The sequence below is a fragment of the Carassius auratus genome, chromosome 2, assembly GCF_003368295.1.
Source record: "Carassius auratus strain Wakin chromosome 2, ASM336829v1, whole genome shotgun sequence".
Classification (NCBI taxonomy): Eukaryota; Metazoa; Chordata; class Actinopteri; order Cypriniformes; family Cyprinidae; genus Carassius; species Carassius auratus.
The window spans coordinates 12,808,525-12,880,205 of record NC_039244.1 but is presented as its reverse complement, the minus strand read 5'-3'; the positions used below and the strand labels follow the sequence as shown (position 1 = coordinate 12,880,205).

The 71,681-nt window shown below is 38.2% G+C and overlaps 4 protein-coding genes and 1 pseudogene across 9 annotated transcripts in view; 3 read left to right on the top strand and 2 right to left on the bottom strand.

Annotated features, from left to right (window-relative positions):
- The window catches only part of LOC113116088 (retinoic acid receptor RXR-gamma-A), a 19,617-nt gene extending 5,459 nt beyond the window's left edge, over positions 1-14,158 (top strand). Inside the window, exons 1-10 of one of the 5 annotated variants that reach the window (XM_026284004.1) lie at positions 4,873-5,038; positions 7,949-8,154; positions 10,576-10,714; positions 11,130-11,309; positions 11,420-11,580; positions 12,237-12,366; positions 12,449-12,581; positions 12,877-12,968; positions 13,452-13,557; positions 13,693-14,158. In XM_026284004.1, the coding sequence (XP_026139789.1) occupies positions 5,023-5,038; positions 7,949-8,154; positions 10,576-10,714; positions 11,130-11,309; positions 11,420-11,580; positions 12,237-12,366; positions 12,449-12,581; positions 12,877-12,968; positions 13,452-13,557; positions 13,693-13,840 (1,311 nt within the window). In that variant the 5' untranslated portion in view covers positions 4,873-5,022 and the 3' untranslated portion in view covers positions 13,841-14,158. Of the gene's footprint in view, positions 1-4,872; positions 5,045-6,609; positions 6,633-7,948; positions 8,155-10,575; positions 10,715-11,129; positions 11,310-11,419; positions 11,581-12,236; positions 12,367-12,448; positions 12,582-12,876; positions 12,969-13,451; positions 13,558-13,692 lie in introns of those variants that run through there. The other 4 variants (XM_026283995.1, XM_026284019.1, XM_026284011.1 and 1 more) reach the window with 4 other exon arrangements.
- Positions 14,159-22,514: 8,356 nt separating this feature from the next.
- Positions 22,515-25,130, top strand: LOC113040455 (proteoglycan 4-like; annotated as a pseudogene).
- A 7-nt stretch (positions 25,131-25,137) lies between these two features.
- LOC113115881 (nucleoprotein TPR-like) lies at positions 25,138-58,950 on the bottom strand. Of its 2 annotated transcripts, none has more exons than XM_026283587.1 (51): positions 58,767-58,950; positions 58,173-58,277; positions 58,030-58,085; positions 57,838-57,934; positions 57,332-57,435; positions 57,046-57,210; positions 56,857-56,949; positions 56,684-56,764; positions 56,511-56,598; positions 56,140-56,280; positions 55,901-55,995; positions 55,616-55,813; positions 55,412-55,519; positions 54,899-55,119; positions 54,617-54,777; positions 54,401-54,528; positions 54,092-54,240; positions 52,850-53,012; positions 52,629-52,763; positions 52,403-52,543; positions 52,136-52,307; positions 51,883-52,049; positions 51,639-51,791; positions 51,436-51,552; positions 51,145-51,348; positions 50,570-50,760; positions 50,325-50,472; positions 49,943-50,080; positions 49,048-49,179; positions 48,762-48,892; positions 48,412-48,622; positions 48,165-48,311; positions 34,715-34,913; positions 33,096-33,292; positions 30,608-30,681; positions 30,287-30,477; positions 29,952-30,200; positions 29,403-29,560; positions 28,973-29,053; positions 28,696-28,896; positions 28,489-28,620; positions 27,816-27,906; positions 27,447-27,622; positions 27,243-27,314; positions 27,073-27,164; positions 26,877-26,986; positions 26,689-26,787; positions 26,438-26,597; positions 26,253-26,362; positions 25,712-25,801; positions 25,138-25,381 (listed from the first exon to the last, which is right to left on the bottom strand). In XM_026283587.1, exons 1-51 carry the CDS (start codon positions 58,915-58,917, stop codon positions 25,323-25,325), a joined length of 7,032 nt encoding a protein of 2,343 aa, XP_026139372.1. In that variant the 5' UTR covers positions 58,918-58,950; the 3' UTR covers positions 25,138-25,322. The 2 variants fall into 2 exon arrangements, with proteins under 2 accessions (XP_026139372.1, XP_026139382.1); XM_026283597.1 differs by having other exon boundaries at positions 29,412-29,560; positions 58,767-58,917.
- A 51-nt stretch (positions 58,951-59,001) lies between these two features.
- Positions 59,002-63,781, top strand: LOC113040450 (protein odr-4 homolog). The gene is made up of 9 exons (XM_026198801.1): positions 59,002-59,099; positions 60,112-60,217; positions 60,285-60,422; positions 60,607-60,636; positions 60,737-60,868; positions 61,381-61,468; positions 61,884-62,063; positions 62,644-62,766; positions 63,054-63,781. Exons 2-9 carry the CDS (start codon positions 60,119-60,121, stop codon positions 63,119-63,121), a joined length of 858 nt encoding a protein of 285 aa, XP_026054586.1. The 5' UTR covers positions 59,002-59,099; positions 60,112-60,118; the 3' UTR covers positions 63,122-63,781.
- A 2,811-nt stretch (positions 63,782-66,592) lies between these two features.
- On the bottom strand, positions 66,593-71,230 carry LOC113116221 (phosducin-like). The gene is made up of 4 exons (XM_026284242.1): positions 71,021-71,230; positions 69,878-69,943; positions 68,413-68,561; positions 66,593-67,529 (listed from the first exon to the last, which is right to left on the bottom strand). The coding sequence occupies exons 2-4, from the start codon at positions 69,921-69,923 to the stop codon at positions 67,011-67,013; spliced, it is 714 nt and encodes a 237-aa protein (XP_026140027.1). The 5' UTR covers positions 69,924-69,943; positions 71,021-71,230; the 3' UTR covers positions 66,593-67,010.
- Positions 71,231-71,681: the final 451 nt, after the last annotated feature.

Genomic DNA, 71,681 nt, shown 5'->3' with positions numbered 1-71,681 from the left:
TAGTCAAATTTTGACTGATGAAATTCTTCTCTCTTTGTAAAGTGGCAGTCCTGAAATGTTGGCAAGGAGTACAAGGCAAGGAGTACAATCAAATAACCACGATTTTCTTCATGTTCTTAAACAAGGCTTTGCTAAACGCTAATAAGACAAAATGTTCTCTGTCCTAAAGTCAAGGTTTCCTTTTTTTGAGATAGAAGTCTAGGTGTTTTGGTTTAAACACTATACAATCATCTCACGGTTTGTTTCCATGCAATTTCAAATGACTTTGGGGGACTAACCTGAATTTCAGACTAGTTTTCAGCCTAATTTCAGTTATATTTTACATTTTCATGATAAGCACTCCCAAAGAGTCTTCTTTGAGATTAATTCATTTTCTTAGGGGGCTTTCACACTGGCAGTTTAGTGCGAAACGGGGCACGCTAATGTAAACATTGTCATCGGACCCTGGTGCACACTGGGGTACCGAACCCGAGTCTACCTGGAGAAGGTGGTCTGAGATCGGTTGCTCCTGAACTCAGGAAGTAAAGTATCCCGCGCATGCGTAACACTGTCGATATCATTGTTTCCTCAACACAGGAGAGAGCCAAGTTTGATTACACACACTCCTTAAAGTCAAAATTACATTAATTAAAATTAAATAATTAAAATGAATTATTATTCTGTGCATAATAGCACCAAAATAACAAAAAAATTGCAACTATGCTCAGTCGCGTTGTGTTCTCCATGCGAATTCCATGTGCATTTGCAATGCAGTAAGGTGACTGCAAACGCACATGGGTTCGATACAACTACTGAGTGTGAAAGCAGACCAACGTTGCGGGTGGCCCCGGGAACAATCACGCTCGGGCTCGGACCGCAGCAAACGAGCCCAGTGTAAAAGCCCTCTTAGGCTCCTTAAAATTATAAATGTGACCTACAGTACTATACATAGTCCATTATAAATCCACACTAAGTTCAATTGTACTAACAATACACTTCTTACACAAATGTACACTCCACAATCCTGTTGAAGAATAAAAAAAGAAAAGCATTGAGAAAAGAAATGGCAGTCACATGTAACTTTACATGGTGTTGGTTGAATATTTGAATGATTAAAGGGGTCATATGATGCAATTTAAATTTTCCCTTTCTCTTTGGAGTGTTACAAGCTCTTGGTGCATAAAGAAGATATGTAAAGTTGCAAAGACTAAGTCTCAAATCCAAAGAGATATTCTTTAGCCACTCCTAACTACATAAAATTGTTCATTCTATCACACCCCCATGTTTAATTCATGTGGAGATGTTGTAGGGGTGGCGGTGGCTCAGTGGTTCATGTAGGTTGTCTACAAACCAGAAGTTTGATGGTTCAATCCCTGGCTCCACCTGACCAAGTGTCGAGGTGTCCTTGAGCAAGACACCTAACCCCAGCTGCTCCCGATGAGCTGGATGGTGCATTGCATGGCTGATACCACTGCCATTGGTGTGTGAATGTGAGGCGCTTTGGATGGCCATGGGTCTGTTGAAAGTGCTATATAAATGCAGTCTGTCTGTTTATTTGTTTGTTTCATTGTGAAAGAGAAGCTCTTTGTGAAAGAGAAGCTACTTTGTTTGGCCTTCCAAAAGAGGACACAACTAGAAATCAGTGGTTAAGTCGTATTTACAACACTGTTCCAGAAAAGTTCAACCCAAATGTTCAGATGTGTGCAGCACATTTTACAGAGGACGAGGACTGTTTACTGTGAGAGTAGCCTACAATGCATGTCTCTGTTTCTATAAAGTGGGGCAATTCCAACTTTGCAAGGAAAGTCTGGCGCTTCTGTCTGTAAGTACATTTTTACATTTAAAGAATATACCACTGATGATGCAAATGCGAGTTTTGAGCAGTGTAGAGTAGCTCTTGTTGTTTGTCGTTTCTATGATCACAAATGCAAAGACGGTTTTGTTTACGCAGGATTCCTGCTGAATGCAACAAATGTCTTGTTTGTAATGGGTTTTATTGGTTTTGTCTTGTCACACCAGGACAAGGTGTTACAGTATAGTAAGGGGCATAACATCTCCAACACACGCTTGAGGTATTCGGCCAATCACAATGCACTGGATAGATGGCTAATCAGTGTGTACCTCGCCTTTCAGACCGTTGAGCTTTGTAAATAACGACATGTTTCAGAAATGCGGGGCATAGAGGAGCAACAATAATGTACAGTATGTGGAAAATAATTTATTTTTTTAACCTTTAACTGCATAAACACAATGCATTACACCAAATACACAAAATAATGTTCTTTTTAGCAACATAATATGACCCCTTTTTAAATGACTATTGATCTTCCATAATCTCCACTACCAAACAAATTATTGCTTATCATTCTGTCATACAGATTTGCTGAATAATCAACAAAATGATTACTTCTATTCAGAAGTACCACATCCCATTTAAGAAACAAAGGCTGCATTTATTTTAAAATGATAACAAATAACGAACTAATGATTGACTCGTTCTCGAGTCAAGAACCGGTTGCATCGGTTTTCGGATCACCAGTACTTCTTTCGGACAGTTTGATTCAATAAACCGGTTGAAGAAAACAGTTATCCGGTTCTTTTGTGCTCGACGTAATCACGTTATTTGTGATGATTGCCCTTGATTTAAGCCTAGTTTACCCGCGCTCATAACACTAGCACAGAATCAGTTCAGAATCAATCACCAAAAGAATCAGTTCGGTGTCGGTCTGCTTCACGGTGAATCACACATGCATAGTAACATCACCTCCTCGGTTCACGAATCGGACGCGCCTGACAGAAACGGTTCTTGACTCGAGAAAGAGTCAGTCTATTGTTCGTTATCTGGCTCGGCTCGGTATTCATCTTCAGTTCTCTCTTCACAGCAGTTCAGTCAGTGTACTGTTTGAGTACATGAATTACTCCGGGATATTGGTTTGTTTGAACTCAAGAGGGAGTGTCAGCCACATTAAAAAGTTAACAGCTTAAAGGGGGGGTGAAATGCTATTTCATGCATACTGAGTTTTTTACACTGTTAAAGAGTTGGATTCCCATGCTAAACATGGACAAAGTTTCAAAAATTAAGTTGTACGTTTGAAGGAGTATTTTTGTTCCCAAAATACTCCTTCCGGTTTGTCACAAGTTTCAGAAAGTTTTTTTCGAGTATGGCTCTGTGTGACGTTAGATGGAGCGGAATTTCCTTATATGGGTCCTAAGGGCACGTCTGCCGGAAGAGCGCGCGCTCCCGTATAGCACAGACAATCACTGATCAGAGCGAGAGCGTCGTGAAAAGTCACAAAAGAAGTGTGTTTTTGGTTGCCAGGGCAAGACAACCCTGCACAGATTACCAAAAAAAACAGCATTAAGGGACCAGTGGATGGAGTTTATTTTTACAGAGCATCAACGGAGTTGTGCAAGTGTTTTTGTTTGTTCCCTGCATTTCGAACATGCTTGTTTTACAAACAAGGCCCAGTTTGACGACGAATTTGCGTATCGTTTATTTCTTAAGGATGATGCAATCCCAAGGAAAAATGGTCACGATCATGTGTTGGAACCGGTCAGATTGGACCGGTGAGTAAAACTGCTTCAAATATCTCTGCCTCCTTGTTAGTGCGTCCGCCTCCCATGCCGGAGACCGGGTTCGAGCCCCACTCAGAGCGAGTTGTTGCTGCTGCTGCTCTTGTTCAGTTTCAGCCTCGGGATCTGATTCTGGATCATAAATAAACGGCTGAATCTGACTGTTAGCCATGGTTTGTTTTGGCGCGCGTGATTCTTTAGCTCCGCCCACACGTCATGCCTCCAGCCGGTCGTGTTTTTCCGGGAAAAAACGGTACAGACTATCTTTCTCTTATGAATATAATAAAACTAAAGACTTTTTGGAGTTATGAAGGATGCAGTACTACTCTATAGATACTCAAGATTAACAGGATATTGAGTGAAAACGAGCATTTCACCCCCCCTTTAAGTCATTTGTGGATTAATGCGTACTGGAGACGCGGACCATTTTAAACGATTCAGTTCGATTTGGTGAACTGGTTCAAGAAGATCCGGTTATATTGATTGATTAGTTCCCGGACTGGATATCACTAAACCTCAGTGTTTTGAAATCTCACAACAGACCGGAAGAGAAGACAATGCTGAATTTGGACCCAAATGTATTTTTGATGCTTCAAAAAATTCTAACTGACCCTCTGATGTCACATGGAGTACTTCGATGATGATTTTCTTACCTTTCTGGGCATGGACAGTATAACGCACACAAAGCTTCAATGGAGGGACTGAGAGCTCCCAGACTAAATCTAATATATCTTAAACTGTGTTCCAAAGATGAACAAGGTTTTACGGGTTTGGAATGACATGCGGGTGAGTCATTAATGACATAATTTAGATTTTTTGTTGAACTAACCCTTTAACAATTCTGAAAACAGTTGATTAATATTTTTGTGGAAATCATGATAAATTTATTCAGGAATCTTTGATGAACAAAGTAAAAAAAAAAAAAAAAACAGCAAAAGAACATAACAATTTGAAAGTCTTTTGAATAATTTAAACCATACTTGCTAAACAAAAATTTCAACATTCAACTTTGTCAACATTTATTTCTAAATTTACATTAGTGATCTGTTAAGCTTTATAGAAGTTAGATGTTCAAAAAACAAATCAGCTTTACAGCCCTTTTCTGAGGCTAAAAACAGAAATGGCTCATTATAAAATCTGTTCAGAACACTTGCACAAATTCTTACGACCTGTTAAAATTGTATTTTGAGTATTCAAGTTAAATAAAGTACTGTGGCTTTGAACATGCACACCCAGGCTTTCCAAGGATAGATGTTCCTTCTGATCAGAATGTGACATTTAGAGGTCATTAATAGCACCGGAATCAAGCCAGGGCATACTTGAGTAAGTGTGGGTGCTGAGGATTGCTTTTACAATGTTCCCACTGGTCATCCAGTGCATTACCGGGCATGTCACAGACACAGAGCAACTTCAGTGTGAGGAACAGCAGGCATCACAAGAAAGACATCTTTGGAAAACTACCACTCAATCATGCCTTTAAAATACAGTGAGTGAGAGTGAAAATGGTTTATTGGGATGTTTGGCTGACTTTGGACTGAGTTTGTGCATGTGGCCGATTGTAACATGAATGTTAAAATTAATATGTATGTATTGTGAAGGTGTGGAAAATGCGAAGGTCTAAAACGGCATCTCCTTTGCATGATAGGCCTCTTGATTATTTGGTGAATGCCATGTTTTGGTTTTAATATTTAAAGTGAAATTGCTATTTTAAGAGATTTGTTTGTTGTTCATTCTACCATTTTAACCTCTTTCAAAAAGAAAAGGTTTTTGTGAAGAAAATTTGTTCTTGTGAAAGTGGGGACATCCCATAGGCATAATGGTTTTTATACTGTACAAACTGTATTATTATATCGCCCCTCACCAACCCCTAAATTAATTTCAAAATGACAATCCATATACAGCTATGATCAGCAGTTCCTTCATCTTGGCTGAGCTTTCAACGTTGTAACGGGAAAGGATGAAGCTGAATGTTTAGTTCTTGTCACATGACCTGCGGTGCGCTTGCGGCATTCTGAAAAGTTGAGATGTTTTTAACTCGATGCGGTGCGGACGCGCCTGGAAAAAGACGGGCGCGTCGCACCACATTCGCATCGCGACCGCGTCGCTTCCCTTAGGACCGTTACATAGTCAACGTGAGAAACGCGAGCAAGCAACGCGAGCGACGCGCTCCTTTTCATAGTCTAAACAGTGGACGCAAGCGTCACGGACGATGCATGTATGCAATAAACCTCTCACGCAACAGGGGGTATTAGTCGGGTGATATTAGAAGAGTTTTCCCATCGTGGTTGCAACCTCTCTTCATGCATTTTCCAACGCTATTTTATTTGAATGTAATTGCGATTAACTATCGTATAAATGTGGATGAATACGTATAAGTTCACATAATTTTTCCTGTTCACCCTCCATTGTATTCAAACCAGCGGCCAAAGCCTCGGGGACGCGAATGCGTACAGATGCGTTGACTATGAAACGGCCCTTATGAGCGCGCATACCGTGGGCCTTCATTGGAAATAACGAACTTGAGCACGCAAAAGACGCGATATGTGAACGGCCCCTAAGAACTGCCATGGAGAATCACACAAAGTGACCTTGTTGCGGCATCCCTCAAGCAACGAATAAACACCACTAACTTGGAGAATGCAGTGAAAACTCCCCTTCTCGTGTCTGCCCTAGACCCTCAGCACAAACATCTCATGTTTTTCATCTCACGAGAGAAATAAGATTTTTTTTTTACATTATTAGAACATTTTCCTTGATGCAAGTGGTGCGGATGCAGCCGCCGTCACCAAGATAAAGAGGATGCAATGCTCACTCGTCAGAAAAGGCTGAGCCAGTTCTTCAGCGATGATTATACAGAGAGTCCAGTCGAGACGAGTGGGAACAGTTCTTGCTGGAGCCATGTATTCCTCCAGATGAGGATCCCATTCAGTGGTGAAACAAAAACACGAAGCGCTTCACAAAGCTTATTTGCTTAGCACACCGTTATTTGTGAGTCCCACTAACGTCTGTGCCATCAGAGCGTGTTTTCTCCGCGGCCGGCCTTATTGTTAACAGAGCCGACTTCCCCCGATCATGTAAATGTAAATGCCTGTGTTTCTCAACAAGAACATGTAAAAGAATAGAAAAAGCAAAAAAGATTTGTTGACAGTTTCAAAGTTTCAAAGTTAAGTGTAGGCTATACGTTCTACAATAGCCTAATTGCTGCAGGCTGCTTTACGTTTTTTCATTGTTCACTTTTTTTTTTTTTTTTTTTTTTTTTAATCTGTACTTTTGTTTGTTTTTCAGCTACAAAACACATTGTGTAATGTTCAAGCTTATTGTGTGTAAGCATATTCAAAATGATGGAAAACAATAAATGTTGCTGAAAAATAACGTCTGTCTCATTAAACTTCATTTAAATAAATGAATATTCGAATATTCGTTTTTTGTGAGCTCAAATATTCGAATGTGATATTTGCGGAAAACGACCATCCCTAGTTTTGAAAAATGGGGACATGGGTTATGTTCTCATAAGTCACCCTCTCCTTGTAATACCTGTGTCATACCCATGTCTTTATACAGAGTTGTGTCCTGATATGTCACAAAAACAAGAGCACCTACACACACACACACACACACACATACCGTATTTTTCGGACTATAAGTCGCACCTGAGTATAAGTCGCATCAGTACCTCATGATGAGGAAAAAAACATATATAAGTCGCTCTGGACTATAAGTCGCATTTATTTAGAACCATGAACCAAGAGAAAACAGTCCACGAGAGGGCGCTCTATGCTGCTCAGTGCTCCTATAGCCTACGGTAATTTAAGTATGACAAATTGCATGTATGCTTTACATAATATTTACTCAAAATACACAAATATGTTAGTACTGTTATGTTAATCTGAAAATGGCCAAATATTGTAATATTTCATTAGCTAAGTTACAGACAATTCATGCATATTCATGTATATAATGTATAAATAATGAGCATGTGAGAGACCTGAAATTTGATGTGTGATGATCCATTAGTGCTCGCAGTCACTGCTAGTCACTTTTTTGACCCCTACTACTGTGCAAATGCCACCAACCATTACTTCCATCATTGACATGGCCCCCAGATGTCTCACGGCATTTCTAGCATGAAAATGTCAAACTGTCACATTACATTTTCTGTCTTTATATAGTAGATGAGTAGAGAAAATATATTTCTTAAACATTAACGAATCAACCACATATGTATTTAAGATCTGAATGATCATTAATGCATTTATTTTAATATATATTTTAATATTAATATTGAAAAAATATATATTTAAATCAAATATTTAGATGTACAAGCTGTTCATATTAATTTCCAATTGCATTTACTATTGATGGTGGATACAGGCTAATGCCCTCTTTCTGTTCTCAGGTTCTTCTTTGCAGGTAACACATGGTCACCTGAGCTCCCCTCCATCCCAGCCTCCTCTCGGCTCCCTGGTGTCCCACCATCACCCCTCCATCATCAACGGTCTAGGGTCGCCATACTCAGTCATCACTTCTTCCTCCCTGGGCTCACCTTCAGCCTCCATGCCCACTACCTCCAACATGGGCTATGTAGCGCTCAACAGTCCACAGGTACAGCACTAAGAAAGACTCAGAAAGAGGGTCTGTCAAAGTGGTTCAACTAGGGGCAAACATTTGGAATAATTAAGATTTTTAAAATGTTTTTGAAAGATGTCTTTTATGCTTACCAAGGCTATATTTATTTGATAAAAATACAGTAAAAAAAAAAGAAAAGTTATTACAAATGTAATTCTTTTATACTTTAATTTACTGTAGCTATTTTTTAAAAATATTAAAGAAATTAGGAGTGCTCATAGATTTAAAATAAAACATGAACTATATTGGAGGCCTTTGAATATTGAATATTGAAAATCAGGCGCCTTGGAGTCAAAAAGGCTGGTCTATTAGACACGAGTACTTATATCACAAGTCTCAACATAAATTATTCATATTTCATATTGTCCATTCTCATATCCTTTCTAAAAGAGAGCTACCACCTCTGAGTTTAATGAACACAGTCTTTTACTTTTCTTTGCTTTCGATCATTTGTGCTTTTTCACGGAAGAGATATTGGGACATCCAAGCTTCCATGCATCAGAGAAACTTTTGCTGCGAGAGCGAATCAGCGAGGCAAATGCAGAAAGCTCTTTTAATGCATTTCTCCTTTCCTCTGCAGGGCCTCCTTCCAGCCTGAGGGAGAACAGCCCATTCAGTTTAGTCTAGCCTAAAAAGAGCTAATGTAGCGTGACCGAAAACCCTAGTATAACCTTGGCTCACATGGAGAAAGATATCATTGCGTTGAGCCTGCGCTACAGCGGGCGGAATATGCGACACTTCAAGAATGCTGTGGAAACCTGCCATACTATTAGCTGTAAATAGCGTCATGTGTGAATGTGTTGCCTAAAAGTAGGGATGCCTTTATAGAGCAGTGCTTCTCGTGAGTGAGGGCCAAGTGCTCTAAATAATATATGGGCTATAGGCAGCAGATTAAAAGGAGTGAACATGATGGTGACTGCTGTGTTTCACCTTCTGAGCATCTTTCTGTCTCACTGAATGGCTCACCGTTTCAGGATAGCGCTCTCTCAAAATGAACATTCGTGTTGACTGGTAATCATAGAGGAACCACCTTAAGTACATTTTTGAGTGAAAAAATGATTATTTGTGGTTAATTTTTGCAATGTTCACTCAAAATCTGAGGTGCATAAGCTCAGATCAGTTAGGCCTACAATCAATAGGTTCCAAAAAGAAATCAAGATCTTTTCTAAATGAAGGAAAGCAGGGACACCATAAGTGTAACAAGGTGGGAAACAATCACAACAATTATCACATTTTGGGGGGGATTATCACATCTTGTATGAGCAAAATCAGTAAGTTTTAGTCCTATGCAATAACATTATAGCATTTCCATTATAGCAAACAAAAAAGTGCACTTAAAATAGCCGGATGATGTACTTTTAATACACATTTAATCAAAAACCTGAACTGTGGAATATTGGACACTCTGTCACAACTGAATGACAAAATAAGCATTTAAAACTCATACACAGAGTATAGTGTGTAGCACAAGTGACCTTGTGTTTTCATTGATTTCATATTATCTGCAGTATTATACACTTTTAAGATCTGAAGTACATTTCATGTGCACATTCAGAACAATTAAGCACACTTCATTTCCACAAGGTTAGTAAGTTCACATTCAGGTCTGACTCTATTCTGACTCCCACTTTTAACTATCAAATCTATTCAAATAAACTCACGAGCTTGTTGAATACATTAATTCTACAGCATTTATGTAGCAGGAGCTGGTTGTTGTGTATCATGTTTGAAGGCTAAGATTAGTGCACTAATCTCACAGAATACTTCTTCTTTGCAAAGTTTGGGAAAAGACAAAATTATTAATAAAAAAACATGCACTAACAATTGCAGTGCTCCCAGCATCATTAAAAATGCACATCCTGACATTTTATTTCAGAAAAAGTTCAGCTTTTTAAAAGTCTGTTCACCCATTAGGGTTTAGTTGGTTTGTTTTCAGTTTCCATTCCCTGACCTTACTATCTTTCTCTGGGTATGTGTGTCTAATTCTATAACAGCTTCTGAACTATTCTTGAACATGAGCTTGTTCCGCTCATAAAACTTGCCATGTGGAGTATGACTGTTTGCTGCCATCTAATGGTGAAGACAAGCTTTCATTGACATTCATTCATTGGAATTAATTACTTGTATTTATTGTAACACTCTAAATTCTATATTCCATAGTTTCAGATGTCACATTTCAACCATGTTAACATCTGGAAAACTGTATACTAAAACATCACATGTCTAATAGGGCAGACATAGAGTGAATGCAAATGGTGTGAAGGAACATTCAAAGGAATCAAGTCACATGATCCAAAAAGGAAGTGCTCATTGTGAAACAATTTGATTGTTCAGGTGGTGGGAAACCACACACACACAAGCTTATTCTGTTGATTGTTTCTCTCTCTGTCCTTGCAGATGAACTCTATGAACAGTGTTAGCAGTTCAGAAGACATTAAACCTCCTCCAGGACTGGTGGGACCGGGCAGTTACTCCTGCAGCAGCCCGGGATCCCTGTCCAAACACATCTGTGCCATCTGTGGAGACCGATCCTCAGGTGAGTGCGCTCGCACACTAGTACATGTTTAGTTATGACTTCCTGGAGCCTGAGGGGGATAGTTCACAGAAACACATTATAAAGCTGCCATCAGTTATTATTATTACAAACTTGTATAAATTTCTTTCCTCTGTGGAACTTGAAAGAAAATACTTTGACGAAAATTTTTAACCCAAAAGTTTCTGCTCCTATGGTCTTCCTTTGTATTATTTGTCCATGCTATGGGACTCGGTGGAAACCGAAACTGTTCGGTTACAAACATCGTTCAAAATATCTTCTTTCATTTTCCAGAAGAAAGAAAATCATACAGGTTTGGAATAACATGAGGGCAGAAGTTTTGAGTGAACTATCACTTTAAAGACAGATCATTTATTATCAAATGATATGATAATATACCATCTTTATCTACCGACAGGGAAACATTATGGTGTTCACAGCTGTGAAGGATGCAAGGGCTTCTTCAAGAGAACCATCCGGAAAGACCTTACATACACGTGTCGAGAAAATAAAGACTGCCAGATCGACAAGCGCCAGCGTAACCGCTGCCAGTACTGCCGCTATCAGAAGTGTCTAGCCATGGGCATGAAGAGAGAAGGTGAGTGACTCAAATGAAAGAGGCCGTCAAAAATGACTTGTGCAGGTGTTTTTTTTGTTTGTGGATTATAGTTTGAAGTTTGAAGTAGTAGAAATGTTCTGTGTGTACAGCGGTGCAGGAAGAAAGGCAGCGCGGTCGGGAAAGGAGTGATAATGAGGTGGAGTCTAGCAGCAGCTTTAATGAGGAGATGCCAGTGGAGAAGATCCTGGATGCTGAGCTTGCAGTGGAGCCCAAGACTGACGCTTATACTGAGTCCAGCACAGGCAACTCGGTCAGACGCCTCTTCCAGTTCTGGAATAAGCTATGTGATGTCCAGTAATATTGTAAAAAAACAAACAAAAAAAACCCACAATATATATAATTTAAAATAATGGTATTCTACGTTAATAAATGAGAAAATGTAATTTATCTCTGTGATAACAAAGCTGAATTTTCAGCATCATTATTCCAGACCAGTCTTCGTTGTCACATGATCCTTCAGAAATCATTGTAATTTGCTGATTTGATGCTCAAGAAACATTTCTTATTGTTATCAATGTTGAAAGCAGCTTTTTTTGCCTAAACCTAAAACCTTTTTTCTGGATTTTTTGAAGGAAAGAAAGTTCAAAAGTACAGCATTTATTTAAAAAGAAATAATTTGTAACATTATAAATGTCTCTCCTGTCACGTTTGATCAATTTAATGCATGAATAAAATAACGGAAAAAAAATGCCTTTCAAACAATAGTGTACCTATAAAAATAATTGTATCTTCTCAATTAAATATATATATTTTTTAAGGATGAAGAAACAGGATTTGTTACAGTGCATTATTAGGAACTAAAGTTATCATATCATTAGAAGGATACTAAATATTTACAAAATTTTTTGTTTGATTTTCTTGCCAATGGTCGATACTTATAAATATGTACATATTTTTGATTCTCAGACAAATGACCCAGTGACCAACATCTGCCAGGCTGCAGACAAGCAGCTCTTTACTCTTGTGGAGTGGGCTAAGAGAATCCCGCACTTCTCTGACCTTCCTCTGGATGACCAGGTCATCCTGCTGCGAGCAGGTCATGATCCCTCTATTCTGATCTTAAATGTGTGTGTAGAATATACAGGCCACTCTCATCGTCAGTGTGTGTGTGTGTTTAGGTTGGAACGAGCTGCTCATTGCTTCATTCTCACACCGTTCTGTGACGGTTAAAGACGGGATCCTTTTGGCCACTGGCCTGCATGTCCACCGCAGCAGTGCTCACAGCGCAGGGGTCGGCTCTATATTTGACAGGTCGGGTCACAACACTCCTCAAACCCTTCCTAGATACACATACCCTACCTCCAAAATGATATGGACATTTAAGCCACAGTTACAACGTGTGAAGTTATAACAAAAATACCAAACCATAAAACATTTCATAGCATCAAGTGCATGTATGTACAGATTTTCCATTCATTGATGACATTGATTAATATGACGTTGTCTAATTTACTTTTTTAATTTCAAGATGATTGCAATTAGATTTTTGTATATTGTATAATTGAATCCTTGTAAATCCAATCGAAATACATGATAATGTTTGCAGGGTATTAACAGAGCTGGTGTCTAAGATGAAGGACATGCAGATGGACAAGACGGAGCTGGGCTGTCTAAGAGCTATCGTCCTCTTTAACCCCGGTAAAGACCCTCCTGAGCAACTAATGAATCCAATCTAAACACTCCTTTGACTTCTAATTCATTATTATAATTAATAGATCAAGTGTTACACTTTGGAATTGCAGTTAATTATATCAAAATGATTAAAATATATATATATATATTTTAAGTAAATCTAAAATATATTCTTATAGAATTTATAGGGGCATTAGAATTTTAGGAGAATTGATATGTAAGAAGCATGTAATAAAAAATAATTGATCATTGCAACAGATCTTTTAAAAAGATGTTCATGAACGATTTTCATAATTAATATAATATATTTTATTGTTGCATTTATTATATTGATTATTAAATATACTGCATTATATTTTATTGTTATTGATTATTATAATACAAGATATACAAGATTTAGTATATAATACATTATATACAAGATTTAGTCTTCTTTTGCTGATTCAGTGTTTTACAACAGCTTGTCAGTTAAAAGGTTTTCTTCTATAGATGCTAAAGGATTGTCAAACCCGTCAGAGGTCGAGGCATTACGGGAAAAAGTGTACGCTTCACTGGAGGGCTACACCAAACACAACTACCCCGACCAGCCCGGCAGGTAGTTCCCGCTCTGCCACCTTGATATTTTATTGATGCAACAGCACTCCTGTTCTTCTTTGGCTCATTTCTAGTGTGGACAGACACATGCAGGTGTAGTGATGGAGTCTTGAGTGCTTTTTCTCTTTTCACTCAGGTTTGCCAAGCTGCTCCTCCGTCTGCCCGCTCTGCGCTCCATAGGACTGAAGTGCCTGGAGCACCTGTTCTTCTTCAAACTTATCGGAGACACACCTATAGACACTTTCCTCATGGAGATGCTGGAAGCGCCGCATCAAATCACATGACACAAGTCTTACTGCATGTAAATATTCCCCAGCGCACACTTAATATGCATTATAACAAAAAGAAGTTCTTATTTTGTACCAAGCACAATGTGAAAGACAAATAAACGCAAACAATTTGTATTGGTATTTTCAAAGAAAGAGACACTGTTGAAGTAAATTGTAAGAGTACTGTAAACCTTTCTTTTGTACATAGATTTTGCCATCTGTGATAGCTGCAGAAACTAAATGTGAAAATATTTAATTCAAAACAAAACTGTATAAACAGTCACCAGCAATGAGTTTAGAATTATGTGGTAATAAAAAAAATTATTTAAAAAAATCTTTTAAAATGTTGTTTTATTGTTGTGTTATTTTGAATGATCTTCAGTGGAAGAGATGTGGTGTGAGACATACAATTTCTACCTAAATATATGCAGCTAAGAGCTGTAAAATAAAATAGAAATTGTTATTTTGTTCTCTGGTGTTTTTTTATATATTTTTTTCATCCTTATAATATTAATTATTACTTATATAATATATTTATATATTTAATTTATGTATTTAATTTAAAAAAGAATTTTAACAATAATTATAACAATAATAATTGTATGAATTCAATATATTTCATTGTATTTGTGATTATTTAGTATATTTTAAATACACTGCCATTCAAAAGTAAAGTACTTAAAAATAAAAAAAAAAGTTAATTTGGTTATTAATGGCAACAGTGCATTAAATTGATCAAAAGTCACCGTAAACATTTATATTGGTACAAAAGATTTCTATTTCAAACTGTTGTTTTGAACTTTCTCATTATCAAGGATCCTGAAAAGAGAAAATAAATATTCAGTATTTTAGAATGATTTCTGAAAGTTATTTATTTTATTATAAAAATATTTTAACTATTTCGTAAACCAACTAAAATATGTATACTAATTATTTGATGTGATAATGAAAAACATCCATTTAGTTCCATTATGAGCCCCCGTGCGGTAACTTTATGTAAGTGAGGTGTTGTATTATTCGCGTCTGTCTGATTGTTCTAAATCAATTAATCTGTGACTCTGACTTGACGGGAAGCTATTTTTCCCCCTAAAATTAAAAAGCACTTGTTAAATGCCTGGAGCAGGCAGGAAAGGAACACCATGAATGTGTTTCTCAGCAGGCATGAATGAAATGTGCTTCTTTCATCCGTCTCTCTTTTGTGTCTAGACTGATGTGTATGGAGCTGAAAATGCATTTTATGTGTCCATGTGTTTTGATAAAAATGTCATAACGATATGTGATTATATGATTTCCTGATTAAACAGACACTTCACAAAATAGAAAATATTTCATGTCAGAGTTTCACCTGTGTTCATCTGATTCAGTCACATGCCTCATTTGTCACATTTATGATAATCAACAGGGCAAAGTGACGGCGGTGAATATAACATTCGAAAACATAGATACCAAACATTAATTATGATCGATGATATTCACTGTATAGTCAAGTCAAACTCTTTATATGTATTTTCATTATTCAAGTACATTATACTTATAGAGAAATGAAAAGAGGTTTAAATAACTATAAATTAACTCAAAATATTAAATATATTTATGGCTATTTTAGGGGGTTTATGCATACAATCTCAGAAAAAAATGTGCAAAAGCTGTCACTGGGGCAAGTTCAACTTTTTTGAAATTGCTAATATTTGGGTAACAATATATGTACCCTTTAGGGATAAAAAAGGTAAGGTACAAAATTGTACCTTTTGAAAAGGTAAAGCTACAGTGAAATTTGTTTTGTCCCTTTTTTTCTGAGAGAATACAGTATATACACCTCCAAATATTATTATCTTATTTTATTTTATTACTTTTATAGCAAGGATGCATTTAAATTAATCAAAAGTGTACTTTCTATTCATGTATCAGTGTGTAGTGTTTTCCCTTGCTCAGGTGTGTGTGGGGGAAGGAAGGAGACCAGGGACAGCTGTCTGAGGCTCATGAGAACTTTAATTAACAAAATAAAACAATCGCGCCACTTGCGCCCATTTTCAATTGCTATCTTCCAACTTTGCTCTGATTTCCGGCTTCCGCTTTTCTGCTTTCCATCCCTCACGAGTCCTCAGCTCTCTCGCTCCTTGTCGGCATTCGACTGGCTTATATCCCGTCTCCCCATGCCCATTACTGCAACGAGACCCAGGTGTTAGTCCTTCCCGCTCTTTCTCCCGTCACAGACCTCGCTGAACCACGCCAACCCCCCCTCCATTCCTGGAGAGGAAGTCAGTCACAGCCATCTGCACCCCCGGCCTATGAATCACGTTGAACTTATAAGGCTGTAAAGCTAGATACCAATGGGTGATTCGTGTGTGGGAGTCCTACATGCTGTTGAGCCACTGCAGGGGTGCGTGGTCTGAACAGAGGGTGAACTCCCGCCCCAGGAGGTAGTAGCGAAGGATGAACACCGGCCACCTGATGGCCAAAAACTCCTTTTTTATGGTGCTTTACTTAGTCTCTCTCTTTGAGAGCTTATGGCTAATGTAAAGCACCGGGCAGTCCTCCCCCTCCACCTCCTGGGACAGGACAGTGCCCAGCCCCCTTGCATCAGTCTGCAACAGAAAAGGGAGAGAAAAGTTAAGAGAGTTCCGGAGAGGCCCGCCACACAGGGCAGCCTGTGTAGACCTGGGTAAAACCCTGTTGGCACAGCTCCGTCCACTGGACCATATCTGGCACCTGCTTTTTAGTGAGGTCAGTCAGCGGGCTGGTGAGGTCTGAATAACCAGGAATAAACCTTCTGTAATATCCTGCTAGCCCCAGGAACTGCCTCACCTCCTTTTTGGTCTTTGGCCTGGGACAGGTTGCAATTGCTGCAGTCTTTTTTAGGGACTCACCTGCCCATAACCCAAGTGGAAGCCCCGTTAGCCCCATCTGTCTCAGCGCTCCCAGGACGGCCCTCTAATGCTCCATATGCTGCTGCCAATCCCTATTGTAGATGATGATATCATCCAAGTAGGCAGCGGCATAGGCAGCATGAGGCCGGAGAACTCTATCCATGAGGCACTAAAATGTGACCCGAACAGCCCAAAATGAAGTGTCACAAATTGGTGTAAACCAAACGGCATGGTGAAGGCTGTTTTTTCTTTGGACATGGGAGATAAGGGGATCTGCCAATATCCTTTTGTCAAGTACAATTTCGAATACACTGCTTCAGGATATTGTGTTGAGTAGCCTTCAGGGTATTCCACTATATCCCCGTGTACACACCTCACCTTAACCATGCTGCCCATTTCCAATGCCCCAGATTGTATCAGGCTTTGATGGATGGAGGTCTGGTTGCAACCTGAATCCACCAAAGCCAGATAAGTACCCCCCCCTTAATACTCACAGGTATCCGGCTTGATCGGGGCGGCCTGTGGGTCATCCAGGATCCGGACCAACTTCCCCACCTCCATTAACGAGCATCGATCCATGAAATGGCCCGAATCCCCTCAACACCAACAGTCAGGCCCAGGCCTCCCCACTGCCCTAGTGGTAAAAAGAGGTGCTTCCAGAAGTACTAGACCCTCTTCTGACTATTATTAAATCACAATTTTCATTGGGATATGTCCCCAAAACCTTCAAACTGGCTGTTATTAAGCATCTTAAAAAAAACGACCCCAAAGAACTAGTTAATTACAGACCAACCTCGAAACTCCCCTTTCTCTTCAAAATACTAGAAAAGGTAATATCCCCACAATTCTATTCCTTCTTAGAGAAAATGCTCTCTGTGAGGATTTCCGGTCAGGATTTAGACAGTATCATAGTACTGAGACTCCTCTCCTTAGAGTTACAAATGACCTGCTCTTATAATGGATCTTAGTGCAGCATTCAACACTATTGACCACAACATTCTTTTGTATAGACTACAACACTTTGTTGGCGTTAGTGGAAGTGCATTAGCATGGTTCAAATCATACTTAACTGACTGCCATTAATTCATAGCAGTGAATGAAGAGATATAATATTGATCACAAGTGCAGTATGAAGTACCTCAAGGCTCAGTACTAAGGCCGTTACTTTTCAAGCTTTACATGTTACCCCTGGGAGATATCATCAGGCAACATGTTGTTAGCTTTCACTGTTATGCTGTTTACACTCAGCTGTATATTTCTTCATGGCCCCGTGAAACATATCAATTAAATAAATTATCAGAATGCATAGTCGATATAAAAAACTGGATGACTAGTAATTTCTTACTGCTAATTTCTGTATTAACAATTAGACAAAAGTGGATCAGCCCAGATAGTGGATCAGCACCTAGAAAGGATCTCTACAGCCCTGAAAAACAGCGGAGACCAGGACAACTAGGTGAGCCCCATACAGAGATCCCCAGTGAAGACCTTGTCTCCTAAACGGCCACTGGGACAAGACCACAGGAAACAGATGATTCTTCTGCACAATCTGATTTTGCTGCAGCCTGGAATTGAGCTGCTGGTTTCGTTTGGTCAGAGGAGAACTAGCCCCCCAACTGAGCCTGGTTTCTCCCAAGGTTTTTTCTCCATTCTGTCACTAATTGAGTTTTGGTTCCTTGATGCTGTCGCCTCTGGCTTGCTTAGTTGGGGACATTTAATATCCAGCAATATCGTCGACTTGATTATACAGATACTATTTAAATTGAATAGAGCTTGATGATGACATCACTGAATTCAATGATGAACCGCCTTTAACTGAAAATTGAGTGTTTAATTGTCATTTTGCATTGTTGCATATTTGCACTATTTTTCGATTTAATTTTTGACCCAATCTGTATTGTTAAAAGCACTATATAAAAAAGGTGAACTGACTTGACTTGACACTGAAGACAGGAGTAATCCTGGAGTAATCCTGGACTGAAAATCCAGCTTTGACTACAAGTATAAATTACAATTTGAAATATATTACTGTAGAAAATTGTTATTTTAAAATGTTTTAACATACACAAGTCCAGTCTTGAGTGCAACTTTTAGCAGACTTGGGACTCAGACTTGAGTCCACCTTTGTCCATTTTGGACTCGACTTTGGTGGACTCAAACATAACACTAATATACACAATATTAATGTTTGTTTGTTGTTTGTTTTTATATTTTATTTAAGCAAATGCATCTTTGGTGCTATAATGGACTTCTTTTAAACACATTTGAAATCAACAGAATTTTTATGTGCAGGTTACATATAAAAGGTTTACAAGTTCTTCAGACTATAAAGCAGTGCTTGAGCAATCAAAAGCATGATGCAAACCTCAAAGTACCAGTGTCAACAACACCTCTGAGCTGGAACAGCACTAGAACAACAGCGATATAATGAAGCAAGACACTGAATGAAGTGGCCCAAAAGTGGTCCTCAAAGTCTCTCAAACACTTTGAGAACATGATCTGTCTCCAGGGTTTTGCTTTTTTAATTTTCTATAACTTTCTTCAGACTATTAACAACAACAGCGTCTGAACAGAAAATCTATTGACTTTGATTGTTGTGGACACGTGGACTAATGCGTCTCAATGGTCCCTGAGGCAACATTGAGTTTTGAAGCGCATTTCCAAACCAGAAGACAGAAATAATGACTGAAGTGTGTTTGGGGGTGTGGTACACTGCTTTAACATTTGAAAGACATTACTTCAGAACAAAAACCACTTCCCATAAAGAGGATGTTTTCTCTCTCACTTTCTTCACAGCGTGTGATCAATTTATTGCGACAGGAACTGAGAGAAAAGCCAAAACATTTATTACATATAGATTTTTTTAATGACTGCATTTTTGGATTTGGTTTGATTTTGGGTATTAGGAGATCATTATTCCAACGTCCTTCTCAGATCAGCTTATGAATCAGCTTTGGCAGCTTTTGAGACACATGCATACTTACCAACCACCCAAACAATCACAAAACACTCAAATGACCATGACCTCCTACATGAAACCAACTCTTGGTCCATAATCAAGTGACTCAGATTTGAAACAAAAAATCTGTGGGGCCTTTTGTCAATAATACGTAGTTTAGTTTTCGTGACCACATTAGAAAAGTCAAACACCATCTGTGTCAACTAAATAAAGTCTGGGAATAGTGCAGGACCTCTGCAGTGACATGTCTTGGTTTCTCTGAATTTGATAAAAGAGCTTCATTTTGACCCATAAGCTGACCGCATTATGAGCTTTCATGCACTGAAACCCAGTATCAGAAGCACTGGACACTGAAGTTTTAATAGCCATAATAATATTTAAAAAATAATAATAAATTCATCCCATTTGTGGAACATTGAAATCCAAGGATATTTTAAAGAGGTCAATGACTCTTCTGTCAGCATTGTGGACACATTCTGACAGTGTGTGTGTGTGTGGGAGGTTAGCCTTTACATCATCATGCTTTAATTTGGCTGTGGTGTTTAATTAAAGTTTCTGGCCAACAAGAGAAATCCAGCTGCCATACAGTATAAAAGAGTCAAAGCAAGGACAGAACAAGGTGAGCTCAGAAAGACGCTTCCCCTGGTAAGTCCTTCTCTGCATGCAGATGGCTTTGATGATGAATGGCTTCTTTTTGAAATAAAGAAACTTCAGTGTTTTGTGATCATATCATGTCTTTTTTAGACAAACAGGTGTTTTTGAATCAGTGTGATCTGCTCTGTTGAGGGTTATCATGACTGGATCTGCTCTGGTTTCATTTCTCCTGGCGATGGCCTGTGTTCTCTTACAACTCTGTGCTGCTCGAGGTGAGTCGGATCATTTCTGGATCTGTCCATCTTGGTCCTGGTGAGGTCTGATGGACTCAGCCTGTGTTGTTGTGTGCAGGCAGTTGTGTGGGCAGATGTGGCGAGCAATTTGCCCACGGGCAGGTCTGTAACTGTGATTATAACTGTTTTGTCCATGGAGAGTGCTGCAAGGATTTTGAGGATGCCTGCACTACTGGTAAGACCCTACCATCTCACAGTCTACCAGTTTTTGAAATTTGAATAATAAATAATCAACATTATGAATTTACATTGTGATTCAGATATATGCTTTATTTTAGAATGCCGGATAATTATTAATGCTTTTACCGTACTTCACCTGGCCCAATTCATTTCTTTTTTCTTTTAAATTATTTACTATAAAAATTATATTTTTAAAAATTTTTATATAATGAAATATAATTATAATATATATATTATTAAATATAGTATATATATACACACACACACACACACACACATACATATATATATATATATATATATATACACACACACACACACACACATATACATATATATATATATATATATATATATATATATATATATATATATATATATATATATACAGTACACACACACACACACACACACATATACATATATATATATATATATATATATATATATATATATATATATATATATATATATATATATATATATATATATATATATATATATATATATATATATATATATATATATATATAATTATTTAAATACATTTATTTAATATAATTATATTATTTTATGTAAACAAAAGCCTTAAGATCAAGTTTTTTTTTCATCATGAGGGGTCCAAACTTTTTTATAGAGACTGTAAGTATTACTGTAAGTAGTGACTGATAGTTATTATCTGGCTCGGCTCGTAGTTCATCTTCAGTTCTCTTTTCACAGCAGTTAGGTCTGTTAGAGTAAATGAATTACTCCGGGATATTGGTTTGTTTGAACTCAGAGGGAGTGTCAGCCACATTAAAAAGTTAACAGCTTAAGTCATTTGTGGATTAATGCTTATTGGAGACGCGAACCGTTTCAAACGATTCAGTTCGATTTGGTGAACTGGTTCAAAAACTGGTTCAGAAATCCCCTTTGTTTTGAAATCTCTCTCACAACAGACACGGAAGAGAAGACAATGCTGAATAAAGTCGTAGTTTTTGCTATTTTTGAACCAAAATGTATTTTCGAGATCATTCACTCAAGCTGCAACATGTTAGAAATAAAGACCAAACTGTCCCTCCCAAAACTAAAACTAAGAAATCTGATCTGAAGCCCCTCTGAGCAGCTGAGAAGCCTTCTGACAGCTACATGTGATATTAAAGACAAACTGTATTTTACAGACTACTGAAGGGGATCACTGGCACAAAGGTTGGAGCAGAAAATAAAACGAAGCATATATGTATTGTGTAATTAAGTCAGACATCCGCTGGTGATCCAGTCTGACTGGAACCCCTGTAGCTCTCACTTTTGATTAGAGAATCAAAAAGTGTATTTTTATTCATTTTTCAGATTATACTGAGGAGTGTGTGGCAGCATGTCTCGCAGCACAGCAAAGCCCAGATCTCATGAGAGATGGTAAGTTTTATGTCTTCATTATATAAACAGTTAAATAGTAATATTGTGAAATACTATTACTTTTTTCAAATTACTGTTTTCTGTATGAATTTTTTTTTTACTGTAATTTATTATTTTTATCAATTTTGAAAACTGGTGCTCTTTGATATGTTTGTAGAAACTGTATTTTTCTAAATTCTTGAGTTCTTAAGAACAGGTTTTATTTGAAATAGGAATATTTGTCAACATTATATGTCTTTACTGTCACTTCCGAACAATTTAATGCTTCCTTGCTGAATAAAACTATACATTTCTTTCGATAAATTAATAGATAAGTCTTACTGATTCCACACTTTTGAATGATGGTGTATATGGATTTTTATTTATTAATTTTGTTTTTAGACACCAGACTGAATAACTTTATGGCACCATCTGATGCTGCATCACTTCCTGCGGGTGGCCCTCTGTCCCAGGACATCAGCCTCTTCGCTCCTCGGACACCCTCTGACATACCCGGTAACAGCTTTATGAGTTTGCTTAAAAAGTAATTAACCTATTAAAACTAAAATTGGTTTGACTTATTCTAGGAACGATGCAACTAATTCAAATCTACAGACATTTCCATGTGAGCTGGTGATCAAAATATTAACCAAACTACATACATGCCCTTGCAGGCATCGGTTCCAATCCTTCTGGGTTCCTACTGCCGGAATCTGGTCCGGATCCTGCAGCTGGACCACTACAGGCAGCGGGACCTTCCTCTGGGAACCCCCTACCCATCCCAGTGCAGGCGTCCATCAGTGGACCTGCCTCTGCTGCAGGTAAACCCAGCACTCTTGCAGACATTGCCCAGGCCAGCAGCCGCAGCTCCAGGTATCACATCCTTGTAATTACCACCTATGAATGGAAAATATTTGAAACGAGTTGTATTCTGTAATTCAAACATATTTAACCACATAAAACACAATTGAAAATACTGTGCCAGTCTTTCATGTTATATACATCTGTTCAATCGATTCATTAAAATACACCACTGCTCAAAGGTTTGGAATTTGTTTGGGGAAAAATACAGGAAAAACAGCAATACTGTGAAATATTAATACAATATTCTTCCCGTGATGGCAAAGCCTCATCTTCAAGAGTCTTTACTCCAGTCATCAGTGTCATGTGATGCTTCACAAATCATTTTAATATGCTGATTTGGTGCTTAATTATTAAAAATGGTTCTTATTATTATCAGTCTCATTACTACCAATAAAACAATTATCACTTCTTGAGAGCTTTGTGGAAACCATGATGTTGATTGAGCAGCAAAAAGAGTTTTCAACATAAATAATAATACTAATACTAATAATAAAAAAATGTTTTTCTTAAACAGCAAACCAATATATTAGATATTAGATCATGTGACAGAAGACTGGAGGAATGATACTGAAAATTCAGCTTTGATCAGAGGAATACATTACAGTTTAACACTGCATTTAAAAGCAAGGTTCTTTTAAATTGTAATATTTTACTGTTTTTTAAACAAATAAATGCAACCTTGGTGAGCACAGGTGACTACTTTCCAAAACATTACAAATCTTGAAATTTTAAAACTTTTGAGCAAAAGTGTAAATTAAATCTGAATATATTTGAACCATTCATTTCTGTTTTTTTAAAGATGCAAACTCAAACCCTGATCTCTGCAGTGGGCTTGTCATTGATGGAATGGCAACTTTCTTCAACAACTCCATCATAGTTTTCAGAGGTACAACTTCTTTATGTATGTACTGTTGTGTGTAGTGCAATTTTTTATGATTACACTAATTAAGAAAAGTGCTATCCATCTCAGGTCACTTCTTTTGGCAGCTGAACCCCAAGACTAGAAGAGCCGGTCCTGCTGGTGGAATCACTGAAGAACTGGGCATCCCGTCTTCCATCGACACGGCCTTCACACGCTGCAGGACTTTAGTGGGCTCACCGGTGAGATCACTGCTGCTCTTCCAGTGCCAGCTACCAGAAAGAAGCTGGAGTCTGTGTACTTCTTCAAGAAAGGTATTAACTAACTCCGTGTCTGGTTAGAATAATTAGAAATGACCCAAGTGAGAAAAGTAATCTAATTTATGTTTTCTAATTAGGAGGCACAGTTCAGAAATTATCTTTTCCTTATGGAAGTGGGCCAGATTGCCGTGGAAAGAGATCCAAAAATTCAGACAAAATTCCAAAACAAGTAATCTAAATCTGGTAATCTAAATGATTTTTGTTATAATGGCCTTCGATGCACTGAAAATAATATATAAAATGTAATTTTAGCAACAAAACGGTTTAGTATTATTTGTGATAATGGCATTTATTCATTTAAATTTGCTTTTATTTTCAGTTCACATTTAATATTTTTATATATATATATATTTATTTAGCTTCAACTTACTTTTATTGCAATTTTAGTCATTTGCATTTTATTCCATTTAATTACCAAAGCAACATTTTCATCTAATATTTATATTTTATTTCAAGTAATGTAAAGATTTTAGTAGAAGTCATTTTAGTTAACGTCAACGCTGCAGCAGTAAAACATACGATTCTTTATTTTATGATGTTGTTCTAATCTGACAGAGATGCAGTTGTCAGGGGAGATCAACATCAAGCTCATAATGAAGGGCTTCCCGACCCCGTGACATCAGCCTTGTCCCATGCTTAACCCCCGGAAGACTGATGGTTTCGATTACTTTGTTCTCTCTTGGTGTAAGTGACAACATTTAGTCTTGCAACACAAGTCTTTCCAGTGAAATTATATGAGAAGACCATTTGTGAGAGGATTTGAGTGTGAAATGTGTTACTGATTGAGTCTCATCTTGGTTTCTTTGAAGCAGTACATTTAAAGTGATGCATTTAATAACACCATCTCTGTGATTTACAGCTAAAGTCCTAAACGTCAAGGTTAGCGGTGATCTGCCCTCTTTGACAGCCCCTGTCAGCCATTCCTCCCAGCAGAATTACATCAGCAAGTGGCTGAACTGCGCCTGAAACACCAGCATTAAACAAACAGCACTAAAAACTACATGGTGAGAGAGATTCTCAATTTATTAGCAAAAACCATTGAACAATGCGTCAGTATGATTACTCACAAAATATAAAATAAGTCTAACCAATGTTTTTAAAACACACTGAAAGAAAACATTAAAGTAAAACTGCAGTAGGCTGAATCCGTGTTTCTGCTGGGCAGACGCTGGGAAGGGCGAGTGGATTTAGAAGGGGGTGCCTCTGTTGAGTCCTCGACCCCGACTTCCACGAGGAAAACCACCGCCTGCAAGACAAAAAAAAAAGAATTGAGATACAGACCCAGACAAACCAAATCTAATTACACTGAAGATCTTTGTAGACATCCAAAGTTATTAAAACATCTGTTTTCATAGAACAAACTATAGCAAATTATGCAAATTAAGCACAAAACTGACAAATGAAAAGCTTCTGTATGCATTTCACGTAACCTTTGCTTCATAAAAAATAAAAAATAAAAGAGAGAGAAAAGTTTTAAAAACCAGTCTGTGTTGCTTTTTGTGAGAAATGTGACTGATGATATACTGAGAGGTCATGAATGAGTAAGAGGATGGATGTAAAAGCAAGGGCTCTTGACCTCTCCTGATGATCTGGTTCCTGCGCGGCAGCTGGTGCTGAGGAAGGAGCCGGCTCGCAGGTTTGGCCTGACCACTACTGGTGCTGGGATCTAAGAGAGGAAGAGAAATGTGGTGATAAACACCGTCAAATACTTACGGGTAGAAAGAAAAAGAATGGAAAAGAAGTTGGTGATTCACCGAGTTGGAAAAATGATCACCCCCCATACTCTTACAGTATACTATCAACCTTCAAAAACTCATACAAACACTGATGTAGGGTATTCGGCACAGAAATACTGTCATACGTCCAACTCAAGTTTAGAAATTTTGGCCATGTTTATAATAATAATCCAACTCTTTAACAGTGTAAATAAGTCAGAACGTTTAAATTAGACCTCCTCTTTATAACACACAACAACTTTATAACCCAACAAAATAAGAACATTTATTTAAATGTAGACTCAATAAGATCAGATTGAATTTGACATTATAATAGAGAAATTAAAAGATCCAGAAGTAGTAAAAAAAAAAAAACCAGCAAGTCTGTGAAAAGGTGTGTACCTGTGGAGCTGGACGTGGGCTCTTGACTAGTGGAGGGCATGCTTGCATCATCGGTCGGCTGTGCAGATTCCAGCTCCGACTGGCCCTCGAGACATGCCTCACTACTCGCCCTACACACAGATAACACGATTACTAAAGCTCCCCTGAAAAAACTGAGCCACTCCGAAGTGAAGCATGAAACTCACCCTTCACTCTCAGCCTCCCCCACAAAAACGTCATCTCCATCGTCCCCTGGGACAGCTTCTCCTGGTGCGCTCAGACTGCCGGTGGACGTGCTGACCATGGGGACCGACTGAGAGGCCGTCTCCGACACATCAGAGGGGTGGCTCTCTGTGAATACGGTCACTGTCAAGACGAATGAAAGGAAGAGAGCAGTTAGGTTTGACTGAAACATATCAGCCAAACAAATCTGACAGGACTTCCACCAGCTGCTCACCCGGAGCAGCCACTTGTAGAGGGGTGGTGGGGACACTCCTGCCTCCAGACTCTTCTTCATGAGCAGGCAGGAAGAGAGGACTTTCATACATGCCCAACCCTGAAGAAAGAAAGAAGGAATGCCAGGGATTACTCCGTGTTCACAGTAATTATAATATTTACTAGAATTAGTGTTGTGTTTGTACTCGCCTCCATGTGTGGCCAGATGGCTCAGGTCAGAATGAGAGGAGCTGGCCTGGGGCATCATATCCTCAGGAGGGCCGAAACGGAAGCGAGGAACTCCGGCTACCTGAGGGGAACTGAGATGGAGGGATGCATCATTAATCAAGATGTTTAATGATGTATCCTCCATGCTATAAATGAGTTAAAACCTGCTGTGACTCACTGAATGGCCTCTGCAAAGCCATCTGTACGGTGTGGCACCACAAGGGTGGGAGTGCTAGGAACCATTCTGTCATCATCGTCAAAGAAATGTTGCTGAAAGAACCAAAACACTCGGTCAGAAATTATGAAGCACTCAAGACACAGGATGTTTATATTGGTTAGATCGCTCACAATGCTTCCGATTCCAGGCGTGAGCTGGGGTGCACGACCCATCGAGGGCCGTCTGCTCTGTCCAGACTGTCTCTGTCCAAAAGAATAGTAGAGTCATCAAAATTCTGTGATATAAAAAGTATTTAATTGATGCTGTGTTCGGGCAAACAAATAAGAATTATTATGATTGAGCTTCTTTCAAAGTACGGGACATGGGCTATATACCTGCATGATGGGGGGTCCGAGCTCAGGGACGGGGTGGATGTTGAGGCGAGGCGGTGGGGTGTGATGTGGTCTCCGGGGGGGTTGGGGAAGCCGTAGGCCCAGGCAGGATGTGGTGGTGGTGGTGGTGGGGACTGGCTCAGCAGGGAACGACTCCAGGGTGCTAACACTAGCTTCACCTGGGAACACACATTAAGAGTTACTCGGATTCAATATTCATAGATTTGTCACTTACTCCTAAAGGCACCATATTGCACACTTTCATAGTCTAGACATGTTTTTTTTTAAAAGCGGGCCAGACTTTCGATGAGCAGTGTATCAAAGCATCAGCATGAAATAGGAACAGGAACAGTAGTGTGTGTTTTTTTGTACCACTGCTCTGAGAGTCCGCTTGCTTCTGGATTGAATCGGATGCCTCTTGACTCTCTTCGTTGTCAATGCCTGGATCAGCTGCTCCATCACCCTGCCAACACAACAAAATCACATCACAACAACCAGCCAAAAGTAGTCACAATCATTTCACAGAAACTTACTATAAAAATATATATACCGTATTTTTCGGACTATAAGTCGCACCTGAGTATAAGTCGCATCAGTCCAAAAATACGTCATGATGAGGAAAAAAACATAAGTCACACTGGACTATAAATCGAATTTATTTAGAACCAAGAGAAAACATTACCGTCTACAGCCGCTAGAGGGCGCTCTATGTCTTCAGTGTAGACTACAGGAGCACTGAGCAGCATACAGCGCCCTCTCGAGGCTGGAGACAGTAATGTTTTCTCTTGGTTCATGTCAAATTAATTTTGATAAATAAGTCGCACCTGACTATAAGTTGCAGGACCAGTAAAGCTATGAAAAAAAGTGCGACTTATAGTCCGGAAAATACAGTATATAAAAAACCCTAAAAGGTTAAGATGCGATCACACTAACTGTTTGCAGAGACCGAGTGGCACAATGGAACAGCTTGTTTTTTTTAGCAGCCAACTGGCTTTCATTACAACAGAAGCTTTGTGCATCGCAGGGTTAGAAAAGTCGGGGTCACCTCTGCCTCATCCCCCTCGTAGGCATCATTGGCATCCGCACTCCCACTGCCTTCATTACTCTCGTCTGCTGCTTCTGCCATCCCTCCATCACCATCTTCATCTTCATCTTCTGCATCATCATCGTCTTCATACTGCAGAATAAAGGGAGGTTAATAAGCGCTGCTAATGACACAGTTTCTGTTTCTCTGAGAAACACACGCACGGACCTCTCCAGGCTCCCCTTGCTCCTCCTCTTCCTCCTCAGTGCCGCTATCTGTCTCTATGATGATGACGTCATGCTTGTACTCCTCGATGGAGTCCTGTCCGCTGATCTGAGACTCGGAGGGTTGGGACTCACTCACCTGATCCATCGGGACAGACTGAGACAAAGATTCTTCATCTCCCTCACCTAACACGGGAAATGCTTCCTGTGAGAGATGAACAGACACGGTCAGTGCGCTGGCTGTTCAATGTTGGGATGAGTGGTTGTGGTTAAACGGTTACCTCACTGGCATCAGGAGGCTGCTGGCTCTCTCCTGGAGCTTCACCCATAGCATCATTACTCTCCTCAGTGCCTGAAGCATCCTAGAAAAAGAGCATTGAAGGATGATGTAGAATCAAAAGGGTCGATTTTTAATTGCTAAGGTTATAACCTCAGTGAGTGTTTTCAGCAACACAAGTGCTGCATCTACAACAAAAAAAATTATATTTTACATGTACTGAGAGCTTGTAAAGACTGGGTAATTAAATAGAAAGATGTGGTGTCTGTTTGTATCAGAATGCCTTCACTGGCTTCAAGCAAAAGCATATATGCAGTGCGATCAGTGTAAATTATAATCTCTTTCACAAAATAAGTTGCCAGTATAAATCAAACTAATTTCTCAACTAATAACACGATCCACTCCCACAAGATGACAGTTGCTCATGTATGTACACTGCTCACCTCCAGGCCAATTCTTCTTATGATACGGAGCTTCTTCGTGATGGGTTGGTGGGTGGAGTCTTCCTGTGTGGTGTCAGTCACCTCGGTGGAGCTCTCCTGCTCTTCCTCTCGCGCTCGCTTGGGCACAGATGAGCCTGCAGTTGCTGACACTGGCAGAAGAATGACATGTTAGTCAGAAACCTCATATCAAAGTTAGGGGAAAAAACAGTCCATATTTATCGAACCTCTACCATTTTTCTCCCAAATTTCCCTTTATTTATAGGTCTACTTAGATTTATTTGGTTAGTTAAAATAATCGCTGACCTAGGGCAAAAAGCAACTTGTTTAAAAAAATTGTTCTATGGAATAAGACACATCAATTAAAGATGGCGATTTAATACTGATTACAGAACAGTCTTTACTGAAAAGATGCACATGACAAGTTTACTAGGGCTGCAGGATTAATTGAATGCGATATTCAGTTAATCATGCAGCCCTAGTAAACAGTGTACATTTAGATCCTATGGCTTCAAATGTTTACGACCTTTTCACTGTTTGTACCTGAACCAAAGACAGCAGTGGAAGTGGATGGCCTCTCCATCTGTGAGCTATGTACTGCCTCCATAACGGTCGTTGCTGGCTCCGGACTGGTCTGCTGCTGAGTGGGCTGGACGAAGGCAGTGGCTTGTGTCTGCTGTAGGCCGAGGATTGGCTGTGTAGTCTGAATGTTAGGGCTGGTGGAACGCACTGAGCCGCTGGTGCTGCCGAAGACAGTCACATGTTCCACTGGACTCTCTGTGGACTGGAGAGCTGATGGAACAAAACAATTACAATGTACAACTCATGCACTAATACGGATATCCTATCAGATGTCAAAGCCTGAACTCCACCCATACCTTCCTGCGTTTCCACCTGTGTTGTGGGCATGACTGTGGCTGTGGGCGTGGTCACAGGTCCGGGTGTTATCATTGGGCGGATGCTTGCCCTAGGGGTAGACTTACTCCCTGCAATTGGTGAAGGCTTGCTGGGGGCAGCAGCCACTGGTGTGGGCTTGATGTTGGCAGTGGGCGGCTCGGATGTACTGGCACTGTTAACAGATGGAAAAGAGAGAGACAATATTCAACACCACTAGAAAAATAAAAGATGCAGAAGTCTTACACATTCACGGAAAACGGATTACTTCCGCATTGCAAAATTAGGTGGATATGAATCATTACCTTCCTCTGTCAGCAGCAGGTGTGGGTTTGAGAGTGATCTGGCGAGCATCTGATGACCTCTGTGCCTCCTGAACCTGGAAAAGATCAAGCACTTTGATCCTTACCGAGGACCAGTGGTGGACGAAGTACACAAGTCAAGTACTTGAGTAAAAGTACAGATACATATAATAAAATATTACTCCAGTAAGAGTAAAAGTACTCCTTTTTCAATCTTACTCAAGTGAAAGTACAAAAGTACTCGATTTTTTATGTACTTAAGTAAAAAAGTACTGAAAGATAGATGTTTGCAATTTTATATAGGCTACTTAATTTAATTTTATATTAGCACATATTCTTTTTATAATCCTACTGCTCAAAATACGCAGTTTTTTTCCAAAATAACCACTATATGGAGTCAAGATATATTTTTGTTGTTGATATGGACTACGCTGATGAGAGTAATGTTCACTGTGAAGCTTACACTGTGATGTACCTGAGAGAAAACAGAGATGACCATCTGATCTTCACCAGTAAGAACCATATATTTTAAAAGTTTGTTTTTTTACAGAACATCAAAGTTACAGTACAGACCAAAAGTTTGGACACACCTTCTCATTCAAAGAGTTTTCTTTATTTTCATGACTATGAAAATTGTAGAGTCACACTGAAGGCATCAAGGGCTATTTGACCAAGAAGGAGAGTGATGGGGTGCTGCGCCAGATGACCTGGCCTCCACAGTCACCGGACCTGAACCCAATCCAGATGGTTTAGGGGTGAGCTGGACCGCAGACCTAAGGCAAAAGGACCAACAAGTGCTAAGCATCTCTCGGGAACTCCTTCAAGACTGTTGGAAGACCATTTCAGGTGACTACCTCTTGAAGCTCATCAAGAGAAGGCCAAGAGTGTGCAAAGCAGTAATCAAAGCAAAAGGTGGCTACTTTGAAGAACCTACAATATGACATATTTTCAGTTGTTTCACACTTTTTTGTTATGTATATAATTCCATATATAATTCCACATGTGTTAATTCATAGTTTTGATGCCTTCAGTGTGAATCTACAATTTTCATAGTCATGAAAATAAAGAAAACTCTTTGAATGAGAAGGTGTGTCCAAACTTTTGGTCTGTATTGTAACTCTATATATGACATGATAATAAGGCCTGAAGTTAGGAAGAACATTAAGGAAAATATAATTATATTTTCATAATGATTTTTTCTTTCTCAAACCTTGTCTGTGGTTTAAAAACACCCCTGGCCAAACAGGGTGCATCTCTTCCCACTTTATTAATTACTGTAGTTACCATGTTCTGAACATTACATCCTTTCTTTTCTACCCAGGTGTAATCTACATATATATATATATATATATATATATATATATATATATATATATATATATATATATATATATATATATATATAGGTGGTTGAATAAAAATATTTGGACATTATAAAAAATTAAAAATCTTAGCTAGACAGTTAGCATCAGCTAACAATATTTACTTATTTTCAGTACGGTTATGAATAAACATTTATGTCTGTCTACTCTTCTAGTTAATCCAAACAATATACATATGTATAACGTTACTGTTGATAAACAATATAAAAACAGACATCACATAGGACATTTTAATAAAACTGTTTAACATTAGGGCAGCGGGGAATTTGAACGTGCATGAGTTAATGTATTTAATCTGTGTTATTTAAAGTTTTTTTTTTTTTTTACCTAAAATTGATGTGTCTGCATCGTCTGCACTCGAGCATTTCAGTAGGCTTAAACAGATCACTCTTTACAACGGATTTAGTTCCCAAACAACTGACAATTTTGAACTAAATATGATTTTCAGTTACAATAATTAATCCTAAATTTCGACATTAATAACTTACTTTTAGCAACATCAGACGCACGCGTGCTCACAAGATCTCCCGGTTCTTCTGGAGACTCGCACTAAACGGTTCATTTGAATCAGTGAGTGGTCGACTCCAGAACAGCTGCAATCGGATCATTCTAATTCGTAAACGAATCGTTTGGTGCGATTCGCGATCCGATTTAAAAGTTTATTTTTAAAAGACTCAGTTCGTTCATGATGAATCAGACACCGCTTCTGCGTGTTGGAGCACGTGATATATTATAGGGAGTAACGATATGTTTTATGAAATGTAGTGAAGTAAAAAGTACGATTTTATGCTTTGGAATGTAGTGAAGTAAAAGTAAAAGTCACTCAAAATAAAACTACTCCAGTAAAGTACAGATACTTGAAAAATGTACTTAAGTACAGTAACGAAGTAAAGCTACTCTGTTACTGTCCACCACTGCCGAGGACATTTACATAAATACTTTCATTTAGTAAATAAAGACTAGGATTTCTCTTATAAGATACATAAAACCTAATAGTAAAAACCCATCAATGCCAAAAAAAAGTCACATAGTATTCATACATGTGTTTCAACATATGTAACACAGTATTTCTACATTGGTCAGACAATAGTGCATTTGTGGTGCTGTACCTTGCTCTGGCCAGGCTCCTGAGCTTCATCTTTCTGATCTCCGTGTCTCTCCTGTTGCTCACGGAGTTCCCTCAGCTCTCTCTCCTGCCGGCTCAACCGGCCTTCATACTGGGACTTCAGCGCACTCATCCTCACATCCAGCTCCTCTCTTTGCTGCTTTAGCTCCTCATTCTCTTTCGCCAGCTGCTCCTTTGCACCTAAAACACATTGGATGTAGGGATTTTAGGATGCAAGACAATTGGATGTAGAATGTAAATAAAGCTACTTGCTAGGGAGAGGGAGGACATTTGCATCCTAAAGAGCATTTTATTAGACAAAAATGTACATATCCCCCTGCATACAAGAGTCAAATCTTTCAGCCCAACAAAAGAAATACTGTAAATATTATAAAGAATACATTTTCAAAACATGTCAAAAATATTTTCCCATTTACATATATGGTTTAAATATTTAATGTTTTTATTATTTTATCATTTTCTTTGAGGTTCACTTATAATGTTAGTCTGATTTTACATTAAAAAAAATTTTTTTAGAATTAAACAGGTAATTTTTTATCCTATTTTTGAACCTGTCTGCAGAAAGGTTCAAAGGTTTTTATAGGCGGGGCAGATTTAAGACTTGCAAGTTAATGCCCACTGCTATGATTGGCTAAAAGATTTGTTTATTATTAGATTTGCTACAGACAATACAATAGGGGTAAAAACACATTTACTAACACTTATGTGTTGACAATTACGGTTGAATCCACTCTAGTTAGACTCAGTGCTGCATCATCATTTATTTTCAGTTTTTCTGAAAAGTCTGCATCATACTGCCTGGTTTAAAAAAAATGAACCCATAGCAAAGTAAATCAAACAAACAGTGTTTCACTGACACGATCTGGAGCTCCTTTACACTGGATGCTTGCGGCGCAATGTGAATTTAGACAACAGAACCCGTTTATAATCTGCAAATCTGTTTTAACACTGGATGCAGAACGGATTGACAACAAATCCCAGACAGTAAACTAATGTCCTGATCAAATTCTGACATATAGCCATTCGCGCAGCTTCTGACCTGAAAGAGAAATTGATTCGCTACATGACGCAGCAGCAGGGATCTTGATATGTTAGGATCACAAAGAAGGCAATTTAAAGACTGTTTTTCACAACTTACACTACACAGCGTCTTAAAATCTTGTAATGTCATCTGTATGGTTTTGTTGATGGAGTAACCCTGTGTTTGCATCTCTCTAGTATTTCCCCTCCACCTACTACTAAAGAGGCAGTAATGTAGAAGCAGGCATAAATCTTCTCCTGCGGAGGCGGGGCTTAGCCACACTATTACATCATAAAGTGGCACAATCCAAAACAAGTTGTTTTTTGAGCTTGGTTTCAATAAAAGCTGTTTTTAAACTAATGAGAAAATTGTTAGTTTTTCAACTTGAATGTTGATGTTTTTTTATAGTTCATTGACCTGTTAAAAAGATGTCAAAAGATCAAGGGAAATTTGATTTCTCAGATCATGACCCCATTAAATCATTAACTTGTAAAAAAAATGGTCATGATTATCTGGTTGGACTAAACTGCTTTGGACCATAGGAATATCAGCGAGATTAAAGCGTGTTCTGGTTTACGAACTGTTGAGCTGGTTGATCTTCTGCTTGGCACCCATGAAGGCTTTCTTGGTCTTCTCCTCTTTCTCAGCGATCTGCTGTCGGAGCTGCTCCTCCAGGTTACTCTTCTCCTGAAGCTCTGCTCTCAGACGACTGAGCTCCGGCTGCACCTGCGCCAGCTGCTCCTGCAGGCTCTTCACCTCAGCTTCACGTTCTTGCACCGTCTGTACGCACAAACATCACCACATGTTTTGAATGCACTACTGACAGTCTTTACTGAGTTTATTCAATTCATCACTTTTATGAAGTCAACAAACGCTTCATGAGCAACAATGAAAGAGGACCCGAAAAAAGAAAAAGAAAAACGCTTTAAACTAACTTCTCACTTCAACGTCTCAAAAGTTAATGAACACATAACACTCCATTACTCTCTCACTTCCTGGATTAAACACTTTTATTACAGTTATATAACGTGAGGCAAACCAGAGAAGCCCACAATGGCGATGGTTGGGATTGAGAGCTTTGTTCTTTTACAGCTCTAGACTGGATATCCCAGTGCTCTGAAGGGTTATACAATTGTGGATCTGGAAAAGCATTACTTTTGAGCCACTTAATTAAGTTGGCTTGAAAAAGCCAACTTACTGATCTACTATTTAATCTTATTATTATGTTGGCTTGGCAACAAGCCAACATACTGTTATGCTATTTAAACTTCTTCTTCTTTTTTTTCTTATTATTATTTTTCTGACAGAAATTCTGAACGCTACTCCTCCTAGGGCTTTAAAGCCACAAGCCCCAAACTCGGCAGACACCTGCGGGATAGAGCGGTGATGGTTGCTATATCTTTTCAGACTGATCAGACTTAAAGTTTTTTTTTTATTAATTTTTAAATGTCAAATACATTACCCATAGACTTACATTAACTGAGAAAAAATGCGCCCCTAGTTGCAACTAGAATTAAAAGTTAGTGAACTAACTTTGATGTTGGCTTGGCCATCTTGGCCATGGAGCAAAAGAGCCAAAGTACTTGTGTGCCCAACATTGAGTTGCCCCGCTGCAAAATTAATACACATAATAATGCCATAAAAAAATACACCTGCAACAGTCTTTTTCCATGCTCCCTTGCTGTTTTCTTTTTTTAATAAAAAGCCTGGGCTATGATAACAGCTATGACAGGGTTGTCTAGCTGGATGTGAAATAAGTCATGCCTATTTTTCTCGTGTATGTATTTCACAGTCCTGCCACCGTCGCGTTGTGGGCAACGACACACAAGATTACTGAAACAATGCATTTTAAATCAAGGAGATCATAAGGGGTCCAAGCACAATGGTTTGTATAGATGATGCAGTTACACACTGTTTAAAATTGTTTAATTTGTACTGTATGTTCATTCTATTTATTTATTTGTGCTATTTACATAATGTTTACTTTTTTTAAGTTTGTTTTTGTTAATGTAAAATAGCACTGCATAGTCTTCACTGTAAGATAAAATACACAATCAAACCAAAATGTATTCAGACACCTTCAACATTTCTCACATAATCACAGTTTATTTGCTGTAGTTTAGAAACTGGTAATAATATATGACAATAACTCAGAACAAATTCATCTTGATAATTTCGGATAACTTTGATAAAAAGATATGTAATGGAATCAACCAAAACTTCAGACAGCTGTCAGTATGACAATATTTACACAACTATCAATACTTTGTTGAACAGTTACCAAGCAAGAAATGCTTAATTTGGTTCAGTCTGTGGTGTGAAAAGGTTGCATTAACAATTAAAGAAAGAAACACTTAAGCAAAACATGGGCAGGTCCTTAATTATTATTTTTTTAATCAATTTCACTGGTAGCCTACAGTATTAAGAATGTGTGGGTATAATATTTCACAGATCACTATTTTGCCATACTCACTTACATAAATGAACTAGTGGCCTGCACCCACTAGTAAAACAATTCTATCTGATTTTTGGATTGACTTTGGATAAATTCTTGTACTACAAGGTAAATCAGTCAAGAGCAGTGAGTGATTTACTTTCATTTTCATACATTAAAGACTCTGACAGCAGAGCTAGTAAATTAGGCGCGGTCCCTTTAAGAGACAAACGCATCCATTATGATCATACACATCCGATTTTTTTTTGCAACTCTTTACTTTCACTTAAGACATAACCACATACTTATTCGAACACACTTTCCAACACGGGTATTTCGACATATTTTGTATGTATTTGTTGTCGGTACAAAAGCAAGAAGACTTTGAGACGCGTCTCTGCTTGCCCTGAACAACACCGCGCTGCTGAATTGAGCTCTTTCGCTTTTCGCTCTTTTTTCTGTTTATTTAAACTGCGATTTGAATTTGTTCGTTCAGGTCCAGGAGGAAGTGAACGTCCTGAACGAGAGCTCGGTTCAGTGTTGACGCGCGGCTCTCTCTCGTGCACGCGCGCCATCAGCTGCTCAGTCCAGTTTCCCGCAGTGCGGGGCTGAAGCGCGAGTTTACTGTGACGTTCCGCCTGATGATTCAGTTAGAAACCAGCTAAGACCAGCGTGACAGTGGCCAAAACTACTTTAAAACCATTTAATATATTATTCAAATTGTTTTGTGCCGTTTCGCTGCAGTGTTTTAATGTGAAAGGCTGTAAATGTGTACTTCAAGTGTTCAGAGGAATACGTCGCGAGCTCGCTGTGATGTTCAGCCTGATGATTCAGTTAGAAACCAGCTAAGACCAGCGTGACAGTGGCCAAAACTACTTTAAAACCATTTAATATATTATTCTAATTGTTTTGTGCCGTTTCGCTGCAGTGTTTTAATGTGAAAGGCTGTAAATGTGTACTTCAAGTGTTCAGAGGAATACGTCGCGAGCTCGCTGTGATGTTCAGCCTGATGATTCAGTTAGAAACCAGCTAAGACCAGCGTGACAGTGGCCAAAACTACTTTAAAACCATTTAATATATTATTCTAATTGTTTTGTGCCGTTTCGCTGCAGTGTTTTAATGTGAAAGGCTGTAAATTCTCTGTGGACTTCAAGTGTTCAGAGAAATACATTGCCAGCTCGCGAGCAGTTGGCTGCCGCGAATATATCATGTTATTACTTTAAACAGTTCAGAAACATCTCAATTTAGCTCTTGGTGTGTTCTAACGTGTGGATTGCGTGCAATAGCGTTTTTAAAATGTCTTAAATAGGAATGAATTCGCTTGTTGTCGGCTCCGTGTAGACAGCCTGAGCTGAGCAGCAGTGATTCTTCTCTCGTCTGACTGCTCCCCTCCCCTAAATGTCATTGCAACTGTAGGGGCGCAATTTTTCTCAGATAATGTAAGTCTATGGGTAATGAATTTTGACATTTAAAAATTAATAAAAAAAAAACTTTAAGTCTGATCAGTCTGAAAAGATATAGCACACACCACCGCTCTATCCCGCAGGTGTCTGCCGAGTTTGGGGCTTGTGGCTTTAAAGCCCTAGGAGGAGTAGCGTTCAGAATTTCTGTCAGAAAAATAATAATAAGAAAAAGAAGAAGAAGAAGTTTAAATAGCATAACAGTAACAAGCCAACATAATAACCGAGATTAAAGGGAGGAGTCAGGTTTCGTTTCACTTTTAAACCGGTTAAAAATACCAAGTAAATAATACAATTTCCCTCAAACTGACAAGCTAAACCAACATATCTGATTATTACAGGGGTCAGGGCTCATTAATAATTGATTTCTGGGCAGAGAGCAGTCAGAAAGATGAGAGAAGAATCACTGCTGCTCAGCTCAGGCTGTCTCCACGGAGCTCACAACGAGCGAATTCATTCTTATTTAAGACCTTTTAAAACGGCGATTGCACGCAATTCACACGTTAGAACACACCAAGAGCTAAAATCAGATGTTTCTGAACTGTTTAAAGTAATAACATGATATATTCGCGGCAGCGCAACTGCCCGCGAGCTCGCCATGTATTTCTCTGAACACTTGAAGAGAATCACTGCTGCTGTCTCCACGGAGCTCACAACGAGCGAATTCTTTCTTATTTAAGACCTTTTAAAACGGCGATTGCACGCAATTCACACGTTAGAACACACCAAGAGCTAAAATCAGATGTTTCTGAACTGTTTAAAGTAATAACATGATATATTCGCGGCATCGCGACTGCCCGCGAGCTCGCCATGTATTTCTCTGAACACTTGAAGAGAATTTACAGCCTGTCACATTAAAACACTGCAGCGAAACGGCACAAAACAATTAGAAGAATATATTATACACATGAAAATGAGTGTTTATATGTGATTGTGAGATTTTATCTGTCAGGCTGAACCTCACATCAATTGTTATCCATCGTCACAACATGGTAAAGTCATTTATATATATTTTTTAAGAGCTTCTTAAAATAAATATTCCTGCGAATGCACACAATCCACCAATTAGAACACACTAAGAGAAAAATCCAGGGGTTTTTGAGCCGTGTATGTGCGCAAAATGCAATATTTGACATCGCGAAGGGAAAAAAAAGTCACATGACAGCCGCGTTTGGGGCGAGATCAGACAAATAAATAGGCTACACATTTCATTCACACTGACAAGCTAAATCAACATATGTTATTATTACCGGGTCAGATATCTCATTAATAAATTATGTCTCTGACCAAAGAACAGAGAGAAAGACGAGAGAGAAATGAGCACTTCATCAGCATTTTTTAAGAGCTTCCAAAAATAATATCACAGCACTAGTCCACCCATTAGAACACAACAAGAGCAGAATTCAGGTGTTTTTGATATGTTTATGTGTGAAAAATGACATATAATTTGACAGCGTGATACAGCTTATGAATACTGGAAGGAAAAAAGTCACGACAGCCTTTTAACTCTGGAGTCGATTAACGCATATACGCGTTTTGAGTCATTTTCTGCTGATAACCCTGACAATTACTTAAATTACATTTTCAGTTTTAATCGTACAGATAAGAGCAATACATCAATCGAATCTGTAAAGGGTCCACTTTTTTTGGATACAAACATAATAACAACAAAACTTTGTGCATTTATAAAATAAAGATAACAAACAAGGTGTGCTGTCTCCAGCCTTGGTCTGCGCTGATCTTCATTTACAGCACGTCATTAAAATGAACTGTAACTCCATGAATACTCAACGAAGAGACATGAGAGATATATCTATAGAAAGCTTAACATGTCTACTTTTAAACCAAACGAGTGCTGCCGAACAAATATTCTGTGATAAAGTAATCCATATCAAAACAATGCGATGTCCTTTTTTCACGTCTAATGTGTAGCTATGGAAGGCCAAGAGGGTCAAATATACACTTGAATTTTAACGTGTCTCTGTAAAGGGTCTACTTTTTTTTGGATACAAACATAATAACAACAAAACTTTGGGCACTTATAAAATAAAGATAACAAACAAGGTGTGCTGTCTGCAGCCTTGGTCTGCGCTGATCTTCATTTACAAACACGTCACTAAAATGAACTGTAACTCCATGAATACTCAACGAAGAGACATGAGAGATATATCTATAGAAAGCTTGACATGTCTACCTTTAAACTAAACAAGTGCTCCCGAACAAATATTCTGTGATAAAGTAATCCATATCAAAACAAAGCGATGTCCTTTTTTCACGTCTCCCTCATTATATCTAATGTGTATGGAAGGCCAAGAGGGTCAAATACACGTGAATTTTAACGCGTCAACAACACGTTAAATACGTGTATTTCATGCGTAGACAACACGTATTTAATATTATTTCTTTATCGGCGCTGCACAACATGGTAAAGTAATTTATATATATTTTTAAGAGCTTCTTAAAATACTATATTACTCCGATATTATATCCAATATTACTTAACGCGTTAAATACGTGTTGTTTACACATGAAAAATCAGCGGGTATTTAACGTGTATTTCACGTGTTAAATACACGTGAAATACACTTGAAGTACAAGTTAAAAATCAGTTTGAAGAGGTCAATGTCATTGGCTGCTGAGGACTTGGGTCAAACCACTTCTGTGAGCTTAGAAGGGTGTACCATTCATAGACAAGCAACCACCATTTAACATGCTATAGATCAGCTTATTCAGCCTTATTATTTAGTCTTTTTTCTTTTCCGTTTTGTATAGCCTATAGAAATAATATATTTAAGTTTCAGTTTTATGAAATATTTATTTTATAATAAATATTAATTAAAATTTTGATTAAAATTCTTAAATTTTTCAGTGATGTGTGATAACTTAAAATATGTTGTCAGTACTATTAAAATAAGATTAAATTGAATGGTATTTAGGAGATTATGGTTTTTGCATGACTTATTTCACATTCAGCTAGACAACCCTGTCGTAGCTGTTTTCATAGCCTAGGCTTTTTATTTAAAAAGAAAACAGCAAGGGACCATGGAAAAAGACTGTCGCAGGTGTATTTTTTTATGGTATTATTTATTTATTTTTTTGGCAGCGGGGCAACTCAAGAATGCTAGGCACACAAGTACTGTGGCTCTTTTGCCCCATGGCCAAGATGGCCAAGCCAACATCAAAGTTAGTTCACTAACTTTTAATTCTAGTTATTATTATTATGTTGGCTTGGCAACAAGCCAACATACTGTTATGCTATTTAAACTTCTTATTTTTATTTTTTTTCTTATTATTTTTCTGAGCAATGTCAAACGCTACTCCTCCTAGGGCTTTAAAGCCACAAGCCCCAAACTCGGCAGACACCTGCGGGATAGAGCGGTGCAGGTTGCTATATCTTTTCAGAATGATCAGACTTAAAGTTTTTTTTTTATTAATTTTTAAATGTAAAAACTCATTACCCATAGACTTCCATTGTCTGAGAAAAATCGCGCCCCTACTGGTTGCAATACCCGGAGTTTTGTTTACTTTCACTTTTACATTGGTTAAAAATACAAGTAAATAATACAATTTCCCTCAAACTGACAAGCTAAACCAACATATCTGATTACAGGGGTCAGGGCTCATTAATAATTTATTTCTGGGCAGAGACCAGTCAGACGAGAGAAGAATCACGGCTGGTCAGCTGCTGGAGGCATTGTCTCTTAGAGCTCACAACGAGCGAATTTATTCTTATTTAAGACCTTTTAAAACGGCGATTGCACGCAATCCACACGTTAGAGCACACCAAGAGCTAAATTCAGATGTTTCTGAACTGTTTAAAGTAATAACATGATATATTCGCGGCAGCCAACTGCCCGCGAGCTAGCGATGTATTTCTCTGAACACTTGAAGTCCACAGAGAAATTACAGCCTTTCACATTAAAACACTGCAGCGAAACGGCACAAAACAATTAGAAGAATATATTATACACATGAAAATGAGTGTTTATATGTGCTTGTGAGATTTATCTGTCAGGCTGAACATCGCAGCGATTGCTCAGCGTTGCATAACATGGTAAAGCAGGGAGCTACACTGAGACCAAAAGGGTCGCATGCATCACTGATTATTTTTGTACCTATACTTATGTGTTATGCTATGATTTAATATGACCATTTATTAAAACAGAAATGTGTATTTTAAGAATACGTTTTATAACGTAAATTATGTCTCTGGCCAAAGAACAGAGAGAAAGACGAGAGAGCGCTTCCAAAAATAATATCACAGCGAACTGCACGAATCCACCCATTAGAACACAACAAGAGCAGAATTCAGGTGTTTTTGAACTGTTTATGTGTGCAAAATGAAATATAATTTGACAGCGTGATACAGCTTATGAATACTGGAAGGAAAAAAAGTCACGACAGCCTTTTAACTCTGGAGTCTATTAACGCATATACGCGTTTTGAGTCATTTTCTCCTGATAACCCCGAAATTTACTTAAATTAAACTTTCAGTTTTAATCGAGCAATACATCAATCGAATCTGTAAAGGGTCTACTTTTTTATGGATACAAACATAATAACAACAAAACTTTGTGCACTTATAAAATAAATATAACAAACAAGGTGCAGCCTTGGTCTGCGCTGATCTTCATTTACAAACACGTCATTAAAATGAACTGTAACTCCATGAATATTCAACGAAGAGACATGAGAGATATATCTATAGAAAGCTTGACATGTCTACTTTTAAACAAAACAAGTGCTGCCGAACAAATATTCTGTGATAAAGTAATCCATATCAAAACAACGCGATGTCCATTTTTCACGTCTAATGTGTATGGAAGGCCAAGAGGGTCAAATAGACGTGAATTTTAACGTGTCTCTGTAAAGGGTCTACTTTTTTTGGATACAAACATAATAACAACAAAACTTTGGGCACTTATAAAATAAAGATAACAAACAAGGTGTGCTGTCTGCAGCCTTGGTCTGCGCTGATCTTCATTTACAAATACGACATTAAAATGAACTGTAACTCCATGAATACTCAACGAAGAGACATGAGAGATATATCTATAGAAAACTTGACATGTCTACTTTTTAAACCAAACAAGTTGCTCCCGAACAAATATTCTGTGATAAAGTAATCCATATCAAAACAACGCGATGTCCTTTTTTCACGTTTAATGTGTATGGAAGGCCAAGAGGGTCAAATACACGTGAATTTTAACGCGTCAACAACACGTTAAATACGTGTATTTCATGCGTAGACAACACGTATTTAATATTATTTATTTATCGGCACTGCACAACATGGTAAAGTCATTTATATATTTTTTAATAGCTTCTTAAAATACTATATTACTCCGATATTATATCCAATATTGTTTAACACGTTAAATACATGTTGTTTACACGTGAAAAATCAGCGGGTATTTAACATGTATTTCATGTTGAAATACACGTGAAATACACGTGAAGTACACGTTAAAAATCAGTTTGAAGAGGTCAATTTCATTGGCTGCTGAGGACTTGGGTCAAACCACTTCTGTGAGCTTAGAGGGCTGTACCATTCATAGACAGGCAACCACCATTTAACATGCTATAGATCAGCTTATTCAGCTTTATTATTTAGTCTTTTTTTCTTTTCTGTTTTGTATAGCCTATAGAAATAATATATTTAAGTTTCAGTTTTATGAAATATTTATTTTATAATAAATATTAATAAAAATTTTGTGGTGATAGTATAAAGTTTATAAAAGTTACAGTATTTTGTAATGAAACAGAACTTTTTGTTTAGCTCTTGACTCGCCAAAGTATACTATATATAGTGTCCCTTCTTTAATTTTTCAGTAATGTGTGATAACTTAAAATATGTTGTCAGTACTATTAAAATAAGATTACATTGAATGGTATTTAGGAGATTATGGTTTTTGCATGACTTATTTCGCATTCTGCTAGATAACCCTGTCATAGCTGTTATCATAGCCTAGGCTTTTTATTAAAAAAAGAAAACAGCAAGGGACCATGGAAAAAGACTGTTGCAGGTGTATTTTTTATGGTATTATTATTTTTATTTTTTTGCAGCAGGGCAACTCAAGAATGTTGGGCACACAAGTACTGTGGCTCTTTTGCCCCATGGCCAAGATGGCCAAGCCAACATCAAAGTTAGTTCACTAACTTTTAATTCTAGTTATTATTATTATTCTTCTGAGCCAAATTTTAAACACTATCTCCTCCTAGAGCTTTCAAGCTAGAACCACCAAACTCGGGTCAGACCTTCAGACTGGTCTGACTCGGGTTGCTATATCTTTTCTAACTGATTCTGCTTATGGTTTTCGTAAACCAGACTACCAAAACCACCTTAAATCCCATAGACTTTCATTGCGGGGGTACAAACTTTTGAAAAATAAGGCTTATAATATATTTAAGCTGTCTACTACCAGGGCAAACCTTAAAAACTCTCTACTTAGAATACAGCTAAAACCAGCCTAAGCTGATCAGTTGTTTTGGCTAGTCTCCCAAACTGGTTTTTAAGTGGTTTTGACCACTCTCACGCTGGTCTTAGCTGGGTTTTAGCTGGTTTTTACTGAATCCACTGTTTTTAGCTGGTTTTTGCCAGATTCGCATAGAAACATGCTAACAACATGCTAGTTACTCACTAATCAGACTAGAAACATACTTCTAACAAGTTTTAAAGTGGTTTTGGCCACTGTCACGCTGGCCTTAGCTGGTCTTAGCTGGTTTTAGGTGGTTTTCTTTACTGAATCAACTGGTTTTAGCTAGATTATCATAGAAACATGTTAATACCATGTTAGTAACTTGCTAATCAGACTAGAAACATACTTCTAACATGGTTTAAAGTGGTTTTGGCCACTGTCAAGCTGGCTTTAGCTGGTCTTAGCTGGTTTAAGGTGGTTTTCTTTAATGAATCAACTGGTTTTAGCTAGATTATCATAAAAACATATTAACAACATGTTAGTAATTTGCTAATCAGTCTAGAAACATACTTCTAACATGGTTTAAAGTGGTTTTGGCCACTGTCAAGCTGGCTTTAGCTGGTCTTAGCTGGTTTAAGGTGGTTTTCTTTACTGAATCAACTGGTTTTAGCTAGATTATCATAGAAACATGTTAACAACATGTTAGTAACTTGATAATCAGACTAGAAACATACTTCTAACATGGTTTAAAGTGGTTTTGGCCACTGTCAAGCTGGCTTTAGCTGGTCTTAGCTGGTTTTAGGTGGTTTTCTTTACTGAATCAACTGGTTTTAACTAGATTATCATAGAAACATGTTAATAACATGCTAGTAACTTGCTAATCAGACTAGAAACATACTTCTAACATGGTTTAAAGTGGTTTTGGCCACTGTCAAGCTGGTCTTAGCTGGTTTCTAACTGAATCAACTGGTTTTAGCTCGATTATCATAGAAACATGTTAACAACATGTTAGTAACTTGATAATCATGTCAAAAACATGCTTTTAACATGGTTTTAAAGTAGTTTTGGCCACTGTCACGCTGGTCTTAGCTGGTTTCTAACTTAATCAACTGGTTTTACCTGGATTAGCATAGAAACATGTTAGTCACTTGCTAGCCATGCTAGCCACATGCTAGTCACATTTTAATCATGCTAGCAACATGCTAGTTGTATACTAATCATTCTAAAAACATGCTAGAGACATACTAGCAACATGCTAATCATGCTACAAACATGCTAACGACATGCTAGTCACTTGCTAATCATGTTAATAAAATGCTAGCAACATGAAAATCATGCTAGAGACATGCTAGCCACATGCTAATCATGCTACTAAAATGTTAACAACATGCTAATCATGCTACAAACATGCTAGCAACATGCTAATCATGCTAGCAAAATGTTAGCGACATGCTAGCAACATGCTAATCATGCTAGAAACATGCTAACAACATGCTAGAGACATGCTAGCCACATGCTAATCATGCTAGAAACATGTTAGCAACATGCTAATCATGCTACAAACATGCTAGCAACATGCTAATCATGCTAGCAAAATGTTAGCGACATGCTAGCAAAATGCTAATCATGCTAGAAACATGCTAACAACATGCTAGAGACATGCTAGCCACATGCTAATCATGCTACAAACATGCTAGCAACATGCTAATCATGCTAGCAAAATGTTAGCGACATGCTAGCAACATGCTAATCATGCTAGAAACATGCTAACAACATGCTAGCCACATGCTAATCATGCTAGAAACATGCTAGCAACATGCTAATCATGCTAGAAACATGCTAGCAACATGCTAATCATGCTAGCAAAATGTTAGTTACATGCTAACAACATGCTAATCATGCTACAAAAATGCTAGCAACATGCTAGCAACATGCTAATCATGCTACAAACATGTTAGCAACATGCTAATCATGCTAGCAAAATGTTAGCGACATGCTAGCAACATGCTAATAATGTTAGAAACATGCTAACAACATGCTAGAGACATGCTAGCCACATGCTAATCATGCTAGAAACATGTTAGCAACATGCTAATCATGCTACAAACATGCTAGCAACATGCTAATCATGCTAGCAAAATGTTAGCGACATGCTAGCAACATGCTAACAACATGCTAGAGACATGCTAGCCACATGCTAATCATGCTAGAAACATGCTAGCAACATGCTAATCATGCTAGAAACATGCTAGCAACATGCTAATCATGCTAGCAAAATATTAGTTACATGTTAACAACATGCTAATCATGCTACAAAAATGCTAGCAACATGCTAGCCACATGCTAATCATACTAGAAACATGTTAGCAAAATGCTAATAAGGCTACAAACATGCTAGCGACATGCTAGCAACATGCTAATCATGCTACAAACATATTAGCAACATGCTAATCATGCTAACAAAATGCTAGCGAAATGTTAACAACATGCTAATCATTCTACAAACATGCTAGTGGAATGCTAGCAACATGCTAATCATGCTAGCAAAATGCTAGCAAAATGCTAATCATGCTACAAACATGCTAACGACATGCTAGTCACTTGCTAATCATGTTAATAAAATGCTAGCAACATGAAAATCATGCTAGAGACATGCTAGCCACATGCTAATCATGCTACTAAAATGTTAACAACATGCTAATCATGCTACAAACATGCTAGCAACATGCTAATCATGCTAACAAAATGTTAGCGACATACTAGCAACATGCTAATCATGCTCGAAACATGCTAACAACATGCTAGCCACATGCTAATCATGCTAGAAACATGTTAGCAACATGCTAGCCACATGCTACAAACATGCTAGCAACATGCTAATCATGCTAGCAAAATGTTAGCGACATGCTAGCAACATGCTAATAATGCTGGAAACATGCTAGTCACATGCTAGAAACATGCTAGCAAAATGCTAATCATGCTAAAATCATGCTCTCAACATGCTAGAAACATGTTAACAACTTTGCTAATCATGCTAACGACATGGTAGTCACTTGCTTATAATGCTAGTAATATGTTAATCACTTTCTTTTTTAAACTTCTTAACTTTTCAAACTTTTACATTTTTAAAACTTTTTAAGCTTTTCAAACTTTCTACATTTTTCTAACTTTCTGGCCAGGCTTTTTCAAGCCAACTTAAAGTTTGAAAACAAACTTTACTATCTAGTTAACTGTTGTGATTCATTTAAAAAGTTTTGTTTAAAAAGAATTCAGCCACCCAAAAATTAAATACACAATTAAGCCTTTAATTCACATATAAACAATGATCAACACAGACAGGCTACATCAAATATGTTACAAAGAAGCTTAAACCAATGAGGTTTGTTCTTGTGTGTCTTGCTGTTCAAGTCTATTCAAGCTTCTGCAAGAACAACTGAGGTTTGTTCACGGTTGATCTTTTGGGTTTACAATGCATTTCAGACCTAATGAGGTCAACACATTCAGTAAAAGGCTAATGTTCTACTAACATTCTACTAACTTGTGTTCATGTACTTGTTCAGCATGAATATATGGCTATTCCTGCTTGATCCAATAGAGGGCTTCACAATTTTAGCCTCTCTAGATACCAATGCAAGAAAGAATCATCACGCATAATAGTTTATCCCACCTATGGGTAGACTGGTTTGTCAGAGCAGCACAGTAAGTCTTAAATGAGTACCTTCTGTATGCTGTCCAGCTGAGTTTCCAGTTCGGAGGTTCTGTTCTGTGTCTGACTCAGTGAGCTCTTCAGGTTTTGAATCTCCTGCACTGAGGCCTGACGGTCTTCATGCTCCTGTGCTGGCTTAGACGCAGCCTCTGCCACCATCTATCAGAGAGATGTGACAGACTCCGATTAATTCAGGACATTTTCATTGCTTCAATTAGTAAACATGAAAAAAGAACAACCATCATAAATTGTGATGTACCTTATCATGCTGTTCTTTGAGCTCTTCATACTGGGTTTTGTACCGACGGCCGATCTTCTTGACCTGCGTGATGGTTTTGAGTTTCTCCTGGATATCCACGTTCTTTGCCTCCAGCTCCTTCTTCAGACAGTCTCTTTCAGTGGTGACCTTCCCAAGGCTATCCTGCAGGTTCTGCACCTGGCTCTGAGCTGTTGTGATTGAAGCTTGGCTCCTGTTTGGCACGCAGGGAATGAAGATTGCCGTGTTAAAAACTCTTGCACAAAACTAACAACAACAACAAAAATTCAATTCCCTGCGTGCAGGGAAATTCAAATTTTCAAATGTCACATGATTTAAACAAGCACACTGACCTGGCCACCTCATTCTTGAGTTTCCCCGTCTCCTCTATGAGCTGCTGGATGCGTTTGAGATGGGTCTCCCTCTCAGAATTAAGCCTTTTACTTTCCTCCTGATCACTGTCCTTCTGCTGACTAAGCAGTTGCTGCACAACCAATTAAATTACAGAGTTAGATACTGAAAACCACACTACCAGTCAAGTTTGACTGAATTAAACGGACCAAACATACTGGTGTTTTTTAATATAAGATTCTACAGGTTACATTCAAGGTAGAGAAATCCATGCGTGAACAGTGAGACCTGTGTTCGAGTCTTCAAGCGCTTGACGTCCTCCTCCAGGAGTCTCTTCTCAGCCTGTAGCATGCCACTCTTCTCACTCAGCTCAGCATTGGAGTCCTGCAGGGGCTTGATGTCTGCCTCCAGTTTACGGATCTACATCATCATATGACAATCAATGTTATACATATGTGACCCTGCACCACAAAACCAGTCTTATGGGTATATTTATATATATATATATGGGTATATGATAGTTAAGCAAATAAACAATATATTATACACAAATATGAACAGATATATCTGCAAACACATAAATGGACTTCTACATTAAAGCTTACTTATAGCGGAGTAATGTTTCATGATTAATTGACTTGTTTTAGAACAAATATAAGACACTCAACCTTTCTGACTTAAAGCCCTCCTGTTGTCCAACACAATATTTGAAAGACTACATCTCATGTATTTTATATAAATATTTTCAACGTTTTTACTGTAATGACAACTAGGCTTTTCAGACAATCTAGGAGTACTGATATATTAATCATTTTCTGATTCCATAATTAAGTACTAAATGTTCTTCAATAAAGCCCATTGTTATTGAGGAGGCAAAATAAATATGGTTCCTGTTTATATATTGTTTCTTTGTGTTTTTAAATTAGACTTCATTTAAAGATTAATTTAAATACTTTTAAGACTCCTGTGGTCTCCTTGGATGATTGCTGAGGGCCTCCAGTGGGCCCCGGTGCCCTGGTTGAGTCATGTTGCAAAGCCTCTAATTACCTATAAACAATTACCTTGTTTCTTAAAACGACATTATATCTAAATTGTAAAGAAGGTGCCTGTAGGAGAGATTGATTCTTGGCCTCTGAAGATCTCTTAAACTAGTGATGCACACCATGTGCTCTTAAAGTCTTGCCTTTGCTTGAGTCTGTTGTAGTTCATGCTCCAGTCTGTTCTTCTCATTCTTCAGCATCTTGTTGGTCTCAGTCAGAGCACTCATACTCTCCATCCGCTTCATTATGTCTTCCTGCTGTGTCAAGGTCTTTGTTGCTACCTGCAGATAGAGAAGTTAACTGACTGAAAGATATGCAATTTTTTTTTTAAATCAGATCAAGTTAGGTGACGTGTTTAACATCTTTGATGTGAAATGTTGTCTTTTATCCAACCAAAAAAATAAATAAATATATTTATATGTAAAGACTGTTAGAAAAAAGGTTTCTGGCGGAGCTCTCAGTTAGTCCAACCAATAGCAAATGTGGAGAAAGTTTGGGGAAACAGTTTGAAACAACTTTTAGGACCTGTAGCTTTTCCCTCTCCACATTCAGGCTATCCTGCAGTTCCTTTAGCTCTCCCTCCAGGTACTCCATGCGCTGTTTATATCGCAGGGTCTCCACTTCCGCCACTTCTCGCCGGGTCTCTGCTATCTCCTTCTCCCGCCGTACAAACCTGTTGGGAAAGAAAGGCCACATGAGTATTACCCCAATCTTGTTTAGTATTATAAGGCATTTTAATTGAGAGGTTTGCGCTTGATGAAGGGTTTTACCTGAGAATGTCCAGGATCTGTTCATGAGATTTGCCCTCCTCGTTCAGAGAGATGTTCAGACTGCTCTCTCCAGCGGTCTGCTGCTGGGTGGAGGCCATTATCTTGCTGCTCAGGTCTTCCATCTGATCATGAAGCATGGTGTTCTGCTTCTGCAGCTCCTCGGCTCTCTTCTGTTCTTTAGAAAGTTCCTCCTGAAAAGAAACAATATAGAAGTTGTCAACCAAGCATGAGCTCTACAAAGGCTGTTATGCTATAGGGATAGTCCACACAAAACTGAAAAACAGTGTCATCATTTACTGAATTTGTTCTGAACTTGGAATGGAAGACAAAATAAGATATTTAGAAAAAATTTAGAGAACTAAACCGCCTCGTTTCTGATTTACTTCCATGGTCTGGACAAAAAAATGTAAGTAAAAAACTGACTGGTTAAACCATTCCTCAAAATATATATTTTTTGTTCAGAAATGCACACAGGTATTTCATTTATGATGATCTCCAAGGCTCTCTAACATCTTTATGCACAAGCCAGTTCATTTTACTAAATTCTTCTACCTTTGCCAACCAGTTGATTTTACCTTCAGTCTCTTTTCTTTTTGTTCCCAGTCCACACGGCCCTGACGCAGCTCAGATGCAGCTTTCTGCGCCTTCTCCTCAAGCTGCTTCAAGGTCTGCACTGACTGCTGTCCCTGTTTCTTGGCGGCCTGTAGGGCTTCCACATCTGCAGCATGCAGCATGAGCTCTCGCTCATATTTATTCTGAGCCTCTGCAGCCAGTTTAGCCTGGAGCCCAAAATAAGACACGGTGATTAAACATCGAAGAGAATCAGTGGGTAATTCGCTGTTTTTATCCAGCAGTGTCACACTCGCCTGTAGTTTGCTGTCCTGAGTGGCTCTCTGTTCCTGGGCCACTGCTTCCACAGCTCTCTGGAGGGCATCCTGCAGCTCTGTCTGCATGTCTGTCATGCTCCTTTTCAGTTCCTTCACCTAAACAAATGGTTTCAATCCTCAGAACTTTCCTATTCAGATACACTCCAAAAACAATGGACGTGCCATCCGTGTATGTTCCATACCCGTTCTTCAATGCTCTCCACAGCTTTCCTCTTCTCCTCCTGGAGCTCTAGCTTTTCCTTTTCTGCTTCCACCAGCCGGGCTTCCAGCTGCTGGTTCAACTCTCGCGCGGTCTTCAGCTGGCTGTCAGTGGAGGTCCGTGCCTGCTCACCCAACTATAAGTGAAACATTGGGCAAATTTGTTTGTACTGTGGCCACTTAGGACTTGCAGTAAAAACTACTGGACAGGATGAAGTAGATTAATACCTGCTTCTCTTTGTTTACAGATTCCTCTAAGCTGAGCACCAAGGATCTGTACTGCTCTAGGTTGGTGTTGACATTCTTCAAACGCTCCTTCAGGTCGGAGTTCTGTTCTTCGGCCTGCTGTAGACATGCACGGAGCTCATCCACCTCTTGTTGAGGAACACCAGGAGCTGAAGTTGCACATAACATGACCTTGAGTTCCACAGCACTGGAAAATATGACACCCACAATTTCATTTTCCAACTTCTATGTTTACCTCTGGGTAACGTCCTCACAGGCTGCTTAGGAGCTGTGCTCTGGTTCTCGGTGTTGTTCAGTTGCTGCCTCATGGAGGTGACCTGCTGTTCAGCAGTTCTTAGCAGCTCTTTAGTCTTCTGATGTAGTGCTGTCTGTGTCTCCAACTGCTTCTTAGCCTCCAGAAGCTGAGTCTAGTAAACAGAAATGAAGGAAATTAGTCTTTCAGGTGTAGACCGTTTCACAAAGTAGTTGACATTTGAAAGTCACCCCTAATATTAAAGCTTACATCTTGGTGGCGTTCCAGTGCGTGTCTCTGTTCCACCTCCTGTTCCAGCTTCTTCTTAAGCTGGACGATATCTTTCTCCAGACGTTGAATCTGGTTATTGTAGCGCTGCTTGGTATCCGTCTCAGAGCGTTCCATGGTAAGCTGTGACACAATGAGGAAGTTAATAGGAAATAAAAGCAAAGAGTGATTTATAAAAAGTTGGTAGCGATAGGTAGACAAACTGTACCTGAATGGATTTGAGATTGGTAAGCAGGAGGTTCTGGCCCCGCTGCTCGGTCAGGATGGACTCTTTCTCCTGGGCCAGTCTGTTCTCCACCTGCTTCAGAATGTCTTTTTCCTTCCGGATGTTCTCAACGCGCAACTGGCAGAAAGAGAAAAAAAAACTCATCTGAATACTAGCCATCTAGTTTGCTGAAAGTTTATTCAATGCATTGAACTTTGGCTCACCTCAGCCATGACTAGTTTCTCATTGGCCTCCCTTAGATCTTGAGTCATTGTGTGAATGATTTGTTCATGTCTCTGATGAGTGGCAGTCATCTTTTGATTCCTCTCACGTAGGGCTTCAATCTCTCGTCTAAAACCATTCACATTGTCCTGAAGCATCTCATACCTGCCAGGGGCCAATTCAGTACTATTTAATCCTTTACAAATGGAAGTCGGAATTTGAAATGAAATAACTATTCAAAAATGTTAAATTTTGTCAATCTGATTTGTATTTTGAAATACAGCACTACGAAATAACTCCATTGTGTTTTCTGGTTTTATATAGTTCATAATATATGGTTACAAAGCTATGTATTTATAAAGTTTTTGCACCAAAAAAGGTCCGATACCTCTAAAAATGACAATTTTCCATCCTCATTGTCACTCTTTGTGAAAAACAGTCACATTCAAGTGACGCTACGCCTTACAGAAATGGAAGTAAACACCTACTAACCACTGTGTGTTTTGATGCTTAAGATGGGAGGTGCTGTGATAGAGCGCATATGTTTGATCCCAACGGGACAAACATGAGTTATATAGAACACACCTCCTTGATTACTTTCGGTGATAACGTATGTTAAAGGGCATGTCGAAGAGAATCATCACAAATCTCTGGATTTCAAACAGGCATTTCAGAGGGGTGGAAAAAGAATAATTCATTCATGATCTAGGGAGTTAGTTTTGTGTTCTGAAACATGCCATGTCTGTTTTTATCCGAAGCCATTTTTTATAAATCAAGAACAATTTGATTCACCTATTTAATATTTTGGTGTTGACAATGAAAAATTGATAAAATAAAAATACTAAAAAGCAATCGCGCATTCAAAAGCAGTTTCAATACCAGGCATAATAGTGGCTCCCTGATGCCCGCAATTTATATACGGTTTAATTGGCCAATGATGTAACTGCAAGAGAAAATACTGAAACATATTTTCCTCCCATCATGTATTTACTCCCTTTCCAGGTTCAGTATTACACATAATTTTGTTTCAGAACACAGTATTTGAGATGCAGCGGATGGGGATTGCCATGCCAGCTCAACATCGTGATGTCTATCAGCCATCAGCATCGTCTATCTGCCCAACCTATACATGTAGCTATGGCTTTAGCTTGTTTTGCTCAGATTAGAGTGAGGTAAAAACATTCAAATCCAACTTAAATGTATAATGCCATCAAAGGGAGTTCTTTCAGGAAAGTTGTGCTTACCGTTTGAAGGCAAACTCCAGCTGAGAGGAGAGTTTAGCCTTTTGTGAGAGCAGGTCAGACACTTGACCATGAAGCCTCTCAATCTGTTCGTTCAGAAGCTTGTCGTTTTCTGCCTTCTCTTTTTTATATGTTGTAAAGGCATCATTAAGCTATGAGGGGAAAAAAATCAGTTTAATGCTTAATACAGAATGTCCAAATGAGATTTGTCTTTGAGTCCTTTTTAGGGAATACTTTACCCAATAATGAAGATTTTAATAATTTATTCAAATGTATGTAATTCCAAACCTCTAAAAAGTCAATATGTCGAACCTGTTTAAGTGCTGCTTTGGCCTGAGTAGCCTGGACAGATTCTGCAGCTGCAGCCCTCAGGGGTGTAGATCTGGTAGGCATGGGTCCTGATCTGCTGGCAGCGGTGGCTTGAGATCCAGCGTCTGGACCTGAACAAAACCACGGGTTACACGGAAGTGAACACTTTCGGTTAAAAAGTATATAAAAAAAAAGAAATTGATTAGAGTTAATTTTCACCCTGTGGTGGAAGCTCGACTCCAGCTGTCTGCAACAGGATACGGTACATGTCTCGTTGCCGGGCGGCTGAGTCAGCCAGCTGCTTCTGGTGGTTATGCTGCTCCTTTATCTGCTCCAACTCCTTCTGAAACTTCTCTAGATTCTGTTCCAACTCGGTTTGCCTGAGAGAACGTGTTTTTGTTTTTACTGATTTCCATGGTGTTACTGTAGAATAGCAGGGCAATGTATGTGTTGGAAGATCTTTCCTAAGATGAACACTAATGTAAGGTAGATGGTCAGTACCTGGCAGTCTTCGCCTGGTTCTGGTCCCGCTCCCTCTGCTCCTCCAGATCTCGGATCTGGGCCAGCATGTTCTGGTTCTGCTGCTGAAGCTCTTGGACGCTGCGGAAAGCCACCTGGCGTGATCCCTGGACCTCAGAGCTGCTGCTCACAGCCGAGCTCACATCCTCACGCACCACCTGATTACCACGTGCTTCCTCCACCTCCACCAGCAGCACACGCACCTGAATCATGGAAAGAAATAGAAAAAAAGTGTGGAATGTAGATTGCTATTAGAATTATTATTGTTTATAGACTAGGTGTTTATAGGGGTGTGTGATACTGACAACAACAAAAAAATTTCAAAAGACACAAAATGTTTTTTTGAACTGCGTTCTACTAGGCTATATCACACAGAGACAGTGTGCACCCTCAAGGCACCACAATTCCAATATTATCCATAAACTATACATATTTCACACCCCTAGGTATTACATCTCAATGTTTACTGTAACAGACAGACAGTGTGTGGCTTACCTGTTCAGACATGTCTGCTAACTGTCTCTCTGATCTCTGTTTATCTCGCTCTAGCCCTAAAGATCTCTTATTGGCTTCATCCGTCTCCTTCTGGAGTCGACGGACTTCCTGATATGCAAGAGAAAAGACACTGATTAATGTGATAACGGTCGAATTACCACCGTGTTTTTTCTGTGCAAACCTTCATAGCAAATATGTGCTAACCTTCATAGCCTGCTCCAGTTTGGCACATAGGCTGGTCATGGACTTTTGCATGTTTTCATATTCTTCCCTCTGCCGTTTCAGGATGGGAGCTTTGTTCTCCACCTCCAGAATGATCTCATCCAGGACCTTGTGCACACGCTTGCTCTCCAGCTTCTCAAGATGCAGCTGGTCTTGTGCCTCAACGAAGGCATTATACAGCTGAGAGCGAATATAGAAAAGTTACTCAGAAAGATGCACACAGTGTCACAAAATTCTGAGTAAGTTTGTGATAAACATCTGTTGTACCTCCATTAGCTTCATGCCGGGCTTAACAATCTTGGCCACTGCAGCTGCAGTTGGGGAGAGGTTTGTCAGCTCCTCTTCTGTGAGAGCCGGAACGCCTGTTGAAGCACACAAATACAGAATGAAGTCTTGCACAATTACATGATTTTACCTAAAATCTGCCCCTAAAAAGTTACATGTAATTACACTGAAAAGATTCTTAAACCTAAAACAAAGACAGGTTTTGTTTTTCTGCTCATTACCTCTCCTTTTAAAGTCTGCAAGTCGCGTGTTGGCATTTTCCAGCTCTTTCTCCAGATGCCTGACCTTCTCGTGTAGATCAGACTCCGCTTTCTCCCTCACAATCTGCAGCTCTGACAGCTTCTTCTCTGCGCCTTTATTGGCTGTTGATGAAAGAAGCAGAATGTCTGCTTAGCACCACATAGCATCCAAACTCGGCACAACATTCAATGTGAAGCAATGAGAGAAAATTAGCGAATAAACCCAAAACAAGAAAATAGATGTTCAGAGACACATGCTACAATATGCAATGCCATTCTCTAATGTCTGAGCTACAGAAATGAACAAAATAAATAAATATATGAATTAACTGAAGAATATTTCATTTCCACACCTTCCATCGCCTCCTTCAACAGTTTGTTGAGCTCTTCTACAGCTCTGTTCAGTTCAGCGTTCTTAACTTCAGAGTCTGCTGCTGCGTTCTGTGAACACACAAAAGGATTCAGATATGAATTATATCATACAGTAACACTGGACCCTGCACAACAAATATCAACATTAACTGACCTTGTACAAATTACAGAGTTTGAGGTTAGCATTCAGCTCATTGCGATATTTTTCCTCCATGGAGGCCCGCTGGTCTTTAGCCTAAAAATAGACGATAAACAATGCAACCATTATTTAATTTCCATTTGACGTGAAATGGTAAACTACATTAGAACAGGAAGGTAATCGTGAACCTCTTTGAGTTTATTCATGAGCTCCTCAGTACTCTTCTGCATGTTGTCATTGTTTTTCTTGAGCGTGGTCACTTGGTCCTGAAGTCTGGTCACCTGATTATAACATACAGTCCATATGATTGTTGCAGATAAGTGATCTAATAAGAATATAGCTCAACTGATAAATAAGGTCTCAAAAATGCCTCCCACCTCTTCCTTCTTGCTCTCTAAAGAGCACTTGAGCTCCAGGATCTCTTTGCCCTTGTCTCTAGATAATGCGTACAGCTCATCCGTCTTACTCTTCAGCTCTGCATTCAGCCATGTGTTCTGGTTCTGAAGGAGCTCCTTTTCTTGTTCCATTCGCTTCTCACGAAACTGATGAGAAAGAACTACAGTAAACCTTTCAAAAAAATCTACTTCAAGTAGGAACTCAATGATCAGATGAATGATTTCATCGTAGAGACAGAATGACAGATAAATGAGAGTCACTGTTCACCTGAATGGAAACCTCAGAAGACTGAAGTTCATCCAGTTTAAGCTGGAGCTCCATCTTGATTGTGTTGGTCTCCACAAGTTTGTCGTTGAGACGTTTAAGATCCTCTGTATAATAACGTTAAGACACATTATAGCTGTTCTGGATGTCAAAAGCATTGGTTTAGGGCTACTTTAGGACTAAGTACCAACTCAATTTCACACGTGCGCAATCAGTGTTTCTGTTTACTTATTAAAAACCAAAAAATATTAACAATACTTAATGGCTACATCTCACTGTTTTTAATTTGAATGCTAGCATCTACACTACCACTCAAAGATTAATTAAATTGTTCAAAGGTCATGATAAACTTTCCACTTCAAATAAAGGCTGTCCTTCTGAACTTTCCACAAAACATATTAAGCAGCACCACTGTTTTCAAAACTGAAAAAAATGTTTCTTGATCATTCAACTCGAAAGTCGGTGACAACCTTGATCACGAATGCAAATAACAGTGTCATAACTCGTACCGCTGAGGTTTTCCACTTCTTGAGATCTCTTCTCAAGCAACCGCGAGAGCTCTCGGTTTTCTGCCTCAATTTCATATTTGGCTCTTGGAGGCTTACTCTGAAATGCAAAAACATTGAGATATTTGCATCATCTTTAACTGCTCAAATATGAAGGTCCATGTGAAGCATGACAGGTGAAAGACTCGTTGTTACCGCTTGTGTGGTCCCCTGCTCTTCCTCTACATCTTTTAGTTTCTTTAGTTCCTCCACTTTAAGAAAATCAAACACATGATGTTATACAGCAACACTGATTCAACACAATCCAGATATTAAAAAACATAATGCACAGTACTCACAGAGGCAGCCATTCTCCTCCTTGATACTGTGATACTCTTTACTTTGGGACAAGAACTGCTCCTGACTCTCGGCTAGCTTCTTCTCAAGACTGAAGTACTGTTGTTCTGTTCATTAAAAAAAATGCAACACGTTTTTACTGGGACAATTCATACTGACATGATTAAGACTGCTGATTTAGAGAGAAAGAACAGTTAAAAAATTAATTCATTATGATTAAGGTTATAAAGAAAGGCTTTATATGCTCACATAGCATTCTAGTTATTTCATCATCTATTCTAGACAGCTGATCAATAACGCACATAAAGTTCCTTTTGGGCGGAAAAACAGACAAACATGGTCCACACGGTTTTTTTTTTTGGTGTGCCACTACATCTTAGTATTAACTTATACCAATACTTTTGCAGTAAACACAACTCGGTAGCTCATTTGTGCAGAACAAACAAGCCATTCAAGAATAATGAATCAGACAACCTGTCTTGGATCAGTACAAATGCATGTATGATGCCTAAACATGCTGTCTAGTTAGGCAGCACACTAGTGTTTAACGCACACAGCTGTTGAATGACTCTGGCCCGCCTGCTACCGTTACTCACCGCAGTCTGCTTTATATCGCTCGTGCTGGGATTTCAGTGAGTCTACTTCCGTCTGCTGCTCTGACAGAACTTTCTCGAGCTTGTTCTGAATCGCTTTCGGCAGTTTGTTTATCTCGGTTCTCTCCAGCGCTTGCTGAAGAAGTGCCGCCATCTCTCCGACGCAGCTAAAGTTAGCATTAGCGGTTAGCTGCCCTCACGTCGTAAACTCAAGCCGCAAAGCACTGCAGCCCTGACCTACAGACGTATTGTCCAATCAGGTCTCTTGAAATGAAAAGCGTGTATTTGATGCGACGATGGTCCACAGCTGCTTGAAGAAGTGAACGTGATCTCAAGGTGCGTTTGGAGAGTTTTATTGCTATATTTTTCGCTGCCCTGTCGTTATATTGTATGTTTCCTAAAATGTCATATGTGTTTAAAGAAGTGTACCCTTGCAGATGTTTGACTTTTGACTTTTGATGTGTGTGTTCATAGTATATGTTGTAATGTGTGATTCAAAACAATTATTTGTATTTCTTGTATTTATTGAATTTTAATATTTAATAATATGAATTGTTTATCGGTCATAATATGCTAATTATTTTACACAATATTTGTCATGATCAGAAGGCTAACAAAACAAACTTGTTCCTCTTTCACTGTTATTTACTGCCATTAAATAGTTTGACACTCATTTAAACTCTCATTTGCACTTAACAGATAAGAAAAGTAGTAATAAAAATGTGTGTGTATATATATATATATATATATATATATATATATATATATAAACGGCAGCAACACTTGTCCAATTGTAAATATGTTTATGATATATGGAAACGCAGTATAAAGGTATAACATTAATTTTCATCTGTTTTGAAAAAAAAAAGTGAAAGTGACGTGACGTGACATTCAGCCAAGTATGGTGACCCATACTCAGAATTCGTGCTCTGCATTTAACCCATCCGAAGTGCACACACACAGAGCAGTGAACACACACACAGAGCAGTGAACACACACACACACTGTGAACACACACCCGGAGCAGTGGGCAGCCATTTATGCTGCGGTGCCCGGGGAGCAGTTGGGGGTTCGATGCCTTGCTCAAGGGCACCTAAGTCATGGTATTGAAGGTGGAGAGAGAACTGTACATGCACTCCCCCCACCCACAATTCCTGCCGGCCCGGGACTCGAACTCACAACCTTTCGATTGGGAGTCCGACTCTCTAACTTTTAGGCCACGACTTCTCTGGAAATGTAACATATGTTTGATAGTTATTTTTCAGTTGCAAGCAGGTTAATATGGCACATTATTGCATTATTATCATTATTACTTTTTTTTTTTTTTTTTTTTTTTTTGCATGTTTAGAGGCAGGATGGGTAGGAGTTACTTTGTAGATGAAGCTGTGGAGGACTATCTTGTTGGGATTCAGACAGCTCCTGGATCATGTGTGACCGGACTCCTGGCCGGTCAAGTAAGGATACTAAACTCATTTATATATAATAATGTCAGTACACACACTACTATTTTTCTTTTCACAGTCCTCTCCTCAGAGAGATTTTGTGGTGCTGGCTGTGCAGACTCCTCACAGGGAGAGCGAGGGGCAGCCGAAGGCTTCGAGAGGGGTCAGCCCACTGGATGACATTGATGTGGAGTGGGTCACAGAATATGCCAAGCAGGTGATTACCCTGATGTCTTATCACTTGCATAGTGGCTTTAAAATGTTTTACTTTGAAGTTGTACAATTAGGGATTTTGTCTTTCCTTATTCTAGGTGCCCCGTATGTTATACTGATTCTTCATTTGAGCTGGGGTACATGTTTGTCCCTTTCAGAAAAAGAACCCATAAACAACCCATCGTCAGACACTTCCAGCACGGATCTTTGTCTCTGATGTGAGCGTCTTCTCTTATAATAGTGTCTTCTGATGAAGATTATCCATGGGGCATATATGTGTATATATCTGAATATATAATAGGTATATCAATGTGACAGGAACAGTCAGAGCTGGATGAGCGGAGCAGTGCTCTGGTTCAGGTGTGCAGGGGCTCTGTGAAGGTTCGAGGGGTGGTTCACTGCAGGGCCTACATCCACAACAACAAACCCAAAGCCAGACACGCAGCACAGGTCATTCAAGTCTATGCATACTGCTTCATGCTTGGGGATGTGCAATATATCACTACCATATTGTTATGAAACAGTTTGATATATATCAAATACACTGATATTGAGTATTTAATTGTCAGTGCTCATTTCCCCTGTTTTACTTTTAGTTTACCATTGCCATTATCTAACACTCACTTAAAATCTTTCAAACACTCATAATTAAATAATGCTTTTAAATGTAATCTGTAGCAAATCTCGAAGTAAATAATTTTTTATATATATACTGTATGTTATAATGTTGTAATGCCTAAATTCATTTGGAGTTTAATTTCTTATTGTTATTTATTTTAGGCAATATAATTTATTCATTTATCGGTTATCAGCCGTTGCATAATTTATTTCAGACATATTTGTCATGATCAGAAAGCTGACTAAATACACTTTTTTTTTGTGTGTGTGTGTGTGTGTGTGTGTGTGTTATTTACTTTCTTTGAGAAGATTAATACTGATTTATATTCTCTTTTTACTGGTAGGCCATTAAGAGAGACATCATAAACACGGTTTGCTCCAGAGTAGAGCTGTTTCTAGAGGATCTTTTAATAAATGAAGGGAGTCACAAAGGTACAGTGGTCCATCATGTCTTACGTGTGCTGTTGAAAGGGAGAGTTCACCCCAAAAATATAAATTCTGTCATCAGTTATTCATCCCCAATTCGTTCCAGATGTTTACGACTTTCGCATTTGTGTCTATATAACTGAAGAGGGAAATAAAAATGGTTACCAACTTATCTTGTTTTAAGTTCCACAGTAGACAGAAAGTCATTCAGATTTGGATTGGCATGAGTGTGTGAGTATATATGCTGACAGAATCTTCACTTTTTGGCTGCACTATCCTTTCCACAACAAACCTTTGCCCACTAGATGGCAGTAGTTTGCCACAATACTCTTCATTGAGTGACTTAACTTTAATTTTGTACGTAGTACAAATATAAATGTATTAATAATTCAAGACATATGTTCCCATATTGTTTCTCTAGGTCTGTGCAGTGGGCAGCAGGCTCTTCCTCGGCGCGTGTTTGCACCAATATCCGGCCTGTCTGTGTGTGACTACATGTTCCCAGATGAAAGTACAGCAGATGTGGCCGAGCGTCTGAAAGAGATGATGGACTGCAAAGCGCCAGAAGAGGACATCGATGCTAGTTTGGAGGGCAAACAATGTATGTTTCCCAGAAGTGACTTTTTAGGGTTCTTTAATTCTCTCACTTTATTTGAGTTTCTCATGTTATAAGATGGCTTATTTAAACAATGAAATGCCAGTACTTAAGGAATTGCGCTATGGTAATGGTTTGTATCACCTCTGGGCTTTTTTTAAGTGGACCTCAGATGTGTCACTAGGGTATTGTGGAACGGGGAGAGCAAGTCCTTGCAGAGTCGTTAGGATTCAGGGATGACTGAACACAAGTATTGTAGGGGCTTTATTGTTAAACGGTGAAGAATGTGTATAGGTGTGACTTATAGAATACCAAAGGTATACATACCTTGTCAAAATGGGTGCAAACAGACCTCTTGTGACACACCCTGCCTCCTTTCTCCTCCAAAATAATAGCCAGCTACACCTTGCCTCTTGTTCAGACCAGTTTAAGTTTGCCCTCAAATGGTTTCCATGTATGGTTAAAAGGAAGAATGTGGAAGAGGTAATATGGCTAGCTGCAGGCTATCTGATCCCTTGTATTAACTACGTTAAGTACTTAAGTACATAGTAATGACATTTTTTCATTTGAGTGTGTTTCCCCCCAGTGTTTTACTATGTTTCTGGATCAGAGATAAATGAAAGCCCCAGTGATGTTTCTAGTAAGCATCTCTTCTCAGAAGTCCAAGCTGAAAATCCTAACAATCAGAAAGCCCATCAATATTATGCTGGTAAGTGCTTAACATTAGTCATAATTATTCATATAGATGACTCTCTATTTCTCTATGAGTAACTAATTTATTCATACAATAAATAATTCTCTTTCTATCATGGTATTAATTGGGGCTCAACGATATAGTTATTGATAATAATATGCTGTAGAAGTGACTCCATGTTGGATTTGGGCTGATGTGATGTGACCATATTTGTCTTGGTGTGATTCCTATAATTCTTGGAGACATTTTCACATTCCCAGTGGTCTGTTCTCACCGACCTGTTCTCTCTCTCAAACACACAGGTGTGGTCGTAACAACAGCCGTTGCTCTCCTTGCCACAGCCACATCACTACTGTATTTTAATGAATGACAATGGAAATAGTAACAGTTTGTGTGAGTGAGTGTATGTGGAGTACTCCATTATGATCAGTAGGTTTGGCTATTTGAGTCTAGACAAATCTTAATGTTATACTATGTCTATAATGTCTCCAACATTCACAGGCTGATGCCCGCTGATGCATTCATTCTGTAGCCATTCTTTTAAAGTTAAATGTTCATCTAGAGACAAGCATCAGTGAGGTCTGATTTTGGGTGGTAAGCTTTGTTCAGACCGATCCATCCATTTCTTTATGGAAATGGCTTTGTGTGGATTTCACAAACTGTTGCCATAAAGTTGTCTGCACACAATTCTCCAGAATGAAATTGTCTAATGTTGCATTGAAGTTAGTGGAATAGACAAATCTGCTAATTTGACAAGCAGTTCTCATATTTATGGCCACATAGTTTAGATCAATATATATTTTAAACCTTTTAATTGAGAAATAATATACCAGTTAAAGTGCAAATTACAATATTTTTTCCTAGTTTTCTTTGTTGGAAGACTGTTCACTGGTGGCATGTTATCATTCATGACACATTAATAACGGATTAATAGAAATATGTTAAAGGGGGGGTGAAATGCTATTTCATGCATACTGAGTTTTTTTACACTGTTAAAGAGTTGGATTCCCATGCTAAACATGGACAAAGTTTCAAAAATTTTTGTTCCCAAAATACAAACTTCCGGTTTGTCACAAGTTTCTGAAAGTTTTTTTCGAGTATGGCTCTGTGTGACGTTAGATGAAGCGGAATTTCCTTATATGGGTCCTAAGGGCACGTTTGCCGGAAGAGTGCGCGCTCCCGTATAGCAAGGCTGAGCAGCACAGACATTTCACTGATCAGAGCGAGAGCGTCGCGAAAAGTCACAAAAGAAGTGTGTTTTTGGTTGCCAGGGCAAGACAACCCTGCACAGATTACCAAAAAAAGACAGCATTAAGGGACCAGTGGATGGGGTTATTTTTTACAGAGCATCAACGGAGTTGTGCAAGTGTTTTTGTTTGTTCCCTGCATTTCGAAGATGCTTGTTTTACAAACAAGGCCCAGTTTGACGACGGATTTGCGTATCGTTTATTTCTTAAGGATGATGCAATCCCAAGGAAAAATGGTCACGATCATGTGTTGGAACCGCAGGCGGTGAGTAACATTGCTTAAAATATCTCTGCCTCCTTGTTAGTGCGTCCCCTCCCATGCCAGAGACCCGGGTTCGAGCCCCGCTTGGAGCGAGTCGTTGCTGCTGCTGCTTTCATTCAGTTTCAGCCTCTGGATCTGATTCTGGATCATAAATAAACGGGTGAATCAGACTGTAAGCCATGGTTTGTTTTGGATGATGGGTTTTTCCTCACGGTAATGTCACAGCTTCCACATGATCTCAACGCAAAAGCCTATTCGCGCTCGTGATTCTTTAGCTCCGCCCACACGTCACGCCTCTAGCCGGTCGTGTTTTTCCGGGAAAAATCGGTACAGACTATCTTTCTCTTATGAATATAATAAAACTAAAGACTTTTTGGATTTATGAAGGATGCAGTACTACTCTATATGTACTCAAGATTAACAGGATATTGAGTGAAAACGAGCATTTCACCCCCCCCCCCTTTAATTGTTGTCATTCTGCACGTTTGTGGTTTTCCTTTATATCGTCAATGTGCCATTTGTCATGTCATTATCAAACCAGTTTCTTCTGGCTTTTGTACTGTCGAAGCATTAAAGGCATAAAGGAACTTTTATTTTAAGTTTAACTGAACGGAAAATCCTTTTGGCATGAAATATGATTGCTGGAAACAACTTGATGAGAGTAAATGATGACAGGATTGTCATTTTTGGGTGAACTTTCCCTTTAACTTTTATATATATATTTATATATAATTATATATATAATGTGTGTGTGTGTATATATATATATATACAAGTTAAAGGTCATCATTTACTCTCCCTCAAGTTGTTTCAACCCTGTATACATTTATTTCTTCTGTTGGACACAAAATATTCTGAAGAAAAAAAAAAGGTTGATGGTCCCCACTGACTTCCACAGTATTTTTTCCATAATATGGAAGTCATTGGGGACCATCAACTGTATGGTAACCAATATTTTTCAAAATATTTTCTTTTGTGTTCAACTGAAAAAAGAAATTCATACAGGTTTGAAATAACCTGAGGCTGAATAAATGATGACAGAATTTAAAATTTTGGGGTGAACTATTCCTTTAATGCCGCTCCTCTTTTCTAAATCTTAAATGTTCTTCAGATCAAGGACCCACTGGTGGTACATACTTTACTATTTCTACAATACAAAGCCCTTAAAAATGTTCGCGTTTTTTTGTTGTTGGTGTTTTTTTTTCTGTCTCTTTCTTCTTAAGGTTTAACAATGATACGCTGACCTAAATCACATTCCCCTGCACCCTCAAACGAGCACTTACACATGAATGCTCTCTAATACACACAGTCATCCTGTGATTTGTGAGTTAGTCTGTACATGTCCGGACACGTTTTACCTGGAATGGCATCTGTAGCACAAAACTAGTCATGAAGACATATAGGTGTGAGGAGTGTGCTCGGCCTTTCAGGGTTTTCTTGAAGTCACTCTGGTGTCACAACATATGAAATCACACTTTTTCTCATATAATTTATTCATTAAGCAGATAGCAGCTCGATACATGATGGATGACAAGTAACGTGTGACAGTTTGACTTTCATGTCAAATTGCTCCATGTGGCAATCCTAAGCATGCTCAGAAGATTACAGAAACATGTCAGAGAAATTTAATTTTGAGTCTGTATATTTTAAAAGAAAAAAGTTTATTTTGTTCACTAAGGCTGCATTTATTTGATCAATGTCAATATTTGATCAAATACAATAAAACAGTCACATTGAGCAAACAATGAACAAATCAGTTTTAATGTATTTTAAAGTGTAATTTATTTCTTTGATGGCAATGTTGCAGCAGCCATTACTATAGTGTTACATGATCCTTCAGTAATCATTAATATGCTGTTTTGATGCTTACAAAACACTTCCTCTTAATGTCAGTTATGAAAACAGTTGTGTTGCTTAATATTTTTGTGCAAAGCCTGCGTTTTTACAGGCTACTTTGAATAGTTAATTTGAAATAAATAAATAAATAAAACTTGTAAAATTATAAATGTCTTTATAATCAATTTTCATCAGTTCAATGCATACCTAATGAATTAAGGTATTATCTTATTTTAAAAAAATAATAATTACAGACCCCAAGCCTGTTAACAGTAAGTGTACATTATTATTTATTATTAATAAATATTTAATCAGCTTCTCAGCAAATCATAATAATGTTCAATTTGTGAGTGAATAATTTTTACCTTGTCTTTTTTAAATATTATTTTTTGCCATTTTTGCCTTTATACAGATATAATAGTTTAAAGGACAGACAGGGGAACAGGATTGACAAAGGAGAAATCAGCACTTAAACTTGAGTCGATCAAAGCACTGCGATACAGAGGAGAATTTCTCTGTGGATCTGAAAAATAATCCTTGTAAGTCTTTTCCTTTTCACTGCAAATCAGCCGAACTGCTTCATAAATCAGTCATAATGATTAAGGAGTTAATCTTAAATTGAATGGTTTGAAAAAAATCCTTATCAAGTCATCACAAATTACTATAAAGGTCATAGAAATGAATGGAAACTCATTCGTCAAAAATTGTGGGAACGCTGGCAAATGAAATGATCATGAATGTATGCCTTCGACAACACTATGACGTATTTAAGCACTGTAAATCACGTGCTACAGGTGTGTGTGTGTTTGTTGGAGTCACCACGGCCCAGTAGTCACAGCATCATTACTACTCAGATCTATCTCTGAAACTAGGTTGACTAATGTAATTCATTTCCACCCGTTGAATTTCCTCGATCATTCCACGTCAGCATTCTCGTCCTCCTCGGGGCCAGCTGCAAGCTCTTTCTCTGGCAGCAGTCCGTACTCATTTAGGAAGTTCTCCACATCCAGGGCGAAGAACTCCTCATTCAGGTGCTTTGTGATAGACATGAAGTTGCCCAGCAGCTCTCCGGCCTTGTACACCAGCAGAGCGGGCAGAACGTCGTCTGAAAAACGCTCACCTGCCCCTGTGGCAGACGCTCGGATTCGGCAGAATTTGACGGTAGAGTACTCTGCTGCCAGGCAAGTCAAGCAGTTGTTAAGAGCGTCACATCCTCTGATCCCATCATCATAGATGTGCACAACCACTAGAGTTAGGCGGTGCTCTTTCTCGATGACATCCAAGAAGGCCTCCCCACTATCCAACTCAAACACCACATCGAATTTAGGCCCAAAACTCAGGTGCTCGTGCATCTCCTGCATGCACTGCCTACGATACTTACGCAGACACCTTTCATCCTCTTCTTGGATCATTTCGTACTCCTGAACGCTCATCTGCATGGGGGCAGACAAAGCAACAAACCAATTTTAATTAATGTGCAAAGCAAATACTGGACAAACTTCTAGAATTGATTCGGAAATGATTCTGATTATCTTTAAAAACCTTTCAGTTTTAGTGTTGAACACTTGAAATTATTTTTGTAGTTAATTGTACATTATAAATTGTGTATGTATGAATTTCTTTATAAAACTTTAAATTATTTTTGTTTTGTTTGAAGGAAAAGCATACACAATTCAAAAGTTTGGGGTCACTTAGATTTTTTTTTAACAAAGAAATTAATACTTTAACTTAGCAAGGACACATTAAATTGATCAAAAGTGTTTCAAATTATTTCTATTTCGCATACATGTTGTTGTTTTGAATTTTCCGTTCATCAAAGAATCCTTCAAAAAAGTTTTGAGGTTTCCACAATGACTAAATAAATACATATTGTGGTTTTCATGGAAAAATATTACGCAGCACAGGTGTTTTCAACATTGATAATAATAATAATAATAATAATAAATGTTTCTTGAGTAGCAAATCAGCATATGAGAATAGTTTCATCACAGAAATGTATTGTCGATCAAATAAATGTAAAAACATTTATTTAAAAAACTGTTAGAAATGTAGTCAAAACAATGTATTAGGCACTATGGTTACCTCATGAAGATTTGCTTAAATTGTTTTAATCACTGCATAATTTGACCTCATTTCAGAGTTTTGATGACTTCACTATCGTTTTAAAATGTGGAAAATATGAATTATACAGAATGAGTAGCTGTGTGCATTTGACTGGTATGCTATAATGATGGGATGGGTTTGGAATTAAAACGACTCACTTTCTGGTGTTTGTTATCTTTGTGTAGATGTCAGTTGGGAATTTTTCACTGTTACCTTGTGCAAGACTTTTTCCTGGGTGTCGTCTTTACTGGATTTGGGGTTGGACATCTGTCTGAGGAGCTCTCTCTTGTTGGAAGGGACGCTTTCATGGTCCTCACTCTCAAGTTTGAACTTTCTCCAGTCATGGATCACACCTTTGGGCCCTGAGATGCAATGGATTTTAGTCATTTAATATCTGAATTTGTCCTTTTAGTCAGTCGGTTGTTGGATAAATCAAGTTGAAATCAGTTTCCAGACTGCAGCCTTTAATTACAGCTCTTGGGTGTATCACAGCATAATGAGGGAAATCTCCAGTATTACCTCATCATTAGTGTGAATAATGAATAGATCTCTTACCAAAAAGTAGTATACTTCAAGTTTATTTTACTAAGTATACTTAATTAAAGTTCAAGTATATTTTTAAGTATACCTTATGTAGCAAGTTTTCAGATATTTAGTGTTCTAGTAGTATACTTGTAAGTGTACTGTTTCAATACTCCTTGGGACTAAATTGGCCCATTTTCTAGTAAATTAAAGTATACTTAAGTATAACAGTAGCAAACTTTGAGTACACATCTAGTTAACCTCTATGTTCATAGTTTGTATTGCAATTATCTTAAAAGTGAACTTACATGTACACTGATAGTTTACTGATTAAAAACTTTGTACACTTTGAAGTATAGTCTTTGTAAACTACTAGTTTAGTAGTTTTATACTACAAGTATACTCATTTATACAAGTATACTCAAGTTTTCTTTAAGTTAACTTTACATTATGTATACTACTATGTCCCCATTTAGGTTTTAATTTGTATATATTTTGTCATATGAATATCTGAACATCCAAAACATCCAAAGAAAGAACAGGGTCTGCTTGTAAACAAAAACATTTCATTCTAGCTTCCCGTATTCTTTTTTTAAAACACTTTAATGTGGGGAAGTTTCATAAAAAATAAATTGGATTCAGAATGATAATCAAAACGTAGATGGAGTCGATCAACACCATAGCTTGACTGTAATTATTATCTCTTCATCGGTCTACATTTTATTCCACAACGTTACAGTTTTGATGCTGTTTCATGTCAGATGATTGTTTTAGATTACATTTGTTAGTATCTGGTGTTTCTTTTTTCTTCTTCACTTGTGTTTCTTTGGAAATCCTGTGCAGAAGATGTGTACTAGCGCCCTCTACTGTATAATAATGAAAACACAGATTCTAGGAGTATAGCTCAAATATATTTAGAATTTTTGTAAGTGTAAGTCAAGTATACTTAAATGTATACTTAAATAAAAGAGGAATACATAAAAAGTAAATTTAAATAATACTTTACTATTTTTAGTTTAAATGAAGTATACTAATTGCACGCTTGAATAAACTTTATTTTTACGTAAGGGATGTTTGCAGGATGTGTTCTGCAATCAGAGCGATACTAACCTAGATCTTTCTTTGTTTCAATATCACTGATTCAATCTTTTTTCACCTGTTTGTGTTGCTGGTAGTTCCTCAATCTCAGGTGAACCTGACATGATGAATCCTCCTAGGAGAGCTGATGATAGAAATTACAGTTCCTATGAGCCTTTATTAATTTATTTGTGCTTGTGGTTTCAGTTTAAGGATTGAAGAATAATAGTAAATTGTTGCTCCATCTGGACTTGCCCATCTTGAGCAACTCCTCTAAGAAATGACCTGCCCTGGTTGATATTTTTGCATTTTATATTTCCAGACTATATGAGATGAACAAACAACTGGGAAGTTTTATGTCACAATCAGTTACACTTGTGCAGTTATTCTAATGTAACCAATTTAGATTTTATTTCTGCTGTTTGAGCTCTTGACACTGTCAGATTATGTTACAATTATCCAAATTGAGGTGGAATTAGCAGATTACTTTCTTGGATTAGAATTAGGATCAGATTATATTGTTGTGACTAATGGGTTTTCCCACAGTGCTCCTGTTTTCTTGCATTTTAAAGTGCTGTATTTATGTACTAAATATTACACTAATGTTACACATATACACACCTGAATATGGAAATGTTGAGCATCTCAGTCTTAACAAACCACCTGCATTTATGTGGTTTTCACAGAACACTACCATTGTGCGTGATTTTAGCAAAGAATTGTGCTGATCAACTGGATTCTACGAACAAGACATACTCAGAAATATGTCAGTATAAGTAATCTTGTTCAGTCCAGCTCCTTCAGATTGCTTTGTCATCTCTCTATTTTTACCTCAGATTTTCATTCACATCAACAAGTTTCATTAGCAAAAGTGCTAGTTGCAGGATTCATGCACAGCAGGTCTATCGAAGGCAAGATTTAGATATGTTTTTGCAGTATTATAAACCTAAACACCAAAAACTGCATAATTAAACATTATTTATTTAAGGGAAACATATTTCTCAGCAGTTATTTATGTGAAATATACTGTTCAAGAGGTTATTTATTTTTTTCTATTGTTTGAGCATCCTGTACATACAGTACAACACCTGAAAGAACTACAGTATCTCAGAAAAAAACATGCTTAAGTGATCATTACGCATTTCAATATTTTCAATCTGTTAGTATTAATGTACAGTAGGTATAGTAAACAACAGAATAGTCAGAGGAATGTCATTCTTACCTGAGTGTTTGCTTTGACTACCTGCCTTTGCTATGTACTGTCTCTGATAATAATGCCATGGACATCATGGTTACATCTGAGAAATAATACGGTGTGATGTAATGGAATTACAGTAGAGGAATTAAAGAAGCCCGTCACAGAGAGAGATAAACAGACAAAGCACAGCCTGGCACTTACAGTGCAAGACATCCAGCTTCTAGTTTGTCACACACACACACACACACACACACACACACACACACACACACACGGCAATACTGGATTTACCTGTAAATTAAACAGTTCTGGTTTGCTTTCAGTAAAGCTTATAAAACTGTATTATTGCACCTAATATCTACTGGAGAAGCAATGTGGCTAGCATGGTGGGAATACCCATAATCCCTTGTGCTTGAATCATTTCATTTTATGTGGTTGGTCAAAACATGGGAAATTATGAGGATCTGTACATTTAGTTGTCCTTTATGTTGAAAGGATTAAACATTTATTTAGTGGTTTGATGGTTTTTTAAGTCACCGTTAGTGTGATAAGTGTTTAGGTTAGTTTTTCAACCCTCTATTTAACAAATTTTACAATAAAAAAAATAAATAAATTACTGTACATGCTTATGAAAGTTGATTTAACTTAAAATCCGACATATTTTTAAGACCTGGAAAACTCACAG

Coding starts and splice junctions, on each gene's coding strand:
- LOC113116221 (XM_026284242.1), bottom strand. CDS start 69,923: ATGTCAGGTTCACCTGAGATTGAGGAACTACCAGCAACACAAACAG. Junction 68,562..69,877: donor ACTACCAGCAACACAAACAG/GTGAAAAAAGAT, acceptor ATTGCATCTCAG/GGCCCAAAGGTGTGATCCAT. Junction 67,530..68,412: donor AGGAAAAAGTCTTGCACAAG/GTAACAGTGAAA, acceptor GCCCCCATGCAG/ATGAGCGTTCAGGAGTACGA.
- LOC113040450 (XM_026198801.1), top strand. CDS start 60,119: ATGGGTAGGAGTTACTTTGTAGATGAAGCTGTGGAGGACTATCTTGTT. Junction 61,469..61,883: donor AAATGAAGGGAGTCACAAAG/GTACAGTGGTCC, acceptor TTGTTTCTCTAG/GTCTGTGCAGTGGGCAGCAG. Junction 62,064..62,643: donor TAGTTTGGAGGGCAAACAAT/GTATGTTTCCCA, acceptor GTTTCCCCCCAG/TGTTTTACTATGTTTCTGGA.
- LOC113115881 (XM_026283587.1), bottom strand. CDS start 58,917: ATGGCGGCACTTCTTCAGCAAGCGCTGGAGAGAACCGAGATAAACAAA. Junction 54,241..54,400: donor CCAAAGCAGCACTTAAACAG/GTTCGACATATT, acceptor TTCCCCTCATAG/CTTAATGATGCCTTTACAAC. Junction 51,349..51,435: donor CTCAGGACAGCAAACTACAG/GCGAGTGTGACA, acceptor TTTGGGCTCCAG/GCTAAACTGGCTGCAGAGGC.